This window comes from Magnolia sinica, chromosome 15 (assembly GCF_029962835.1).
Source record: "Magnolia sinica isolate HGM2019 chromosome 15, MsV1, whole genome shotgun sequence".
Classification (NCBI taxonomy): domain Eukaryota; kingdom Viridiplantae; phylum Streptophyta; class Magnoliopsida; order Magnoliales; family Magnoliaceae; genus Magnolia; species Magnolia sinica.
In genome coordinates, this window is record NC_080587.1 from 8,167,332 (window position 1) to 8,239,420 (window position 72,089).

The 72,089-nt window shown below is 38.4% G+C and overlaps 1 protein-coding gene and 2 long non-coding RNA genes across 8 annotated transcripts; all 3 read right to left on the reverse strand.

The window, feature by feature from the left end:
• Nucleotides 1-21,913: 21,913 nt before the first annotated feature.
• Nucleotides 21,914-40,680, reverse strand: LOC131227349 (uncharacterized). Of its 5 annotated transcripts, XR_009162218.1 has the most exons (10): nt 40,549-40,680; nt 39,756-39,969; nt 38,301-38,818; nt 36,818-38,208; nt 36,537-36,712; nt 36,308-36,447; nt 23,254-23,315; nt 22,934-23,030; nt 22,586-22,664; nt 21,914-22,489 (listed from the first exon to the last, which is right to left on the reverse strand). It is a non-coding gene; the product is annotated as an uncharacterized LOC131227349 (long non-coding RNA). The 5 variants fall into 5 exon arrangements; XR_009162219.1 differs by having other exon boundaries at nt 36,308-36,712; nt 39,838-39,969; XR_009162220.1 differs by having other exon boundaries at nt 22,934-23,013; nt 36,308-36,712.
• A 2,024-nt stretch (nt 40,681-42,704) lies between these two features.
• On the reverse strand, nt 42,705-46,317 carry LOC131226796 (putative disease resistance protein RGA3). The gene is made up of 2 exons (XM_058222522.1): nt 42,885-46,317; nt 42,705-42,825 (listed from the first exon to the last, which is right to left on the reverse strand). The coding sequence occupies exons 1-2, from the start codon at nt 46,082-46,084 to the stop codon at nt 42,705-42,707; spliced, it is 3,321 nt and encodes a 1,106-aa protein (XP_058078505.1). The 5' UTR covers nt 46,085-46,317.
• Nucleotides 46,318-50,638: 4,321 nt separating this feature from the next.
• On the reverse strand, nt 50,639-55,597 carry LOC131227348 (uncharacterized). Of its 2 annotated transcripts, none has more exons than XR_009162214.1 (6): nt 55,529-55,597; nt 55,373-55,455; nt 55,187-55,263; nt 52,556-53,067; nt 51,621-52,264; nt 50,639-51,517 (listed from the first exon to the last, which is right to left on the reverse strand). It is a non-coding gene; the product is annotated as an uncharacterized LOC131227348 (long non-coding RNA). The 2 variants fall into 2 exon arrangements; XR_009162215.1 differs by having other exon boundaries at nt 50,642-51,517; nt 52,658-52,703.
• Nucleotides 55,598-72,089: the final 16,492 nt, after the last annotated feature.

The following is a 72,089-nucleotide window of genomic DNA, read 5'->3' on the forward strand; positions in this document are numbered from 1 at the left end:
CTCTCTAATATGAGCTGGCGAAATAGATGGATGAGATGGATTTCTCAAAAACAACATGGTGAGCCTAGGTAGGTTTCAACAGTAGGTGCCCTTATCACCACTATTTCTATTGGTGTGGTCCACTTGAGCTTTGGATCAGCCTCATTTTTGGGCTCATGCTCCAAAATGAATTGGCAAAACAGTTGAATTGTTTTGATAATATACTTACCTCACGGCGGCCTTAAGGGTCGTGGCCCAGTAATATGTAGAAATTCGCTATCATTTATGTATGCAAGGAGTGGTGATTGAGTGGCTACCCCTTAAACACTCAGGTCCACCACCGTGATGTCTCTGACAATTTTACCCATTCCACCGGTTCCACCAAATCGTTTTAGGGGTGGGCTAAAAAGTGGGGTAGATCTGAAGTGTGCCACGGGCCAAGAAACAGTGTGTATTGAACCCAGCCATTATTCATGGGGCCCACCATGATGTATTTGGGTAATCCACTATCGGTTTTAAGGGATGGGGCCAAAATGATGCAGATAAGTGAAACTCAGTTGGGCCCACCTTGAATGGATATGGTCTATCCACACCGTCCATCCATTTTTCCATTTAATTTAAGGGATCGAGCCCAAAATTTAAGCATATACAAAGATCAAGTGGATCATACCACACGAAACAGTGGGGATAATGATTTCCACCGTAAACATTGCTAGGCCCTACAGTAATGTTTACTTGTCATCTAACCTGTTCATAAGATCATCTAGACATAGATGAATGGAAAACACATATATAAGCTTGATCTAAAACTGATGTGGCCCCTAAGAAATTTTCAAGGGTAGAAGTTCAAGTCAACTGTCTCCTATGGTGTAGTCCATTTGAATATTGTATATGCTTCATTTTAGGCTCAAGCCCTAAAATTATCTGGGAAAATGGATGGACGGATCAGATAAAATACATAAATCATGGTGGACCTCAGAGAGAGTTTACTCAGTACGCTAGCTACGCATAGTGACTTACTCACTACACAATCCGCTTCCACATTTGGGGCCTACTATGATGTTATTGATCCACCCTAGTCTGTCAGCAGTTTCAACAAGAGGTCTGGGTTCAATACTCATTGGTGGTGAAATTCCATGCATGCATGGGTGGGTGTGGTGTGTGTAGGGTGCGTGTATAAAAATTAAAAATGCAAATGATATTATGACCAGTTTGGATGGAATCTAAACATCACAATAGAACTTAGGAAGGTTTTAACAGTAGGCATTTTCCTTCCTATTGTTTTCTGCCCATGTGGACCACCTGAGTTTTGAATTTGCCTCATTTTTGGGCCCACACACAAATGATATGGTGAAACTGATTGATGATATGGATTTCTCGCAAGGAGCGTGGTGGGCCTCAGGGGTCTCACCCAGCTTGGGGGTGGCAGGTATGGCGTGATTAGCCAGGCTAGCAAGCAGTATTGAAATGCTTTCACACGCGGCAGCTGCTTTACTGAAGGTAAAAATAGTAGAAATTTTATAAAATAGTTTAAAAGTAAAAGATTTTCAATCCAGAGCACAAAAGGCATCTGCCAATTGAAAAAATCCCTAAGATTTAGTATAGTATAGCCTATTGGACCATTTTCTGTTTGGAGCTTGCCCTTATGCTTGATTCTCTATTGTTTGACCAGGCCATGTGGCCTCGTGGGTGCATCATCTGATCCGTTACCCTAGGGTGACTGTCTAAATATGGCATCGGATTATCCTCTCCGTCCAAGTAACAACTTTCAAACAAATTTGTAATAATAAAAATTGGCCTAAAGTCTACATTCAACAGAGAATATCGGATAATTAGGATTTTCTATTAGTGGGTTTTTTTTTATTTTTTTATTCTTAAGGAGCTGATGGTCAGTCTAGTTCATCTGACCTTGCAACCAAGTGGGGTCCATCCATAAATGGACCAAGCAACAGGCGGCGGACCATCAATTGCCACCAAGATGGTCTCTACTTCAACTTGCATCTCCATTTCCTTCTTCGATTGATGGATTAGATTTCATATGTATATGCCATGCTAGCACATGGGTGTTATATAGGTGAGCTGCCTTGTTCTTGCATTTGACATGACAAAGCTCTTTTAAAAGAACCAAGTTACCCATAAAGATCAATACTTATACAAGTATTAGATAAGGCCATGTTGGATGTATAATTCATATAAATTGGAATAATTAATTAAGATTGAACAAAGAATATATGAATGATCACAATCATTTTCCCGTACAAATCATATCAATTGAAATAATCTAAGATTGAACAAAGAGTGATATCAATTAAAATGAAAGATCACAATCATTTTTCTATCTGTGGCGCTCAATAAGGAGGGGATTAGAGAAATATGTAGCCATCAGGTACAAGGACGCTAGACAAGAGTCGAACCATCACTGTGCATGTAATCTAAACCATCCACAAGGATGGTCCACCATAAAAAAAAATAATGGACACCTTAGAGATCAGGCTAATCTAATCATTAAGTGGGCCAAATTTGCATGGTGGCCTAGTTGATGGTTGGATTGGCATGATTTTCAAAGCATCTCATTTCTTGGTGGGGTGAGCTGGTTTTGGATCTTTCAGGTATAAACACAAACCTGGTACTTTTAAGGATCCAATTCCCTTGAACACCTCATGTGCAATCAATTCAGATTTCTAATAATGGTCTAAACATGGATGGTTAAGATATTACCTTGAAGTGATCAGGATAACGTGGATAGATTCCTACGATGAAGAGTTTGATACCGATCCTCTGAATCAAGAGGTCTCCCTGATCTATTGTAGGTGGAGGGAGCTGAGAGAGTGGTAGGGAAAGAGGATGATTGTAAGCCGTCCACACAAGTAGACTACACCGCACTTGTGATGATGGAGAAGAAGAAGATGAAAGGAAGAAGGAACTCTCTCTCACAGACACACTCTTTTCTCTCGAAACTGGTGGAAATCCCCAAGAACTGAAAATGTAATAATGTGTAATGGATAATAAGGAAACACTCCACAAATAGAACTAAAAAAGTAAAAGTAAAAATTCCATTAAGTGGGAGAAAAAGGAATCACTGATAAGTATAAAGAAAGAAAGAAAGAAAAAAAAAAAAAACCATGAGGAAAGCACACGCCAATACCTTTACAATGCAGGGTACCTTCCTTCACAATGTCCTCGTATTTCTACAGGGAAAGGAATGGGCCCAGCTAGGGATGAGCTATAGATCAGAAGCCTCATTGATCAAATAATCCTAACAATCGGTTCTGCAGCTTCTCTTCAAAATAAATGGGTAATCATCATATTCTTTTAGATCTCCATGCTAACACCCCACAACAAATTAGATATGTACAATGGTATGGTCTACCTGATATGAAACAAATTCATCAAGGTGGGCCCCACATAGTAAGGGTAACACCACACCCACTAAGCTGTTACCCCAGAAAGAGCTAATCCGCTCCCAGGAAAGAGAAGGATAACATACAAGTAAGATCAAATATTCTTTACCGTATAGTAATTTTAACTGATCCAGACGGCCATCAAATCGGCCGGGTCCTTGTAGTTGGGAGATGAAAGTATAATTTTAGTTGGATGGCACCACACCTCTTGACTCTTGGCATTTCTGACATCTCATGACGATTGCTTCACATTTTTTGCTGATCAATGTGGTCCACAATATGGATGGACCGGATCACGACATGCATGATGAGTACCAGAACCGGGACATTGCAAGTTAATTACAAAATTTCATATAGATGTATAGCATAAATCATAATGATATAAATAGTGTGTAAATGGAACAAATGGTCTGTTTGGGTAGGGGATCATCTGGGCACAATCAAGATCATACCCTGATGGCAAATCAGGTGGGCTCCATATATACTTGTAATATTCCACACAAGAAAGCATCATTTTAAGCCCCCTAATCACAACAATATGAAGTTTGAGGGAAAATAAAATGATCTATAGTAGTGATTAAACCGTGAAAATGCTGCTCCACATATACAAATCTGACGTGGGAGGCACCTGGGCTGCCAAAATTGGGATCGGGGCTGAATCCTTAATTTTGATTTTGCAGGATCCCCTAAATTCTTGAAACCTGTTATTTTGGCGACGGCCGCCAAACATGGTATTCCTACGCCCAACTGTTTGGCATGGGCAAATTTTGAGTAAACAGAGAGATACCCAACTAAATAGTAAATAGAATGGCAGCTGGATTCCTTAAACATCTACTTAAGTATTGCACATAAAACCAACCCATTTGATTACTTGTAACAACCATAACAGTTAATACCGTTATAAACTTAGGTAGCTGCTTAATATGAGTTCTAAAATAAATACAGCCTCTGCTTCTTCAAACAAACATTCACTTTTAATGATTACGTATTAGAGATGAACATTCGTAACCCATAATTACTGTTAAATAAAATGAGATAAACTCATTTTTAGTCATTTACCAAACAAGACCATATTTGTTTACATACCCAATATGAATGATAGAGTTTCCATATTATCAGCTCATAAGCGAGCTATGCCCAGTGGTTCACATACATGATTTTAATTTAATTTATTTATTTTGCACTGAATGTCAAATGGCTAAAACCTTCCACTAGGTGTGGTATATATAATGGTTCAGTTCTACTAGGTGGTATCTGTTGGATGTAACTACACACTCTTTGGGTTAGTTGGGTAACCATTAAAGTTCTGTTTGGATAGGCTATTTTGGATGTATCTATCCATCTAAAGCCTTTCTAAATAGGCTACTCTGCCACAACTAATACCAATTAAAGATTGATAGACAAGCACATACGATACCTGCACACATCCGGCGTACTAACAGCTGTAGATTGATAGTGTGACATATGGCAAACTTGGTACCTGTGGATGCATGAAGATGCACCTTATTACTTAGATTAGCTTTTATGAAGTTGCTTTTTCCGGACGCGGTCACGCGGATTCCGTCTCTGTGGGGCCTAAAGTGATGTAAGTGTTTTATCCACGCCGTTCATTGCTTTTCTAAGATCATTCTAAGGTACGAGGCAAAATATTAAGCAGATCCACAGCTCCAGTGGCCCACATCAAAGGAAACTACATTAATAATGACTCTCACCATTGAAACCTTTCTAAAGGCCACCATGATGTTTTTTTTAACATCCAACCTATTAATAAGGTCATGAAGACATGGATGAAGTGAAAACACAAATATCAGCTTGATCCAAAACTTCTCCAGCTCCTAAGAAGTTTTTAATAGTGGAAGTTAAATCCCAACTTTGTGGTCCACTTAAGCGCTGGACCTACCTCATTTTTTTGTATCATACATTAAAATGATATGAGAAAAGTTATGAACCGCGTGGATAAAATACTTACATTGCTTTGGCCCCTACAGAGCCCTGCCCGGACGGATACAGTCCGGGCGGGGGTAGGACGCAATCCGCGTCCGCTTCTTCCAATGAGCGGAAACGAAAATATTGAAATTGGCCCACATGTTACTTACAGTGTAAGTGGAATCGAAAGGAATCAAAAGAAAAGGAGGAAGAGAGCACATGGAAAGCATCAAAATGCTGCCAATTCTATTGCTTTCCTAGAAACATCAATGCAGGGGGCCACCTTCGTTGACAATGCAGGTTTACTTTTAGCTGCCCATATTTCAGTAGGAACGAGAGTTCTCTTTCAAGGATACCTGATGTTGTGTTCACTCCAATCTCCACCGTAGACATGGATGTAAAGCACATACATCACGGATCCACCAACTTCGATGGAACCAGGGTCCACCCAAGCCGTGTCCCCCATCAACCAGGTGAGCCGACCGTGCGGGGACCACCGCAGTTGGGAGATGAAAATATCCTGCTAAATGGATGGTACCATAGTTCTTCACTCTTGAAATTTTAGACATGGCATGATATGAAACTTCTGTCACCACCTAGGCATTCAATCTCCACCGTTTCATGTTGAATGATCCACGTGAGTTTTGAATATACCTCATTTATAGGCTCCGCTCCTTTTGTAGTCTTTAAAAACAGATGGACGGAGAGGATTTACCATGGACATCTCTGTGGGCCCAACACAGCCCCGGGCACATGCGATCCGCTCTCATATGAGAGTGACAGCCCTTACACATGTGTGGTATATTGGCAGTATGCCTGCAAGTTTTTCCGCATTGCGTATGGTGCGGGCAGACGCCTTTTTCCGTATTTTCGTCGTGATGCGACATCACAATTATACAAGTTCAAAGTTATAGTCAATGAAAGAGTGTTGCGAAGAAATGAAACTTTGATTGAAAGAGGCGTGGGGGCGCGGGGGCCCGGATGGGGTAAACCGTTGTCGTTGCGATGCTTGACGGTGGGCCCACCGTGATGCCATGTACGTGTTTTTTATCCATTCTTTTTGAAAAATCATTTTAATGGATGTCACGTGGATAATAACAGAGGATCCCGACTCCAACAGAGGAAACGGTGGAATTGACGAGTATTATTATTTTTTTGTGTGCCACAAAAGTTTTCCATCATATTTATTGTGCTCTCTTTTTTCTTTTTTTTTTCACACACGCACATGCACCCCCACACGCTCACACCAGTGGGATTTCACCACCTATGAATACTCAAACCCTAACCAGGTGTTGAAACTCCTACGAGTCTACCCTGTCTAACGAAATCGGAGTACATTTACACGGTGAAAGTGAAGACTCACGGTTTCACCTGGTCAAATGAACTTGTGACCTATGATTCGATTCCGAACATTATGCTTCAACGTGTATAGGAAAATAACTACTTGTTCTTCAAAACTAACACTACGAGTATCACGTAGCTTCGTACATAGTTCAAAAAATGTCTCTTTATTCATCCTAAGTTGATCGACACTATCCCTGTCGCTGACCCGAATGATAGAGTTGATGAACCTCGCTCGCTCATCATCCCCATGACGAGCCGGTTGTTTGAAAATATATACGCGACAGTATTCCCCAACAACTGCTACACAAGTTGTCGTCGCGTGAATAACAATAGACCTCTCCATCTCTTTCTCATCTTCATTTTCCATCGCTGACTGATAACATACACTCTCAGGTGCGGATGTCTTTTAAATATATATCGCAAATCATTGGTTTACACTACATTAGAATTCCATGTCCTCTTTTAGGAAAGTGATAACAGTGTGTGTGTGTGTGTCTATATATATATGGGAAAAGGTACTATGCGCTCGACCTCGCGATAAGCTACCGTGAGGTCGAGCTGTGTGGGCCCCACCGTGATGCATGTCGACCATCAACACCGTGCATTTGATGGGTACCCTCTAAATTATGGGATATCCCAAAAATCAGCCGTATACGGAACTCAGGTGGGCCATAACATCTAAAATCATGTGAAGACACCGTTAAAACATATAAAAGCACTTGGTGGGGCCCACCTGAGTTTTTAATGCTGCTGAAACTTGGTCTGAACCCTCATGCAAGTGGGACACACATAATGGATGGGCTGGATTTGCAAACAACATCTCGGTGGGCCCAAAAAATGATTATAAATGTTTTAATGGTGCACGGCCCCTCCCCACTTCTATATGTAGTGTGGCCCACAAAAGTCACGGATTGACTTGATTTTTGAGACCTATGCCCATGATGGAATGATGCATCTGACTGATGGGGTAGATGTTCGAAACGCATCACGGTGGGGCCCACACAGCTCAACCTCATGGGACGGACTCATGAGGTCGAGCGCATAGTACCTTTTCCCTATATATATATATATATATATATATATATAGAGAGAGAGAGAGAGAGAGAGAGAGAGAGAGAGAGAGAGAGAGAGAGAGAGAGAGAACAAAGAGAGGGAGAGCAATGAGAGTATGAAGCCAAGCTCGGCCAGGTACACAGCCCAAAAACTTTAGCCCTTTCTTTACTGTTTCTTTGTATTCATTTCAATGCTAGCAGGGTAAGCCTTGAAGAGTCTTAGGCCGGGAGGCAAGACGATCGGTCTATAACACCTCAAGATATCAGAGCCAGCACTATGGAAGGGGGAGGAGGAATTCCGAAAGGTTCGCTTCACTTCACGGTCATTTCCATGCATTTCACTATCATTCTCGACGATTCCGTGTTGATTCACGGTCATTTCCACACATTTCACGGTCAATTCCCTTCACTTCACGGTCATTTCCAAGCATTTCACGGTCAATTTGCTTCACTGACCGTGAAATGCGTGGAAATGACCATGAAGTAAAGGGAATTGACCATGAAATGCATGGAAATGACTGTGAATCAACAAGAAATTGCCGGGAATGACCATGAAATGCATAGAAATGACAGTGAAGTAAAGCGAATTGACCGTGAAATGCATAAAAATGACCGTGAAGTGAAGGGAATTGACTGTGAAATGCGTGGAAATGACCGTGAATCAACACGGAATGCGGGGAATGACCGTGAATCAACACGGAATCGCCAAGAATGACCGTGAAATGCATGGAAATGACCGTGAAGTGAAGCGAATTGACCGTGAAATGCATGGAAATGACGTTGAAGTGAAGGGAATTGGCCGTCACCGTGAATCAACACAGAATCACCGGGAATGACCGTGAAATGCATGGAAATGACCATGAAGTGAAGTGAATTGACCGTGAAATGCGTGGAAATGACTGTGAAGGGAAGGGAATTGACCGTGAAATGCATGGAAATGACCATGAATCAACACGGAATCGTCGGGAATGACCGTAAAATGCATGGAAATGACCATGAAGTGAAGCGAATTGATTGTGAAATGCGTGGAAATGACCGTGAAGTGAAGGGAATTGACCGTGAAATACATGGAAATGACCGTGAATCAAAACGAAATCACCGGGAATGACCGTGAAATGCATGGAAATGACCGTGAAGTGTAGGGAAATGACCATGAAATGTATAAAAATCACCGTGAAGTGAAGGGAATTGACCTTGAAATGCATGGAAATGATCGTGAATCAAAATGGAATCGTCGGGATTGACCGTGAAATACATGAAATTGATCACGAAGTAAATGAAATGAATGAAATTGACCGCTAAGTGAATGAAATGGATTTTCGACCATCGACCTGATGGAATCTTGGAAAATAACCAGGTTGGTTGGTTAAAGTAGCTTCTCCTACCCCAAAATCATATAGGGTACATCAAGTAACTAATTTTAGTTTAGAAGATATTCTTGTTAAATGAATAAAGAAATAAATGAAAAAAGATAGAAAAAAATTTATATGCTTATATATGCATATTTATATAAATATGTGTTAGCGAAAATTATAGGTAGAATAAAGTTCTCCATGTAAAAATAAAAATAAAAAATAAAAATCCATAGACTGTTGTGATGGTAGTCTATTTATGACTACGGTTATAATCTGTCGCCATAGGGGCCGCCAGATGGGCGTGGCCCCGCAAAGATCGGCATGCATGGCCCCACAGGACAGGCCAGCAACTGGCGTGAGGGCCGCTAGTTCGGCGAGCCCATCTCGGATAGACTTCTATCGCTACGGATTAGGGTATCTATAGCTACGGTGGCCATAGCAAATGACTTTACTATTCTGCTTTGAATGTCTACCGTTGAAACCCTTTTAGAGGTCATGGAAGTTTTTGGATCATTACGAAATTTGTTGTTCCTCTTTATCCTGGTCTTTGTGACCTTATGAATAGATTGGATGGAAAATAAATGTCATGGTAGGCCCTACAAAAGTTTCAACGGGAAATATCAATTTTTTGCTGCTCTTTGTGGTGTGGTCCAGTTGATCTTTGGATATGATTTTTTTTTTTTGGATAATGCTCTGAAATGATCTCGAAATATGGATGAACATTGTGGATATAATAAATACATGTGGGGCCCATGTAACGTTGATATCTTTTGAACCGTTCGTACAACTCGGAGTTCGAGGAGCGTCAGCGCTCATCCTCGAGCACCGGCCGATCTGCTTGAATGAAAAAGCAGGGGCATTTTCGACCTTTGGGAAGGCGTCCGTACAGATGGGGCTTATTCTTGGAAGGTAAAATGAGGTGGGCTTCGTCTCGGAAATGGGCCATAAATGGGTCATACAGTCGAAAATTTCCCAGTATTTTATTATTTAATTACCTTAAAGTAATAGAGACAGCTATCAACACTGTAGGACCCACCACAATTGGGGGAAAAAAATATGTTACTAGGTGCATGGCACCACACCTCTTATTCCGAGAATTTCATACATTCAACTGCTGCACAGTTTTTTCTGATCAGTGCGGTCCACAAGATACACAGATTGGATCACCACATGCATGTGGAGCACCAACATTTCAGATATATGCATGTAAAAAATATTAAGGTTTTAAACACATGTTTATAAATGGAATAATAGGATCATGGCCTTATGTCAATTCAGGTAGGCCCCACATCTCCATCTCTGATTCTGCACAAGAAAGCAGTGTTTTAACCCCTTAATCACAATTATACTAAGTTTCGAAAAACAAAAACAAAGGATCCATGATTGTGATCAAGTCAGGAAAATGCAGCTCCCTTTGCACAAACCTGATGTAGAAGGCATGTGGCCCACCAAAATTGAGATTAAGGCAGTAATTTTGTGGGAACCCCTAAATTCTTGAAACCTGTTATTTTTCAGAAGTAACATTGTTTTAACATTCTGATTCAAATTTCTGCTGATGTAGAGAATTCAACTTCCCCAAAATTGTTTTAACAAAAGCAAGGAGAAAAGCTTGTCTTTGGAAAAGCCCTGTAGCTGAAAATAGTGATAATATGGAGTGGAAGGTAAGGAAATTTGGTAAAAATAAAAATAAAAAGAAACGGCAGAAAAAGGAGTCAACAAAGAAAGATAATAAAAAGCTCATGGAAAACATCAAGAAGCTGCCAATGCTGTTGCTTTGTAACGTCAACATGGTGGGCCACCTTCCTTGACAATATTGCTGAATACTTTCGACTGCTGATATTTCATGGTCGCTGTAACACACAGTTTATTCTGTGGGGCCCACTGTGATGTATATGTCTTTTCCATGCCATACATCTGTTTTACCAGTTCATTTTAGGATATTAGGTAGAAATTGAAGTATATCCAAAGCTCAAGTGGGCCACACCACAGGAAACAGTGGGAATTCAATGCCTACGGTTGAAAGCTTTTTGAGGGTCACAGAAGTTTTGGATCAAGCTAATATTTCTGATTTATCTTCATCCATATCTGTGTTACCTTATGAACAGGTTGGATGATAGATAAACGTAACCATGGGCCTTTGGAAGGTTTCAACAGTAAGTGTCATTATCCCCACTGTTTCCAGTGGTGTGGCCCACCTATGCTTTGGATATGCTTCATTTTTGGGCTAATGCCCTAAAACAATCTGGTAAAATGGATAGCTGGTGTGGATAAGATACATACATCACGGTGGGCTCTACAGAAATTCGAGTCCACATATATTTCAATAGGAAAGGAAGCTCTCCCTCAAATACACTACAAATTGTGTACACTTCAATCTCCACCGTAGACATCCATGGTGGCAGTGATTGCGACTGGTCACTTGATGGGGCCATCTCGTTTGATTTTTTGGTCATGTGTTTGGTGATGGGACACAAATAGAGGTACTACCACAAACACAAACATGTATGCTTCATCTCATGTGCCCTGCAGGGATGGGTCCCACCCCAAAGGCATCAATGCTCAAACAATCCTAACAATTTCATTTGTAGCCTCTCTCTATTCAACATAAATGGGTCCTACCCCAAAATGCTCAATCCACACTAATTCCTATGGTGTGGTCCACTTGAGCATTGGGTGTGCTGCCTTATTTTTGAATTCATACTAAAAATTTATCCAAAAAAATGGATGAACGGTGTGAATATAACACATACATCATATTGGGCCCTACAAAACTTTCTCATGTCAACCTAATTTCTTCTACCACGCAACTAGAGTCCAGAGCGAGAACGGATTGGCTACTCCCCCTGCCACCATCTCGATGGTTGATGGTCGCTGCTATGTGGGCCCTACCATGATGTACGTGTTTCATCCATTCTGTTAATCCATTTTTAAAGATAATTTTAGGTATTGATCACAAAAGTTATAGGGATATAAATCTCAAGTGGACCACACCACAGGAAAACAATAGTGATTAAATATCCACCATTAAAATCCTCCTAAGGCCCAATTTACTGTTTATTTGACATCCAATATGTTGATTAGGTCATACAGACCCAGATTAAGGGAAAAAAATAAAGATCAGATTGATCCAAAACTTATATGATCCCCAAAAAGCTTTTAATGGTTGGCATTCATTCAACACGGTTTCCTGTAATGTGGTCCACCAGAGATGGTCATATATCTCATTTTTTATCTCATTCCATAAAATGATGTATAAAATAGATGGACGGCTTGGATTAAACACATACATCATGGTGGGGCCCACAGAGCACCGACCATTAGCCATTAGCTTGTGGAAGGGGAGTAGCTAGAGGTGGGCATGTCTTGGTATTAAATAGCATTAATGAGTCCTTGAATTAATCAATTAGTTGGACCAAAATGCACTGTCCAACTAGTTGTGTGTGAGCATTTCTCTTCCCATAATGCCTATATAAAACTTGATTTCATGTACCCTCCTACAGGAGGCATTATACGTAAATAAAAGGTGTGTTTTTAATTTAAAACTCAGAACAGGTCGTAATATTCCATTGAATCATATACTAAAAGACAACAAGAGGTGGGGGCCACACCCACATAGTCTCTTATGGTATGGTCGTGATACGTGTACATATGGAGTGTAGGGGTATGAAGGCTTATGAATTCCATGCTCTTGCATAGCACGGTATAATTCTTCGAATTGAAATCTCCACCGGGCGCGTCCTTTTCTATTATTAACTAGATTAGCTTTCATGAAGTTGCTTTTTCCGGACGCGGTCACGTTGATTCCATCTCTGTGGGGGCTTAAAGTGATGTAGAGATGGGCTTAAAGTGATGTAAGTGTTTTATCCATGCCGTTCATCGCTTATCTCAGATCATATTAAGTTGTGAGACAAAATATTAAGCAGATCCACAGCTCCAGTGGACCACGTCAAAGGAAGCTACAGTGATAATGACTCTCACCATTGAAACCTTTCAAAAGGCAACCATGACTTTTTTTCACCATCCAACCTATTAATAAGATCATGTAGACATGGATGAAGCGTAAACACAAATATCAGCTTGATCCAAAACTTCTCCGGCTCCCAAGAAGTTTTTAATGGTGGAAGTTAAATCCCAACTTTGTGGTCCCCTTAAGCGCTGGACCTACCTCATTTTTTGTATCATATATTAAAATGATCTGAGAAAAGTTATGAACCGCAGGGATAAAATACTTAAATCACTTTGGGCCTCACAGTGCCCTGCTCGGACGGATACAGTCTAGGCCGGGGTAGGACGCAATCCGCGTCCGCTTTTTCCGTGGAGTGGAAACGAAAGCATTGAAATTGGGTCCACATGTTACTTTCGGTGTAAGTGGAATTGAAAGAATCAAGAGAAAAGGAGGACTGAGAGCACATGGAAGGCATCGAAAGGCTGCCAATACTATTACTTTTAACTGCTCGTATTTCAATAGGAAGAGAGAGTTCTCTTTCAAGGAACAATCCAATCTCCACAATAGACATGGATGTAAGGCACATACATCATGGTGGGCCCCACAATCACGGATCCACCAACTTCGATGGATCTAGGGTCCACCCAAGCCGTGTCCCCCATCAACCAGGTGAGCTGACCATGCAGGGACCACCACAGTTGGGAGATGAAAATATCCCGCTAAATGGATGGTACCTTACCTCTTTCCTCCTTAAATTTTGGACATGGCATGATGACTCATGTACACTTTTTTATTTCCTTTTACCGATCAATATGGTCCACTCGAACTGAACCACCACATGCATGTTGAGTACCAGAATAGAGACTTTGCAAGTTACAACATTTCAGATAAATGCATGGCATAAATCTGGGGTTCATTTGGGATTACCCATTGCGGAAGTTGCATTTGTTCATCAAAACTTGAATTCCCCTGTTCAGGCCAAGGAGTGTCCGTGTGTCACTTTGATGGCCTGTTTGCAGCTAGCTTCTGCCATTTTTGTGGCATCTAACAGTTTGGAGTGGATTTCATATAATCATCACATAGGCCCTTGTGGATGTGTTTCTCCTGGCTATTTTCTTTGGTGTGTCCACCCTATATCACTGGTCAACCTGATTTTTTAGCTTTGGCTATGACATGGGATTACACATCTAATGGTCAAAGTAGATCCTACATATACTTCTTGATAGGTCTGTAAAAAATCAACAGTGTGCTTAGTGTAATTTTTTTATATTTTAATATATGCATTTTTTTTATTTTTTTTTATGGACCATTATAGTGTAGTGTGTGAAAAACACTTATTTCATTAGATTAGATATGTAATCCCAGGCAAGGCCCAAGACCACAAAAACAATGCTACCCTGTCATTTATATGGCCTTCCAATGGAAACAACTTGCACAGAAACATGTACCCTTGATTTTTGCAGGCCCATAATGAGATTATAGAAAATCCAATCTAACCATTAGATACCATACCAAATTTAGGAATAGTGTCCAAAATTCAGGTCCATCAGTGATTCAGGTGGGCCAAGCTAAGAAAAACAACTTGAGGGGTGAGTATTGTATTGTACACTTTTTTCAATCATACGGTTCACCTAAATCAGATATGGGGTTGATTATTTCGTCCCGAGCCTAACATGTGATGGCGCACTTGATGATTGGGGTGGATTTCACACAGTAAAAGCCTACCTGGGGCACCATCCCTTTGCTCACCAGTTCCTATTGATAAAATCTAGCTCTAGTAGTATTTTATTTTTTAATTACCTTAAAGTAATCGAGACAGCCATCAACACTGCAGGACCCACCACAATTGGGAGGAGAAAACATGTTACTAGCTGCATGACACCACACCTCTTATTTCGGGAATTTCATACATTCAACTGCTGGATTGTTTTTGCTGATCCGTGCGGTCCACAAGATGCACAGATTGGATCACCAAATGTATGTGGAGTACCAACATTTCAGATATTTGCATGGCAAAAATCTCAAGGTTTTAAACACACATTTATAAATTGAATAATAGGATCATGCCCTTATGTCAATTCAGGTGGGCCCCACATCTCAATCTCTGATTCTGCACAAGAAAGCAGCGTTTTAACCCCTTAATCACAATTATACTGAGTTTGAAAAAAGAAAAACAAATGAACCATGGTTGTGATCAAGTCAGGAAAATGCAACTCCCTTTGTCCAAACTTGATGTAGAAGGCATGTGGCCCACCAAAATTGAGATTAAGGTGGTAATTTCGGAAGTAACATTTTTGTACTTGTGGCCCACCCCCTAAATTCTTGAAACCTGTTATTTTTCAGAAGTAATGTTGTTTTAACATTCTGATTCAAATTCCTGCTGACGTAGAGAATTCAACTTCCCCAATATTGTTTCAACAAAAGCAAGGAGAAATGCTTCTGTCTTTGGAAAAGCCATGCAGCTGACAATAATCATAATGTGGAACGGAAGGTAATGAAATTTTGTAAAAAAAAAAATGGCAGAAAAAGGAGTCAACAAAGAAGGACAGAAAAAAGCTCCTGGAAAACATCAAGAAGCTGCCAATGCTGTTGCTTTGTAACATCAACATGGTGGGCCACCTTCCTTGACAATGTGGAATACTTTTGAATGCTCATATTTCATGGTCGACATAACATACAGAGTTTATTCTGCAGGGCCCACTGTGATGTATATGTATTTTCCATGCCGTACATCTGTTTTACCAGTTCATTTTAGGATATTAGCCAGAAATTGAAGTATATCCAAAGCTCAAGTGGGTCACACCACAGGAAACAGTGGGAATTCAATGCCTACGGTTGAAAACTTTTTGAGGGTCACAGAAGTTTTGGATCAAGCTGATATTTCTTTTTTTCCTTCATCCATATCTGTGTAAGTGTAACCTTATGAACAGGTTGGATGATAGATAAACATAACTGTGGGCCTTATGAAGGTTTCAACATTGGGTGTCATTATCCCCATTACTGTTTCCTGTGGTGTGGCCCACTTATGTTTTGGATATGCTTCAGTTTTGGGCTAGTGACCTAAAACAATATGGTAAAAGGGATGGATGGTGTGGATAAGATACATACAACACGGTAGGCCCTACAGAAATTTGCGTCCAAATATATTTCAATAGGAAAGAAAGCTCTCCCTCACATACACTACAAATTGTGTTGGCTTCAATCTCCACTGTAGACATCTATTGTGACCATGATTGCGACTGGTAACTTGATGGGACTATCTTCTTTGATTTTTTGGTCATGTGTTTGGTGGTGGGACACAATTAGAGGTACCACCACAACTATGTATGCTTCATCTCATGTGCCCTACAGGTATGGTCCCACCCCAAAAGCCTCAATGATTAAACAATCCTAACAATTCCTCTCTGTTCAACATAAATGGGTCCCACCCCAAAATGCTCAATTCACACTAATTTCTATGGTGTGGTCCACTTGACTTGAGAATTGGGTGTACCTTATTTTTTAGTTCATACTTAAAAATTATCTGAAAAAATAGATGAACAGTATAAATATAACACATACATCATATTCATATTGGTGCCTACAAAACTTTCCCACGTCAACCTAATTTCTTCTGCGACGCAACTGGAGTCCAGAACCAGAACGGATTGGCCACTCCCCCAGCTACCAGCCCCTGGGTTGGTGGTCGGTGCTTTGTGGGACCCACCATGTTGTATGTGTTTCATCGATTCCGTTCATTCATTTTTACAGATCATTTTAGGGCTTTCACACGAAAATGATAGGAATATAAATCTCAGGAGGACCACACCACAAGAAAACAATAGCGATTGGATATCCACCATTAAAATCCTCCTAAGGCCCACTGTACTGTTTATTTGACATCCAATCTGTTGATTAGGTCATAAAGACCCATATTAAGGAAAAACCAAAGATCAGCTTGATCCAAAACTTTTATAGCCCCTAAAAAAATTTTAATGGTCGATGTTCATTCAACACAGTTTCCTGTAATGTGATACAATGTAGATTGATATATATCTTATTTTTGGTCTCATACCTTAAAATGATGTAAAACAATAGCTGGACGGCATGGATGAAACACATAAATCATGGTGGGGCCCACAAAGCACCGACCATCAGCAATTGGCCGGTGGTAGGGGAGTAGCCAATCCGTTTCGGTCCAGAGCAGCAGAGCAGCAGCAGTGACACATTTACTAATGCCTAGGGAGTTGATTAGGTGCGGCCGGCCTCACCTAATATGGTTTGTCCCTAACCAAGGGGTCCACCTTAATGCATGTATTGTATATCCACACCTTCCATCCATTTTCCCAGGTACTTTAGTCTATGACCCCAAAAATTAAGCTGATGAAAGTCGGCCCTAAGATGGTTTAACTGTGAGTGTCATTATCACCACTGCTTCCATTGGTGTGATCCACTTTAGTTTTGGATTTTCTCTATTTTTGGGAATTTATTCTAAAATAATATGAAAAGATAAATATACAGTGTGGATAAAACTCCTAGATCACGGCGGCCCCTCAGAGCCCATGCCCATTCCTAGCCAGGGATGGGTAGGGTCAGTACCTAATACGCGTTCTTGGGCAGCGATGAGGCGTCTTACAATGGACGCGGGGCCAAAGCCATCACCACGAACTTCCTTCGGCGGCAAGCTAGGTGGGGCCCAAAAATGGGCCAGATCTAAAACTCATGTGGGCCGTACGGATGGAAACAGTAAGCGGTGGAATTCCTGTCGTTGAAACTTTCCTAGGTCCACCATGATGTATATATGTCATCCATATGGTTCATGAGGTCATTCCTACTGAGATGAACTGAAATTATAAAAATATTAGCATGATTCAAAACTTTTGTGGCTGCTTGGATGTTTCAATGGCAGAAGCTCAATCCTCACCTTTTCCTCTAGTGTAGCCCACTCGTGGTTCGAATCTATATTGTTGTTGGGTCCATGTCGTAACATGATCTAGAAAAACTGGTGGCAGGATAGATTTATCATAAACATTGCCCTAGGCCCAGCTAGCTTCCTGTTGCAGTTGAAGGCAATAAAACAAGGGGAGACAGCGTCGATAAAGGAGAGAGGGATTAAATGAAGAGAAATTGACGGATGAGAAAGCTTATTTTATAAGAAAAGAATATTTTGAGAAGTTGAACACTTGTGATTTATTTGGTCAATTTACCATATGTATAACAAATCTAGTCTGTTCAACCGTTATGGTCCCTTATAAGCATGTAAATCATATAAAATTATTATTTTTCTGTAATTAACCGTACGATATTTTTGTACAAGAAGAGTGGTGGTTGTTAGAAATTCAGTCCAATAATTCAAAACAATTTAAATTCAACTTACATGTGTGGCTCAAATGGTTAAGATTATATAATAAATTTTAACAAATAAAATTTAATTAATATGCCTTATTTGACAAATGGACCAGATGTATGACACGTATTCCTATAATACCTATATAAAACTTGATGTCATGTACCCTCCCAGTACATGTAAATAAAAGGAGGTGTTTTTTTATTTAATACAAGGCTAGTTGGACTAATTTGAATTGTCTAACTGGTTGTATGTGAGCATTTCTCTCTCTCTCTCTCTCTCTCTATGTGAGCATTTCTCTCTCTCTCTCTCTCTCTCTCTCATTTATATATATGGGAAAAGGTGCCATGCGCTCAACTTCACAAGACCGTCCCATGAGGTCGAGTTGTGTGGGCCCCACTGTGATGTGTTTTGAATATCTACCCCATCAGTCAGATGCACCATTCCATCATGGGCCTAGATCATAAACATCAAGTCAATCCATGACTTGTGTGGGCCACACCACATACAGAAGTGGGGAGGGGTTGTGCACCATTAAAACATTCATAATCATTTTTTGGGCCCACCGAGATGTGGTTTGCAAATCCAGCCCATCCATTATGTGTGTCCTACTTGGATGAGGGTTCAGATCAAGTTTCAGCAGCATTCAAAACTCATGTGAGCCCCCACCAAGTGCTTTTATATGTTTTTGGCATGTCTTCATATGATTTTAGATGGTATGGCCCACCTGAGTTCTGTATACGGCTGATTTTTGGGATATCCCATAATTTAGAGGGGACCCATCGAATGCACGATGTTGATGGTCGACAGGCATCATGGTGGGGCCCACACAGCTCGACCTCACGGGAGCTTACCGTGATGTCGAGTGCATGGTACCTTTTCCCTATATATATAAAATGGTTCTATGCCGAGCTATGTGGGCCCCACCGTTATGCATGTAGAACATCTATACCGTGAATTTTATGGGTCCCCTTTAAATTATGGGATATCTAAAAAATTAGCTGTATACGGAACTTAAGTGGGCCATACCATCTAAAATCATGTGAAGACATGCATAAAACATATAAAAGCACTTGGTGGGGCCCACCTGAAATTTGAATGTGTCTGAAACTTGGTCTGACCCCTCATCCAAGTGGTACACACATAATGGATGGGCTGGATTTTTGAACCACATCTCTATTGGCCCAACATATGTTTATAAATGTTTTAATGGGTGGGTATCGCCTATCAACTTTTGTATGTGTTGTGGCTCACACAAGTCATAAATTGAATTGATTTTTAAGCCTGAGATCCACCATGGAATGGTGCATCTGACTAATGAGGTAGATGTTCGACATGCATAACGGTGGGGCCCACACAACTCGACCTCATGGGAAGTTCCAGGTCGAATGCAAAGAACCATTTCCCATATATATATATATATATATATATATATATATATATATATATATATATAAAAGAAAATCATTGAAAATTTCTCCAATTCTTCACATGTTCATCAATACACGTGGAGTTATTTGATTCTCTGGTGGCTTGTGGCCCTTGATACCCAGGCACTATAAAATAAGTACATGTAGCATATATAAACTCAAAACACACTGACTAAATTGTAGAAGCAATATCTCTAATTTAAGAGTCCAAATATCAGATTGGATGAACAATCCTAACCTTTGATTGGTGGTCACTTGTTAATTTGTTGAAATAAGACCATCGGATATTTTTCATTTTTCACCATCAGATTGCCAAGTAATCGTGATTTTTTTTTTTTGCTCATGGTACATCTAAGGTAGATTCTATAATTTGAATGGTTTGCTTTGACTTCGTTGTATTCCAAGTGTGCAATCTCTAAGTGCCTGCATATAATCCTTCACGCTCTGCCAGAGTATAGAAGTTTATCTCTCGTTTTAAGGCACTCACTCAGCAGGAATATTCCCTTGCTAGACTCAATGGACTTTTGAAAGGTATTCGTGAATGACATGTGTGGCTCACCTGCCACGTAAGCATGTTTGATTTTGAGGTTACCACATATTCTTTGGGTGCCACGCAATAAACATCCCACGTCTTTCCTCAGTTTCAAGCAAGAGCATTGACCCAAAGTCATAAAAAGGTGGCGTCAATGACTATGGGTCAATCTAAAAAGGCCGTAGTGGGTATTTCCCTGACCGTGGGGCCTACCTTGATGTGTGTTGTATATCCACACCATCCATCAGTTTTTCCAGCTCATTTTAAGGCATGGTATGAAAAAACAAGGAGATCCAAATATATATTTCAATAGGAAAGGAAGCTCTTTCTCAATGTATGGTGACTGTGATTGAAACTGGTCGCTTGATGGGGTCATCTTGTTTGATTTTTTGGTTATTTGTTTGGTGATAAAAAGCCTCAATAATCAAACAATCCTAACAGTTTCATATGTAGCCTCTTTCTATTCAACATAAATGGGTAATCATGATCCTGTTTTTGATGCAGAACTATGGACAATCGATTATACGGTTAGTAATGTCTGATTACCTAGACATAAACAATGGTTTAAAAAAACTCGCAACAATTTAAAAAGTGATCCAGACAGTCATTAACCATGTGGGGCCCACCAAAGTTAGGAGATGAGAACATCTTGTTAGCTAAATGACACCACTCAACTCCTAAAGTAATATGTATAAGAAAACACGATCTCCAAATTCTAATGCATAATTACTGATAACTAAAATGAGATGAACTAATTTTTAGTCTACCAAACAAGGCCCCAGGTTCTACAAACATATCCTTGTAATTGGAACAAACGTTCTGTTTGGGTGTGATTAATCTAGGAGAAGGTTTCACAAAAATAAAAAATAAAATGATCCATGGGTGTGATTAATCTGAGAAAAAGCTACTTGACATGTATAAGTCTGATGAGGAGGGCATGGGCCCACCAAAATTGGTATTGAGACTTAACCTTGGATCCTCTAAATTCTTGAGACTTGTAATCTGCCATCAGCCCACTAGCAATTCTTGTTGGAGTTATTTTGAATCGGCAAATTTCAAAGTACCAGTATGAAAAAAAGATTAAATGGAGAGATTAACAATTTTAAAAAAAGAAAGTAAATGCAATGGCCAATCAATTACTTAACATAAACATAGCACATGAAACTAATATAATTACTTGTAACAAGCATAACAGTCAGACTACGGATCTGTTTTACATGCATTCCAAAATACATACAATATCTATTTCTGCCTCTACTTGAACATCCATTTATACTTTAGCCTTCTAAACTCAACACAAAAATAGAGCTACAAACAGCTACTAAAGTGATCATTGCTTCCTGAAACCTACTCATGAAGCATAGCATCTGATAAACTTGCAAGCAATGAGGACCATCCATGCTCGATCTGAAGAATCCCGTTTGAACACCAGATTTCCCACCCTTGACATAGAATTTGAGAGGCCTATTGCTTCATTTTCAATTTGGAGCCTGCCCTTACCTCAGGTCTACTGCTTGATTGGGCCTGCATGGCTCATGGGTGTATCATCTGGTATGTTAATCTTATAAGCCCTATGGTGACAGGCAATTGTATAAATATCGCATCAATTGGATCCGTCTGAATAAGAGCCTTCAAGCAAACAGGTGATGACAAAAATCAGCCTTTTTTTGTACAAACTGTATAAATATCACATTCAACAGAGAAAATTGGGCAGCTAGGATTCTCCTATCCACATGTTTTTTGTACAATCACCCACAAACAGTAGGTGTGTGTATATGCTGGTCTTCATAATCTGACTGCAACTGAAATAAGGTAGATCGGATTCTCCGTCTTCTGTACAATCACCCACAATGGTAGGGGCGAGCAGATGGATGGTGGTCTTGATCGTTTGTCCATGCAGTCTAGTGGGCCACATCCATGAATGTATGAAGCCACAGAGCCTCAATTGCAATGTAGACAACCTTTACTTCGACTTGCATCCCCCTTTCCCTCAAATACTTGAACATGGAAGGGATGAAAGGTACCAGGTCTGGCTTCTCAAATCCAAGCTATTGTATGGGATGGATCATGGAAGTTTGGTCGAATCCGTTCATAGAATGGTATTTTGTTGGAAGGTGCAAAATTGTAGCTGGGTTATTGATAGGAAGATTGGAGATCAAGATTCAACATGTATCTGAAACTTCAAGTATGTGGCATCTCTGCAACATAACAATTACTTTGGATTAAATATTTTACCCCCAAACTATGAATGAATTAGTCATTATTCATGTAAACTAAGAAAACCATGCATGTACCATTGAGCCATCGAAAAGTTGAGATCTTCACTAGCTCCCATATATTGCCATGATTAGTTAACTGCCAACAGTGATGTCTCTGTAGATGCTGCTAAATATTTCAGAACTATTTCTACTAATATTACCATTTGAGTGACTATAAAATCAAAACCAATAGATCCTATAGCCTTGATGGGAAGGAATGATGCATATCTTTGTATAAATAGATTGTTCTCCATTTTGATTATGGAGAATCTAATACAAGGAGATGCAAAGGCTCACAAATATATTATCATCATAATCTTTTTAGCCTTTGTCCCAGTGCGAGCTATAGCATACAGATCTTGAAAACAAAGAAAGCAGAATTACCTAGTGTTCTCAATGTGAATAAAGAGATTTCATCAGAGATTCTTCCATTACTCTGAATTGGGCTGCACTATTGACATTTCCTGACACGGTTCAACAGCTGCCAAAATAAATAAATTAAAGTTAAAATTAAAAATGCAAGACCATGCAAAGTTTCATTATTCTTTTCTTATGCCAAGTAGATAAGGGATGGTCGGTAAAAAACACTTCATGCTCACACAAACATGCAGGCTACAAGTGTTCGCTTGTATGCATGAAATACAAACACAAACAATGCCACAACTCTGAAGACCAAGAAACTATAGCTATAGACAAAACTCCACCTCAATCTATACTTCTCATCTGTGACCATTTCTTGCAAAAGCTGTAACCAATTTCGCAAATCCTGCACATATCAATGATGCTATAACTGTTAACTGAGCTTCTAGAGAATGTTATGTTTACAATACATCAGTAGATACATTCCCATGAACATACCCCAGTTCTTTGGCTGTTGTGGAGATATTACATAAATAAAGTAAACATAGGATTGAAAACACTAGCAAGTGGATAGAAATTTTACATTTGAAGGAGTTAGTCCTTCTTGTGGATGCATTTCTACAGAGGACAAATATAAGGACCCTCACGTGTGCCAGTGTGGCATATGCATATGAGAACCATTCCATTCATGAGGTCTACCCATTGGTGAAAGTGTCACTACGCCAAAACTGCGAAAAAAGGACGGTCCAAAACCGTCTCAAATGGCCAAAAAGGACGGTCATGGACCGTCGCAAGGGCCGTCAAATTTTGACGTGTCGTATTACTTAAAGGACGGTCGAAAACCGTCATTTTTATTGATGAAAAAAAAGACGGTCATGGACCGTCCCAAAAAAGGACGGTCCTGAACCGTCCTTAAAAAGGACGGTCTTGGACCGTCCCCTATAAGATTTTAAAGGACGGCCATCGACCGTCCTTAAAAAAGACTGTCGTCGACCGTCTCTGATGAGTCTTCAAAGGACGGCTATAGACCGTCTCTGATAAGCCTTCAAAGGACGGCCATAGACCGTCTTTTAAAAGGACGGTCATGGACCGTCCTTAAAAAGGACTGTTATGGACCGTCTCTTATGAGCCTTCAAAGGACGGCCATAGACCGTCCTTTACAAGGACTGTCATGAACCGTCCTTTTTGAGAATTTGAGAAGATCACCTGTTACAATATATTTCATCATATTCTTCCTAATATACACCTGTTATATAATATATTTCATCATATTCACATTCACATCCATCTAAACAACCCAAACCACATAAATCCAATATAAACTACATTCATCCAAACATAAACTACATCCATCTAAACACAAGCAATCTTATCCACATTACATTCATCCACACATAAATACATATAAGTTTAACATCATAAATAAAAAAAGAAAAAAAATCAGCAACAATTTTCTTTTTGTGTCTTTCACCTGAAAAAAAAAATATTAAATCAACAAAACATTATAATTCAGAATCATGAAAAATTGCATAAACTTCTTCCAAAAAAGTGGGCACTTTTTAAAAATAAAACTGATCATTAAAACAGGTTTAGGTTTAGGTTTTAAGTTTTAGGTTTAGGTTTTAGGTTATAGGTTAACATTAAGGTTATAGGTTTTGGTTTAGGTTTAGGTTTAGGCTTAGGTTATAGGTTTAAGTTAAGGTTTAGGTTTTAGTTATAGGTTATAGTATATAGGTTATACCTTTAGGGAATTGAGAATAGGTTAAGGTTAAGGTTTAGGTTTAGGAAATCGGGTCCGAGTTCGGGATCAGGTTTAGGTTTGGGTTATCAAGTTTAGGTTTAGGTTTTAGGCTTATGTTTAGATTATAGGTTTAGGTTATAAGTGCAGGTAATAGGTTTAGGTTTATGTTAGGTTATAGGTTAAGGTTTGGATTTAGGAAATCGGGTTCGGGTTCGGGATCGGGTTTAGGTTTGGGTTTTCAAGTTTAGGTTTAGGTTTAGGTTTGGGTTAGGGAGTTGAGATTAGGATTAGGTGTAGGTTTAGGTTTAGGGATTTGAGAATACATTTCGATTTTAAGTTTAGGTTTAGGTTTTAGGCTTATGTTTAGGTTATAGGTTTAGGTTTAGGTTAGGTTATAGGTTAAGGTTTAGGTTTAGGAAATCGGGTTTGGGATCGGGTTTGGGTTTGGGTTTTCAAGTTTAGGTTAGGGAGTTGAGATTAGGATTAGGTGTAGGTTTAGGTTTAGGTTTAGGGATTTGAGAATACATTTAGGTTTTAGGTTTAGGCTTAGGTTCTAGGTTATAGGTTTAGGTTTAGGTTAAGCTTTAGGTTAAGCTTTAGGTTTAGGTCATAAGCTATAGGTTTAAGGAATTGAGAATATGTTAATGTTTAGGTTTAGGAAATTGGGTACGGGTTCAGGATCGGGTTTAGGTTTGGATTTTCAAGTTGAGGTTTAGGTTTAGGTTAAGAAGTTGAGATTAGGATTAGGTGTAAGTTTAGGATTAGGGATTTAAGAATACATTTAGGTTTTAGGTTTAGGTTTAGGTTATAGGTTATTGGTTTAGGTTAAAGTTTAAGTTTAGGTTTAGGTTTAGGTTTAGGTTTAGGTTTAGGTTATAAGCTATAGGTTTAGGGAATTGAGAATAGGTTAAGGTTTAAGTTTCAGAAATCGAGTTCGGGTTTGGGATCGGGTTTAGGTTTGGATTTTCAAGTTTAGGTTTAGGTTTAGGTTAGGCAGTTGAGATTAGGATTAGGTGTAGGTTTAGGTTTAGGGATTTGAGAATATATTAGGTTTTAGGTTTATGTTTGGGTTATATGTTATAGGTTTAGGTTTAGGTATAGGTTATAAGCTATAGGTTTAGAGAATTGAGAATAGGTTAAGGTTTAGGTTTAGGAAATCAGGTTCTGGTTCGAGATCGGGTTTAGGTTTGGGTTTTCAAGTTTAGGTTTAGGCTAGGGAGTTGAGATTAGGATTAGGTGTAGGTTTGGGTTTAGGGATTTGAGAATACATTTAGGTGTTAGGTTTAGGTTTAGGTTATAGGTTACAGGTTTAGGTTTAGGTTTAGGTTAAGGTTATAGGTTATAGGTTTAGGTTTAGGAAATTGAGAATAGGTTAAGGTTTAGGATTAGGAAATCGGGTTCGGATTCGGGATCGGGTTTTGGTTTGGGTTTTCAAGTTTAAGTTTAGGTTTAGGTTAGGGAGTTGAGATTAGGATTAGGTGTTGGTTTAGATTTAGGGATTTGAGAATACATTTAGGTTTAGGTTTAAGAAATCGGGTTCGGGTTCGGGATCAGGTTTAAGTTTGGGTTTTCAAGTTTGGGTTTAGGTTTAGGTTAGGGAGTTGAGATTAGGATTATGTGTAGGTTTAGGTTTAGAGATTTGAGAATACATTTAAGTTTTAAGTTTATGTTTAAGTTATATGTTATAGGTTTAGGTTTAGGTTTAGGTATAGGTTTAGGTTTCAGTTTAGGTTATAAGCAATAGGTTTAGGGAATTGAGAATAAGTTAAGGTTTAGGTTTAGGAAATCGGGTTCAGGTTTAGGATCGGGTTTAGGTTTAGGGTAGGCAGTTGAGATTAGGATTAGGTGTAGGTTTAGGTTTAGGGATTTAAGAATACATTTAGGTTTTAGGTGTAGGTTACAGGTTTAGGTTTAGGTTATAAGCTATAGGTTTAGGGAATTGAGAATAGGTTAAGGTTTAGGTTTAAGAAATCGGGTTAGGGTTCGGGATCGGGTTTAGGTTTTGGTTTTCAAGTTTAGGTTTAGGTTTAGGTTAGGGAGTTAAGATTAGGATTAGGTGTAGGTTTAGATTTAGGGATTTCAGAATACATTTAGGTTTTAGGTTTAGGTTTAGGTTATAGGTTACAGGTTTAGGTTTAGGTTTAGGTTAAGGTTTAGGTTTAGGCTTAGGTTTAGGTTATAAGATATAGGTTAGGGAATTGAGAAAAGGTTAAGGTTTAAGTTTAGGAAATCGGGTTCGGGTTCGGGATTGGGTTTAAGTTTGGGCTTTCAAGTTTAAGTTTAGGTTTAGGTTAGAGAGTTGAGATTAGGATTAGGTGTAGGTTTAGGTTTAAACATTTGAGAATACATTTAGGTTTTAGGTTTAGGTTTAGGTTATAGGTTACAGGTTTAGGTTTAGGTTTAGGTTAAAGTTATAGGTTATAGGTTTAGGTTTAGGTTTAGGTTAAGGTTAAGGTTTAGGTTTAGGTTTAGGTTATAAGATATAGGTTTAGAGAATTGAGAATAGGTTAATGTTTAGGTTTAGAAAATCGAGTTCGGGTTCGAGATCGGGTTTAGGTTTAGGTTAGGAAGTTGAGATTAGGATTAGGTGTAGGTTTAGGTTATAGATTTAGGTTTAGGTTAGGTTATAGGTTAAGGTTTAGGGAATTGAGAATAGGTTGAGGTTTAGGTTTAGGAAATCGGGTTCGGGTTCAGGATCGAGTTTAGGTTTGGGTTTTCAAGTTTAGGTTTAGGTTTAGGTTAGGGAGTTGATATTAGGATTAGGTGTAGGTTTAGGTTTAGGGATTTGAGAATACATTTAGGTTTTGGGTTTAGGTTTAGGTTATAGGTTACGGGTTTAAGTTTAGGTTTAGGTTAAGGTTATAGGTTATAGGTTTAGGTTTAGGTTATGGTTTAGGTTTAGGTTTAGGGAATTGATAATAGGTTAATGTTTAGGTTTAGGAAATCGGGATCGGGTTTAGGTTTAGGTTAAGGAGTTGAGATTAGGATTAGATGTAGGTTTAGGTTTAAGGATTTGAGAATACACTTAGGTTATAGGTTTAGGTTTAGGTTTAGGTTATAGATTTAGGTTTAGGTTAGGTTATGGGTTAAGGTTTAGGGAATTGACAATAGGTTGAGGTTTAGGTTTAGGAAATCGGGTTCGGGTTGAGGATCAAATTTAGGTTTGGGTTTTCAAGTTTAGGTTTAGGTTTAGATTAGGGAGTTGAGATTAGGATTAAGTGTAGGTTTAGGTTTAGGGATGTGAGAATATATTTAGGTTTTAGGTTTATGTTTAGGTTATAGGTTATAGGTTTAGGTTTAGGTTTAGGTTTAGGTTTCGGTTTAGGTTATAAGCTATAGGTTTAGGGAATTGAGAATAGGTTAAGGTTTAGGTTTAGGAAATCGGGTTCGGGTTCGAAATCGGATTTAGGTTTGGATTTTCAAGTTTAGGTTTAGGTTTAGGTTAGCGAGTTGAGATTAGGATTAGGTGTAGGTTTAGGTTTAGGGATTTGAGAATACATTTAGGTTTTCGGTTTAGGTTTAGGTTATAGGTTACAGGTTTAAGTTTAGGTTTAGGTTAAAGTTATAGGTTATAGGTTTAGGTTTAGGTTTAGGTTTAGGTTTAGGTTATAAGATATAGGTTTAGGGAATTAAGAATAGGTTAGGTTTAGGTCTAGGTTTAGGTTTAGGGAATTGAGTTTAGGTTATATGTTTAGGGAAAGGTTCGGTTTAGGTTATAGGTTTTGGGATTTGAGAATAGTTTTAGGTTATAAGAGGTTGGGTTATAAGTTAAGGTTTAGGGATTTGAGTTTAGGTTATAGGATTAGGTTTAGTTTTAGTTTTAGGGATTTGAGTTTAGGTTATAGGTTTAGGTTTAGGTTCTAGGTTTAGGTTTGGGTTTTGGGATTTGGTTTTGATTATATGTTTTGATTAAAGTTATAGATTATAGGTTTAGGTTTTAGGTTTTGGTTTAAGGTTTAGGTTTGTTTTAGGTTTTGATTTAGGTTATAGGTTAACGGTTTAGGTTATAGGTTTTTGGATTTGAGAATGGGTTCGGGTTTAGGCTATAGGTTTTGGCTTTGGTTTAGGTTACAGGTTTTGGTTTTGGTTATAGGTTATAGGTTTAGGTTTAGGTTTAGATTATGGGTTATAGGATTTGAGAATGCATTTGGGTTTAGGATATAGGTTTTGGTTTTGGTTTTTGTTATATGTTTTGATTTAGGTTTAGGTTATAGGTTTAGGTTTTAGGTTAAGGTTATAGGTTTAGGTTTAGGTTTAGGTTAAGGTTATAGGCATAGGTTAAGGTTTAGGTTTAGGTTTAGGTTATAAGATATAGGTTTAGGGAATTGAGAATAGGTTAAGGTTAAGGTTTAGGTTCGGGTTCGAGATTGGGTTTATGTTGGGGTTTTCAAGTTTAGGTATAGGTTTAGGTTAGGGAGTTAAGATTAAGATTAAGTGTAGGTTTAGGTTTAGGTTTTAAGTTAAGGTTTAGGTTTAGGTAAGGTTGAGGTTTAGGTTATAGGTTAAGGTTTTAGGTCATAGGTTTTGGTTTAGGTTAAGGGTATGGTCCCTGCAAAGCAAATATAGATATAAACACGGTCATCCGACACAAATGCCAAGCCCTTCCAATGCTGTCCATAAAAAATGGACAGCTTCATCATGGTCATAATAGCGGTTCCCTCTTTCCAGGGAACCCCGCTCTTCCGAATAGCTCCGACGCACATCCGGGTCTGCTCCATTAATTTCGATCAAATACATAAACACGGCTTGTCCAAATGGCCAGGCCCCTCCAATGCTGTCCATAGGAAATGGACAGCTTCATCATGGTCATAACAGCGATTCCCATCTTTGAGGGACCCCCGCTCAACATCCGAATAGCTCCGACGCACATCCGGGTCTACTCCATCAATTTCGAGTAAATACATAAATATGGCCTGTCCAAATGGCCAAGCCACTCCAATGTTGTCCATAGGAAATGGACAGCTTCATCATGGTCATAACAGCAATTCTCACCTTTCACGGACCCCCTGCTCAACATCCGGATAGCTCCGACGCACATCCGAGTCTGCTTATTTAAATAAAATGGATTATCAAGATCATTTAAATAAAATCAGGTCCAATCAATAATCTGACCTGGAGGATTCTGTTAGCATTGTTGACGGCACCTCGAATCTTGTTTTAGGGCCTAGAAAGTCAAAATTAGATACAAAAATTAGAAAAAGAAAGTGATTGCTGTTGCACTGGGGAATGCTAATGCGGACCCAACTGTCTTTCTTCTTTTCAAACTATAGAATGAGAATGACTCCCAGGAATATAATTTAAAAGTGCCCTAAGCTTACACTTGTAAGCTAAGAATACTTATTTAAGATTAGAATCACTCATCAGTTAAACCCCACTTGGTAGATTTCATGGCTCAAAATTGAGGCTGATGGGATCATTAGATCGGCAATCCATTGTAAAGATCCAATTATATGCCACCCAAACAAATAAGAATTTGTGTGGCCCACCTGATGATTTGAGAGAAATTGATATTTTGTACATCTAAAAGAATTGATGGGGCCGGGTGCACCTGTTGGAAGGGGTGGATGGGTGTTGGGGCCATGATGTTGGCCTCTTACCTTATAGGTTGGTCTACTCATCAAAAAGAAAAAGAAAAAGAAGAATGTTGCTATTCTCTCATTTAACCCAAAATAAATAAATTCAACAAATTAAAATTTTAAAAAAAAATAATCCGGATTCAATGAAAAGAATCTGAAAAGCAACATTCCATTCATTAATGCAAGAACAAATGAAAATCACAATAAAATTAAAACATAAAAAACCATTTCAGATTCAATCTAGTGAATGTAAAAAATCACAACTATTGCATTCAAAAAAAAAAAAAAAAGGATGTGACTTTTGCAATCCTTCAAAATAGCATAGTTGTATATATGCTATCCACTGTTTCTTAAATGGTGCATTTAGCATTCATGTATGTCAGTCAAGACCATCTAGATGTTTGGAGGGTAGCACATACCTTGCACATGATTGGAGGGCAGAGTTGCGTTCACAAAATCATCACATACAGCAACTATATATGAACTTTCACATTCTGCATTTTTTCCCACCAGAGTTGCATTTGCAAAATATTCAATACATGCAAAAGGTGAGTCACATACCATGAAACTTGTTATAGAAATTGGGCCAATCTACTCATTGGGCAGGCCATAAGTCAAAATTAATGGCCAGCTAATGGAAATCTAGCTAATCACATGACTAAATGTAATTGTCCCGCCGACATGGATTGGCCTAAAGTTCAAACCAAGTAATCAACATTTTGTGAATGTAATTGTTCCGCTGACATGGTAAGTTGACTTCCCAAATATTGAAAAGCTCGAAAGCTACAACAGAACCAAAAGTAGATATACCTTGCTGGCCACCTTATTGCCAAGACCAAATTTATTAGCAGGCTTTCCATCTGGAATCTTGTAATCTCTAAACCAGTCCCGAATTGCAGTGAGAGTTCCCTGCATCAAAGCAAACTAATAGATGAAATCAAGGGCCAGAGGATAATTCCAAGTTGTGAATGAAAATGACCATTGAATGTATCTCACCTACTTTGAACAAAGTTTTTCATGGTTCAAACCACATCATAAGAAATAAGCAGCAGTCTCCAGACATGTATCAGCAAACTCCAAAATGAGACATGTCAGCGTGTATTAGATGATACATTCCATGTGAGTACTGATTTAGTGCATCACTAGAGATGACAAATGACAATACAATGTTGAATCTTCATTTTATCATATGATGGTGGCATCAGTACAATTTCTACATAGCAGGAAAGCTGAAAAAATCATATGAGAAGAAAATGAAGTCAACATTCATTGAAATAAAATATCTATCCATATAATCAAAGTGAAGGAGTCTTATGCATTAGCGCACAATGATCAAACATTTGCAAATACGATATATGGATTATGCCACTTCAATCTCCATCCTCAAAAATTAAAAAGCATTAATGATGCAGGACCATCTGACCATCCACCAGGAGACCCAGAGTGGTCTCACTGCTATCATCCAACGAGGACATCTGCATTTCGCAGAAGCAGAGCCCATGTATTCCACAAAATTGACATGATAAGATGGGCTAAACACCCCAATCCTCAAAATCTGCTCCATAAGAATGCAATGATAAAGTGCTGGGTCCAATCTCAATCATTTCTCATCTGCCGGTAAACAAGCTCCCGTCCACATTTGGCATACATCCCATGTGGGCTATGCTCACAGATATCTGGAAATGATTACAAATCCAATATTGTCTCCAAAATCCAGAAAGGACACAACATTATAACTAATCCAACATCTGTAAAATACCTACTATCAAAGGAGAAAATAATGATAATATTTCATACCGGAAAATGTTTCTCAACATCAGCAACATCGTTCACGAGCGAAGCTCTCGGATCGTCCAACGATATTGCAACTATTTTCCAATCAAGCTCCCCCTCATCAATCATAGCCAAACCTGCTAGGGTCTTGACCTTGAGACATTCAAACGGAAAAAAACTCGAGAAAACCAAAAAATTTGGAAGAAAGAAAATGCAAAAACCGTGGAAAAATCAAATGGCGTTTATGAAACCCCAAAAATCGCTGCTTCGGAAAATTTACACCAAAATGCAGAGATTTTCTTCTATTATGATAAATCATAGAAAGAAAAAGAGGAGGAAATCGAAACGAGGTACCTGAAAATCTCCCGATCGCAAATTCCTGGCAACGTAAATGAATGTCTAAACAGGAATTCCAACGAATTTTGTTTGAAGGGAGGCGCGGCCTCCTCTACTTGGAAGATGGATTTGGAAGATGGATTCGGAAATCCTCTTCTAAAATGAATGTAACTTTCAAATCCAACAGTTGTGAGTTTTTCATCATTTATAAAATAAACTATATTAAAAGCCGTACATATAATGGACCATTTACAGATGATTAAGATAGTCTTCTATAGGAAAAAAGTATAAATATTAGCCATTTACAACTAGACCCATCATTTAGATGGTCTGGATAACACCATCTCATTGCCACCATTGTTCTGAATGAGTCACCACCATTTTACATCAAATACAAAACTCACACATTGTCACTGTACAATAAAAAACCAACCGGTTGAGCTTTGGATCCGGTAGCGTTGAGCTTTGAATCTGGTAGGCTCTATGGGTCCCACCATGATGTATATGTTTTATCCCCGCCATCCATCCATTTCTTAACGTCATTTTAGGGTTGATCCCTAAGAATGAGCTTGATATAAATCTCAGGTGGACCACACCCCATGAAAATAATAGTGATTGGATATCCATCACTAAAATCCTCCTAAGGCCCACTGTACTGTTTATTTGACATCCAATTTGTTTATTAGGTCATACAAGCCTAGATGAAGGGAAAAACGAAAATCATCTCAATCCAAAACTTTTATGGCCTCCAGAATATTTTTAATGGTTCACGCTCATTCGACATTGTTTCCTGTAATGTGGTCCATTTCAGATTGGGATATACCTCATTTTTGGTCTCATGCCGTAAGATGATTTTTAAAAATAGATGGATGACATGGATTAAACACATACATCATGGTGGGGCCCATAGAGCACCAACCACCAACCATTGGCCGGTGTCCGAAGGAGTAGCCAATCCGTTCCCCTTATTTGTGGTGCGGTCCATTTAATCTTTGGATATGATTCATTTTTGGATAATTCTCTAAAATGATCTCGAAAAATGGATGAACGATGTGGGTTGATCCCAAATTTTTGGTAAATCCAAAACTTAAGTGAACCATGCCACACGAAACAATGTGAAATAATGATTTCCACCGTTATTACCTTCCTTGGGCCCACAATAATGTTTATTTGTCATCCAACCTGTTCATAATATCAAAAAGATATGAATGAAGAGAAAACACAAACATCAGCTTGATCCAAAACTTCTATGGCCTCCAAAAATTTTCAATGGTAGAGGTTCAATCACACTATTTCTTGTGGTGTGGTCCACTTGAGCTTTGGATATGCTTTGTTTTTGTTCTTTAGACTTCAAATTATCTGTTAACATGGATGAACGGAGTGGATAAAATAAATAAATAATGGTGGACCGCACAGAATTTACTCAATATGCTAAGGGTAATTTGTAACTCACCTAAATGGAGTGGGGAGGGGTTTCCTTAAAACATTCATAATCATATATTGGGCTTGACTAAATGTGATTCACATATCCAACCCACTCATTATGTGTGTCCCACCAAATGCTATTATATGTTTTAGGGATGTCTTCGCATAATTTTACATGCTATGGCCCACCTGAGTTTTGTATACAACTGATTTTTGGACTTAAAGGGAACACATCAAATGCATGGTGTTGATGTTCTACACACATCATGGTTGGGCGCACAGATTAACTTCATGGGAAGTTCCCATGAGGTGACCTTTTATAATACCATTTCATTATTTAGGTAACTCCTTCGTGGGTGTTACTCTAACCGTGTAGGGCCCACCTTGATATATTTTATATATATCGACTCTGTCCATTCACTCTATTTTACTGATCATTACCCTTAATTTGACTAGTTACTCGCCTCGATCATACTACATATGAGAAAGATATTGGGCAAACAAGATTGATCAACAATTTGAGTGAATTTTGATTTAAACATATGAAGTTATTTACTCTTCATGTTCGGACTAATCAGATTGTCCAAAAACAGTTAAAGGTTGTTCATAATATCAAAAATATATAAATAAATAGAAAATGCAAACATCAGCTTGATCTAAAACTTCTATGGCCTCTAAGAAATTTTAAATGGTAGAGGTTCAATCACACTATTTCCTGTGGTGCGGTCCACTTAAGCTTTGGATATGCTTCCTTTTTGTTCTTTAGACCTCAAATTATCTGTTAACATGGATGAATGGAGTGGATAAAATAAATAAATAACGGTGAACCCCACAGTTTACTCTGGTAAAGGTAACGAGTAACTCACTTATATGTAGTAGAGAAATGATTCCTTAAACATTCATAATCATATATTGGCGTGCCTAAATGTGATTCACATATCCAACCCACTCATTATGTGTGTCCCACTTGGATGAGGGGTCAGATCAAGTTTCAACCGCATCCAAAACTCATGTGGGCCCTACCAAGTGCTTTTATATTTTTTAGGATGTCTTCACATAGTTTTAAATGGTATGGCTCACTTGATTTTCGTTTACTGATAATTTTTGACATATCTCATAACCTAAAGGGGACACATCAAATCCACGGTGTTGATGTTCGACACACATCATGATGGGGCCCACAAAACTTACTAACATCAATTCTTAGGTTCTCACGAGGTCTGTAAGTTGGGTCACAATTTTAACCAGAATATTTGGCCCATTTTACATGTATAGTCCATTCACTCTATTTTACTATCAATACTCTCAATTTAACTAGTTACTTGCCTCAATCAAGCTACATATGAGAAAGATAATGGGCATGCAAGATTGATCAACAATTTCAGTGAAATTTGATTTAAACATCTGAAGTTATTTACTCTTCAATTTGAACTGATTAGATTGTCTAAAAACGATTAAAGGTTCAATTAGTGGATGTGCCTAATAATTTAGTAATTTTATTTTTCACATATAAATTTAACTTCTTTTTTTTCAAAGTGTATATATATATATATATATTTTTTACTCTTTTAATTAAATATCATTTTTATTATAAATAAATTTAACATTTTTTTTTTACAAAATTTAGTTTTCTTTTTTAAAATATATATATTTTTACAATTTGTCAATTTTTTCACAATTTTGTTTAATTTTTTAAATTTTCTTTTTAAAATATCATTTTTTTATCGAATTTTTTTTTTCAAAATTATCAACATTATTCAAAGTTCTTAATTTTTTTTTTCAAAATCTAAATTTTTATAAAATTACAGTTTTTTTTTCAAAATTTAAAATTTTCTTAAACATTGTTAATTATTTTTCTAAGCTTCTTAACTTTTTTTTTCGAAATTCATAATTTTTTTAAGCTTCTTAATTTTTGACCTCAGCATTAGAGACGGTCTTTGACAGAGCTATATGACGGTTTAGGACCGTCTCTAATAGAGACGGTCTTTGACAGTCTCCCATAGAGAGTCTTTGACAGTCTCTAATAAAGATGGTCTTTGACAGGGCTATAAGACGGCTAAGAACCGTCTCTAATAGAGACGGTCTTTGACAGTCTCATATTACAAGTAAAAGACGGCCTATGACCGTCTCTAATAGAGACGGCCAATGACCGTCTCAGATGACCGCATATAAGACGGTCAAAGACCGTCTCTAATGCGGACGGCCAATGACCGTCTCAGATGACCCATATAAGACGGTCAATGACCGTCTTAAATGATTTGAGGACGTTCAAATTTTGAAGACAATATTAAGGACGGTCAGGGGCCGTCTAAAATTTTAGAGACGGTTTATGGCCGTCTCTAAAGCGTCTTTAAACCAAGCAATTTTAGAGACGGTCCAGGACCGTCTCTAAATCTGTCCTTTTTTTCCATTTTTCACGTAGTGTGTCCTAGTGTAAAAGTTCGGTCAGTCCACTAATTTGGTGAATTAGTGGTCCACTCATGTACCATTAGTTATCATCTTATCAATCTTTTAAGCATCCACTTTCTCAATATAAGTGTGGCTCACCTGATGAATGGGCAAAACTGATAATAAGTGAAGACACATTCATCATGACGCCAGTGTGATGAAGGGCTTGGATCACCAACATGTGTTTCAAGTTTTGACTTTACGTGAGACAGTTGTATTGCGCATCTGCAGATGCATGCCTGCAAGTAGCATGCCTCTTGGGTTAGTGATTAAATATAACTCTACCTTTCATCAGAAAAAAGATTTTACATTAATCTTGTGATCCTACCTTCTGAATGATTTCTGCAGAATTGCCAGTCAAGAGATCCACACAACCACAACATTAGGCAAGGAATCATAAGAGAAAATAAGAAGCAAAGGACTATATAAAACACACCAACATATGTATACTCCTGATGGTCAAGAAAGCACAATCTTGATCTTATTTTCAGAATTCTATCATTCCTGTTGCAAGTAACTGAAAATATTTCAATATTCATGAATGCATTTCATTGGACAATTAAATGATAACAATTATGTTGCTTGTTGCAAATAAGATAAACATGTCACCTTTTTGCACTTTCTCGGGTACTTAATCCCCGAATATCAAGGACTACTCAAATCACTGAAAGAAGACAAGCATAAAAGAGTAAAAAGAGTAAAGCATTCCATTAGAACAAATCTTACACATTTTTAAAAATACAGGATTTAAAGAGGGGCAGTCAATATAACCGGAAAGCAATGTTGCGACACTGCAACGTCAACATGCATATGTATACCTATTTTGGACATGGACAGCAGTGTCTTTTTTTTGGACAAGGAAATAAGTAGAAACAAGGTCCTGGAAAACCCACCACTCCCACATATCTGTGCAGATGTATAATGACATATGAAAGTTGTTTTATTAGAAATAGCTCATATAAGATCAATTTGGAACCAAGAATAGATATCCTAATAAAAACAAGCTGATAGACATCCACAGTTATCGCCACATTGGCGTGCATATTGTGTTTTTGTGTGTGTGTGTGTGTGTGTGTCTGTGCGTGGAGAAGAGAGCATGATATTTCACCAATATACATTTTACCAAAAAGTAAAGAAACGTCTCTACCATGGCATTTAATAATGCGAGTCAATAAGAGTATGTTTTTAAAACATATATTCTCTCTTGGTTCCAAACACCATATACATAAGAAACAGGAAAATGTATTCTAGTAGCAAAACTATGACCTAAACAAAATGTATATAAACGTTGCCAGACGTAAGAAGAAAATAGAACAACAACATGTGTCAGACATGGGTGTCAAATAATGCAGGTTTCTAGAAAATATAAACATATATATTTTGAAAATAATCAAAATGAAAGGAAACCCTGAACACTAATGAAGTATGGGTAGATAGAGGATTGGTTGATACTAAAAACTTCTATATGGGGAAAAAAAAAAGTTTCCCTATAACTAGTCAAGATCTTGAAGGATCCTTCCATGGTGGGGCTCAATAAACAAATCGTTTCGGATAACTAAGCCATGGACACCACTTTTACAAGCTAACGATCCGAGTATTCTCCTGAGTTAATTAGTAAAACTCAAGATACTCTCTAGCAATAATTTTCTTTTCCTTTTTGGTAAAATGAGAAAATATATACTAATGAACAGCTTGGATCTCGCACATATGTGACTTGAATCTCTGCCTCTTCCGTCTGCCTGCACACGAATCGCCTTAGCATTTCTCTATAGTTTTACTTTGCATGTGGTAGAAAAGATCATCTAACTGAAATCCATATAGGCCTTGCCAGAAGACTGCCTTCCAGCAGACATAACAGAACTTGGGAAGCTTGATGAGATTTTTCAATCGGATAGATGCCAACAGGGACAAAAAGGTCACGTTCAATGAGTTTAAATCTGCAGAGAGATAGTTCCTCAAGATGTAGTACTCTCCTCCTTGTGGCCATAGGTGAGAAAGCTCTGCAAAGACATGTCCATAAGATGGTCACCAAGGATATCTAATAGGCCTGTTGAACATATATAACAAGCATTTTATTTTGGTTACAACTCACATTGGGTGTGGGCAGCATTGCCATAGATTCAACTTTTCATGTACAAATAAGCTTGTTCATAGATGCTTCTATCCTTAGTGTTGGCATTCACCGGCTATTGTTGCTTCTCATTTAAGGCATTCTAAGTGTTTGGTTCCTGCATGATGATATATCAACACTTGAACAACTTGGTGAGTCAGTTCAATATTAGATAAATATAAGAGAACTTACACATGTCATTAAAAAATGCAATTCGAATGGAAGTTCCTGGCATTAATGCTCCAATTGCAACCAAGCATGGAATATGAGAATAGGACAAAAAGATGAAGAGAAAATGCAATCGTTACCCAATGCACGTCAAGAGAGCTTTCTTCAATGTGGAAAGATCTTTCTATGGTCATTCTCCACTGTGGGGATGCTGTCTGTCCTCGGCCAATCATTGCTTCCCTCTTTTGGCCCATTCCTTTAATATTAGAACAGAGAGATGGATGCCTACTGTGGCTCACCAACATCATATCATATTTTTTGCTTATCATCAGCTGCGTATACAATGCCTCATTTACTTCATCAGTGAACTCAACCAAAACACATTTTGGGAAACTATCTTCATAATAAAGAAAAATACAAGAAAAGAATGCCAATTTTTGTCATAGAGGCCTTGGATGTGAATTAGCAAACTATAGCAATCCGATGGAATCTAAAAGGTAAGATTAAAATCTAGTATTCAAATACATTGTAGAAAAGACAAGGAGAACCATGACTATACAAGGGTGCTACTGTGCTTCTTGCACTCAAAACTGGGGAACCTTCTCTCTCTCTCTCTCTCTCTGTTTTTTTTTTGGCATAAATATAACAAAGGAGTGATCAACTTCTTGTTATTTTTTCAGTTTACAGAGAAATGTTCTCTGCTGAGTATAGAAACACCTAGCAAACATGTATCTGTATTATGTTTCATAAACAGCCCATACAATGAATACAATTAGATGAACACTGCTTGAGGTGCACAGGAAGCAGAGCATGATAGGTAAAGGCACACTATGCTAATGCTCAAGCCCAAAAATCATACTAGCCTACTATCTAGGCAGGCCACACTTGTATGATAAAAATGGACCATTGGAAAAAATGACCAGTGGTCCATATTCAATGTACATGCACGGCTTATCTGATGAGTCGACCAGCCTAATGTTTGTGTTAGTGCTTGATGATAGTGTTCCCTACCAGATGATTGCCCATGTCTATAACACATACCCTAAGTTGGCATGCGTGCTATGGCCAACCTACATCCATCATACATGACTGGCCAAGAAGTTAACTGCATAACAAGAAAAAAAAATTAAAATGAAATAATAAGGCATTTAACCTTATTTAGGAGAAAAGTTATGGCTCCATAAAAAGCAATGCAACAAAATAGTGTCAATGTATCTATGAAAATATCTTACTAATGAAGGAAAAAGGAATTTTGGGAGCAGACCGAACCTTTTGTATTGTTCATTTTGCCTTTATTGTTATGAGTGGGAGGAGAGGAAAGCTTCATGGAAGAATGATGCAGCTCACTCACATCTTTGGACTTTCATGTAGATCAACAGTAGTTCAGGGGTCCCTCAGGGTCCCTCCTGATCTCTCCTCCTCTCCCCTCCCCTAAGCTGCATGCCCAGTTTATAGCTCGCTTCTTTCTTCAAAAAAATTCAAGCTGTCTTGCAAAATAAATAAGAATATATCAGTAGTAGACATGTACCATCAGAACCAAAGTCAGATAATGCTAACGACTGGCCCTCCATTCATAAAGTCAATGTATTATAATAGATATGTTAAATGATAAATGCTTCACTATGGCTAAAAACTATAACAAGTTGTGAAGAAGAAAGGATAAAGATGTCAGCCAAGCATGAAGCCTCTGTTAACAGACAACAAAAACCATGCATGTATTTGATGTTGATCAAGGCCCACATGCCAAATTAACCTTTTTTTTTTTCATTTTAATTGTGCATTAGATATCCACCAACCAGCCACTTAGGACAGCAGACATCAGTTCCATATAGCTTATGGTTTATCACACATCTAAAGTAGGGCCTACAATTTGGATGATTTGATTTTGAGTCATACATGCATAAGAACCATCACACTCATACTATATTATGACCATTTTTCTCACAAAACAAACCCAAGTGACAAATAGCATATACAATTGTAAGCATAGTTCTAAAGGCAGTATTTGGTAAAATCATATATTATAAAGCAAAGATAAGGATGAACAAGAAGTGATGCTTACAATTGGATGGCTATCCAATCTGAATATCTGGGATGTGTACTATCTTGTGCCAATCATCACCTTTCTTCTTCTCGCATCGCTTCTATAAATAGTGACAGCCAGAGATTTGTAGACATTCAAAGTTTGTTAAGTTGCAACTCGGATGGCAAACACTCCACTTACATTGGTTGCACCACATTTGTAACACAAAAATAGAAAGTTTGCAAAGAAAATAAATATTGATTGACATTCAATGTAAGCTTGTCGCTCACGTGATAAGCAGGCCGGCCTGATTTTTAGTTCAACCACCAGCTGCCCTTTTCTCGTTCTCCTACAACTGTACAAGGATAGCACATGTGCTGCTAGGCCCCTTCTCCATCTCATTTGCTTGAGTCCCACTTTCATTCCTTGATTAAATTATGGTGCTTAAATGTTCTGTTTGCCAAATAAATCAGCCAACCATAGAAAGCAATTCAGTAACCATACAACACATCTAACAAAAAAGGAGGTGGTTGACAATGCCCTAACAGAATATATTTGCCACGTACAGGTTTTCAATTTGCATAAATAGACCCATAGTTCTTTGGAATTTACTTCATCATATGGTAGGTATGTATAATCCCTAGCAGGGGTGGCTAACATGGAGTGTGTGTAGTGACATGGGTGTGTACTAACAAGCTAACCCAAAAAAAAAATAAAAAATGATAGGTGTACTATTGAATAAAAACATCCTTCAATGTATGATTGTTGAGCTTGCAATTTTGTATCATCCAACAACCTCTACAAGGATGATCTGCTTGCCTGTTTGGATTGGTGGAATCCAAAAAAGTATGTGCAGAAAAGGAGTTTTCCACTGATTGTGACAATAAAGTGACATCTCGGGAATTATTTTCCTTTCCAATATTTTCCTTAAAAAAGGTATTTTCTTTTTCCTCCAAAAACCTTGATAATCCAATTTTCCATACTTTCTAAGAAACAATATCATTTTTAGACCATTGATCATTTCACATTTCCTTAAAAATCATAAAGATTAAAAGAAACAACCTTTTCATAATTCTTTTATAGGTGTTTCCTTGTTTATGTTTTCATGAGATGAGACATTTTTGTTTTCCAATTTATATTTTACATTCCACCAAATTCAAACAGGTCATAAAATACAACTTCTAGCTATAAAACCATGATTGACCTACATGATAATATGATCAAATCATGTAAAATAAAAAATAGTGAATTCAAGCATCGTAGAACCTACATGTGTGTGTATTATATCGAGGGTGTGAAATAGATGAATCCCACCATAATGTTATACAAACAACAAATCATGCTGATACAATCATTTAACTGGGCCACACACAAGAATGTAACTATTGGACGAGTTGGATGTGATCTGCAGGAGTGGATTAGGTGTTACCGTTACCATGTGGGGCCCAACTTGATGAATGCATTGTATATCCACGCTTCCTGTCTGTTGTTTCATCTCATTTTAGGACGTTATCCCAAAATTTAAGTAGATCCAAGTCTCTAGTGGACCACATCACTGTAAAAAGTGGTGAATGACCATTAAAAACTTATTGCAAGCTACAAAAGTTTTGGATCAATCTGATCTTTGTATTTTCCCTTCATACAAGTCTGATTGACCTTAACAACAGGTTGGATTGAAGATAAACATTACGGATCTGCTTATGTGGGCTTGGGAAGTTTTTGATGGTGGGTGTTCAATCAACACTGTTTCCTGTGGTGTGGTCTACCTGAGATTTGGATCTAGTTAATTTTTTGGAAAGAATCCTAAAATAGGCTGGAAAAATGGATGGATAGATTGGATATACAACACATCATGAATGTGGGCCCCACAGTAAGGAAGGGTAACAGACCCATTAAGTTGTTATCCGGGTAACACCTAATCCGTGGCGAACAAAGAAAGGGTTGAGTGAATGAAGTAGTACTTACAGTTGGAAGAAGAGGTAGGAAGCAGAGCGTTGATGCATTTCCTCTTCAACACCAGCAGACGTCCACACCATTCGCCTTCTGGGATGCGAATATCTGGGATGTGTGATATCTTGTGCCAATCCTCTCCTTTCTCCTTCTTGCATCGCTTCTTTAATTGGGGACACCCTTGGATGTCTAGACGTTGGAGATTTGTTAGGAGTTGCAACCCTGATGGCAAACACTCCAATTTATCACAATTGCCGATCGTCAATTCTCGAAGGGAGGAGAGGTTTCCTATCCACTCCGGCAGAGCTGTTAGACTTCGCCAACCCCAGATTTTTAGCTGTTCGAGGTTTGTTAGGAGTTGCAAACCTGATGGCAAACACGTCAATTTATCACAATGGTTAATCTCCAAACGTCGAAGCGAGGACAGGTTTCCTATCCACTCCGGCGGAGTCATTCCACCGATTGATAGATCTTCCAGTGTTGTGACATGTCGTAGCCCTTCCGGCAAACATGTCAACTTCTGACAGCTCCATATGGTGAGGTGTTGAAGGGAAGTAAGGTGTTGCATACCCTCTGGTAAATATGCCAGCTCCGGACATCCATTAATGAACAAGTATTGTAAGGCAGTGAGGTGTTGCAGTCCCCCTATCAAACTCGTTAAGCTTTCACACCCCTGGATGGTAAGATGTTGAAGAGAGCTCAAGCCTTGTAGTCTCAAGGACGTTAGACCATTGCACCCATCAATCCACAGCCAACTGAGAGAGGAGAGGTTTTGTAATTCCTCTGGCAAAGATACCAACATACTGCACCACGAAATAGACTCTAGCTTTGGGCATTCCCTAATTTCTAGGCTCAAGAGATGGGTATGGTTTTCAAACAACCCATCTGGCAGCGACCTTAGCTCCTTGAAATCTTCAACCGAAAGGGAGGAAAGTGAGGATAGGTTTGCCACTGAACCTAACAACATCTCATTACCATCCTTCAATTTCAATTCTTTTAGAGATGGTAGGCATGGAAGCATTGTTAACTTTGGACATCCCGAGACAGTTAAATTGACAAGGTGAGGGAGTACTTCTCTTCCATTGAATCCTGACCTCTCTAAATTAGGCGTATCTATCGAGCTGAGTTCTTTCAGTGACTGAAATCCATCAGTGACATCATCACCGCCAGAGAAATGGTTGTCAATAGATTTCAAAGCATCCATTCCTTGTATCACAAGAACTTTAATGAATGGGGAGTGGCTGACCAGGGGGAGCTGTTCGCATCTTCTGCAATTAATCACTGAAACTTCAATCAGATTTGGAAGCAATGAAGAACACATCCAATGCGGAAATCTGACACCCATGTACCCTTCCACAGTCAACCTTTTGAGATTTGGATGTGGTCGGAGACCTTCAAGGATTTGCTCCACGTTTCCTTCCAACTTAAGATCAATATCCCGACCCCATGAAAAGCATAACTTACGAAGGTTCGGCTTATCCTTCAAGTTTGCTTCCTTGGCATCTGCTGCACACATCACATTCTCGAGGTTTCGAATAGTCAAGTTTCCTCCAAGGTTTAGACCTTGCAGCTCTCTCATACCACATCCACTATCCTTACCAACAATGAATATTGACAAGGTCTGAAGGAACTTTAATTGTCCCATATTGGCTGGCATATGGGTCAATTGAGGACAGAAATCAATTTCAAGATGTCTTAGGCTAGTCATTTTGCTCATGTCCCTGGGTAATTTTGCAAGTTTCAAGCACTCCGAGAGTATCAAGGTTTGCAAATGGTGAAGGGTGCTAATGGATTCAGGAAGGGCTTGTATTTGACTACCATACATGATGAGGTATCTTAAGTGCTTCAAACTGCTAATTGAAACCAACATCTCCGTTGTGACACGCGCTAAACTTAAATCTAACACCCGTAAGCATATGAAATGTGTTAAAAGATTACGAGGGACGCTGAAAGTCTGTACTCCAACCAGAATCAGTGTTCGCAAATGGTTTGCTTTCCTTGAGGCCTTTGGGACTGTTAGGACCCATTCATAATACTCACCCAACATGAACAAACGGAGATATATGCCGGGGATACTCACTGCATTCTTCACCTGAACAACTGAACATTCGTTCCCTGCAACAGAGCATGCAAGATCAAGCACAAGGTCATGCATCTTGCACAATACTATATTCCCCTCATCATCTTTCTCAACATCCTGAAAGAAGGACCGCCACAGTAGATTATTGAAATACTCTCCACCAATATCTTCCATTTGTTTACTTCCATCAGATGGTTGAATGAAACCCTCTGCCATCCATAGTAGGATTAGATTATTCTTATCAATTCTATGATCCTTTGGAAATATTGAGCAGTATGCAAAGCATTGCTTCAAATGTGATGGAAGATGATAATAACTGAACTTCAGAGCAGGTAAAATGCCATTCTCTTCTTCAGGTAAATTCCAAATTTCACTTTCTTTTACAAACAGCCACTCTCTTTCATCTGTTTTAAAGCGCATCAAGCCACCCAATGCCTTCGCTGCCAAAGGGATGCCCCCACACTTCTTTACAATTTCCTTTGCATGCATTACGAGGTTTGGAGGTTCTTGCCATCCATGCCCAAACGCTCGCTGCATAAACAGAAACAAACAATCATCCTCTGATAGTCTTAGCAAATGGTGCGGAGGGAGAGTGCCCATGATCGAAGCAACTTTTTCACTACGGGTAGTTACTATGATTTTACTACCCCTCGCACCTCCTCTGAGAAATTGTTTCAACTGATCCCAGTTCTCGGGATTTTCATCCCACACGTCATCCAACACAAGTAAAAACTTCTTCCCGTGTAGCTGTTCTTGGAGGCGACGCTGCAGTAAATCCAATTCTAGGAGATCATGTTTACCATCGGTAGCAGACTCTAAAATTGTTTTTATTAGCTTCCTCACTTCAAAGTCATCCGACACGCAAACCCACATTCTCAGCTCGAAATGTTTCACTACCCTCTCGTCATTGTAAGCGAATTGAGCAAGTGTGGTCTTCCCAAGGCCCCCCATACCGACTATGGGGATGATCGAGACATCTTCTTGAGTACTGACACGAATCAACAACTCTACGATTTTCTCCTTATCTTCGTCTCTACCATAAACTTCTGACTCAATCACAAAAGAGGCGGTTTGAAGTCTCCCTTCAGTATTGCCTGGCCGATCTACAACTCCCTCTCTCAAATGGAACTTCAACCTCTCCGCTGCAATCCCATCTAATCTCTCCCCAATTTCCTTTATCCTACTCCCCATCCTCAGGAAAAATACAAGTGAGTTTGGAAAAGAAAAGAAGTTGCGTACCCGATTCACTGTAGCAGACTGAGTCCTCACTTTCCGCCGAAAAGCTTCTATTGCAAACTCATCTATCAAGTCATCTGCAACATAGGTTGCGTCCTTAAGCTTCTTTAGCCAATTCTTCACTGCCTCGTTCTTCACTTGCTGCTCCTCTGCATCTTGAAGCACGGCATGGATCGTTGACAACGTGCTCTCGAGCTTCCCCAACTCTTTCTTGACACCCCACGCTGATCCAAACTCTTGCAGAAGTAGAGAATTCAAGTTCCCCAACACTGTTTTAACAAAAGCAGAGAGAATTGCTTCTGCTGCCATCTTTTCTTGGTATTGCAGAGATGCTGAAGAACTCAAAATGGTGATAGTGTGGAATGGAAGATAATGAAACTGGGAACTATGTGCTATTTTTCATGAAGTGGGAGGAGTTACCAGGGAAGGAAAAAGAAAGCACATGGAAAGCACCAGGAAGCTGCCAATGCTGTTATTTTCATAACAGTAATGTGGTGGGCCACCTTCGTTGACAATGCGGGATACTTTTAACTGCTCGTATTCAAGTGGGAAAGGAATCTCTCCCTCAAGGACGGTTCAAATTGTGTTCACTACAATCTCCACCATGGACATGTAAGGTGATCATGATCGCAACTGTCACTAAATGGGCCCATCTGGTTTGGTTGTTGTGCCATGGATTTGGTGATGGAACACAATTAGAGTTACCACCATAGACATGCATGCTTCATCTCATGTGCGCCATCAGGGAATGGGCCATTACCCAAATGCCTCAATGATCAAATAATCCTAATAATCCATTCTGCAGCCTCTCTTTAACATAAATGGATAATTGTCTTGCATGTGGCACATTTGTGGTGATTAAGATTGTTGGTTTGGTGGGCCACTATGTAGAGGTCCTGATTGGCTGATAAGAGTAATTTTTCACTCAAGGAAGCTGCTTGGTGATTTTCTCAACTAGTAACTTAACTTGATGACCTTGACAAAATCTCATTCTATTTGCATCTTTTTCTTAGAGAAAGTTGCTGGTGATTTCTTTGAAGTATGCTCGAAAGGGTATGTTATTGACTTGACTTCCTCACCTTTACTTGAAAGCATGAACTATCAAAATACCCCGAAAATCTCCCTTCCTATGATTCCTAGCCCACTTGCAACAATTTAAATAGTGAGCCAGACAACCATCAACCTCGTGGGGCCACCGCAGTTGGGAGATGAAAATATCTTCCTAGCCGGATGGAACCACACCTCTGCCTCCTGCAGTTTCTAACATCATATAATGACTTCTACTCATTTCTTGCTAATCGGTGCAGTCCACCAGATGGACAGACTAGATCAATGCATGCATGTCGAGTAGTTGAACAAAGACCTCGCAAGTTCCAACATTTCCGATAGATGAATGGCACTGGTGCCCAATTCCAGGGGGCCCACCATGTTTTAATTACAAAATGCACTCTGCTAATCAAATTTTATGCTCGATGTTAAAAAAAATAAAAAATCAACTAGATCCACAAATCAAATGGGCCACACCACATGGAATAATGTAAATGGGATGCAAACCATATATAGGTTTGTTTGTGGGCCACCATGTGGTATATCTTTCATCAAACCCGTTAATCAGGTTTACATTTCAAGGAAGCTCTCCCTCAAATTGTGTTCAATCCAATCTCCACCATAGACATGCATGTGATCTTGATCGCAACTGGTTACTTGATGGGGGGCAATCTGGTTAGGTTTTCTTGCCATGAGTTTGGTGAGGGACATAATTTAAGGTACCGCCATAGATATGTATGGTTCGACTCAGGTTCCATCCCAAGGAATGGGCCATGGCCCAACTCTCTTCAGCATAAATGGCCAATTGTCTTAAATGTGGCACATAAACCTGGGTGGGGCCCACCGTGGTGTTTGTGAGAAATCCACTCCGTCCATACATTTTTTGAGATCATATTAGTATATAAAAACAAAAATGAGCCAGATCCAATACTCGAGTGTTCTGAAAACATGAGTATTGAACGTCCACAGTTGAAATATTTGTGGGGCCATAGAAGTTTTGAATCAAGCTAATATTCACGTTTTCAGTTCATCCCAGTAGGAATGGCGTTATGAACGGTATGGATGGCATTTAAACATCACTGTCGACTCCAGGGAGGTTTCAACGGTGGAAATTTCCCTACCCACCTTTACCCTTAGTGCGGCCCACTTGAGTCTTGGATCCTACTCACTTTTGGCTTTAAAAGTCCTAAAATTAGCTCACAAAATGGATGAACAGGGTAGATTTCTCGCAAAAACCACGGTGGGCCCCACCCGGGTTTCCAGCGTAGGAACTTCCTGCAAAGGCTTTGGCAGGAAATCGGCGTGCCTTGACTACCGGGCACGGTGGGCCCCACAGTCAAGAATCCACCTAAGCCATGTCCACTCTGCATTTTTTTCTTTTATGAAGTTGCTGACGATTTTCTTGAAGTTTGGCCGGCCCGAAAGGACGCGTTCTTGACTTGACTTGGAGACCTTTGCATGAAAGGACAAACTATTAAAAAAAAAAAAGAAATTTAATTAAATTTTTTTTTAAAAAATTGAAAACTACCTTCCGACCTAGGTACATAAACAATGGTTCAATTGCAACAATTTAAGTAGTGGTACAAACAGCCACCAACCTGTAGGGCCCACCGAAGTTGGGAAATGAAAATGTCTTACTAGCTGCTGGCTCCTGAAATTTCCAATACTTGTGATGACTATTGTACATTTTTGTCATCGGCATGGCCCACCAGATGGACAAACTGGATCACCTCATGAACATTTAGCACCACAACAAAGACCTTGCAAGTTACAACATTCGGGATAGATGCCACCACCTGATCAACCATTCACTCATACAATTAGGAACAAGCCATGGTGTAATAATCACACCAGTTGGATGATCCTAACCCTTTAAGTGGAGCCAATTTTCTAACAACCACCCATTGTTTACGAGCGATAATTCACATGGTTAGAATCATCAAATCCAAGTGTTCCTTTGAGATTATAATAAATAAAAAGTGGGAACCATCCACTAGATGTTTCAAGAAGATGATTGGACCTATTTTGTTTCTCCGGTCAATCTTGACTGTCCATTTTCATGCTATTAATCGGACACTTAGAATCTCCTGATTTTGCACCATGGTTTGATCGTAACGGTATGAATGAATTAATAGTTTGGATCAGCAATAGGTCAACATTGCTAACACCTGGAGATGTTAGCAAACCCTAATTTATAATTATTGTCTACCAAGTTGAGTGTGGTTGACTCCAAACGACTGGAAATGAAGTCTTGTCCATTTTATTTTCATGTTTTAATGCAAAATTATTGTAATTTTCACATGAAAATTATTTACTATTTAAAATTAATTCTTTATTTCCATCCCACCTAACCTAACCAACCAAAACATGATACAAATAGAGCTGGCAATGGACCTGGACGGCTTCAAGCACAACCATAAATTAGGGCTGTCCAAGGGCCCTGGCTCGGTCAATCTGTTTTCAGGTTTTGAACTACAGGTGACAATGTGTTGGGACAGCTAGCAGGTCAATAGACCCGAGCTGCTCCTAACGAAGGTCGGAAAAAGCCAAATGGGTATGGGTTGGATTAGTGTTGAACCAGATCCAACCTAACCTAACCCAGCCATATAAAAACCAATGGGTTGGGCTAGATGAACCAATCCAACCTGGCCTAACCCAGCCATATAACAACCAATGGGTTGGGCTAGATGAACCAATCCAACCTGACCTAACCCAGCTATATAAAAACCATTGGGTTGCATATAAATCAGCTAGATCTACAAATTAGATGTGCCACACTACATGGAATGATGTGAATAGGATGTTGAGCCAACATTTATGCATGTGACACATCGGCCACATGTGCAACATGGTTGGTACCCTAAATATTCATTCACATTTATATGCAACACCACCGAGCTAGGTAGTGTTGGCTGTGCGAAGCCCACCGTGGTGTTTTTTTTTTTTAATCCACGCCGTCCATCCGGTTTTCCAGCTCATTTTGGGAGAGGAACCCAAAAATATAGCAGATTCAACGTTCAAATGTACCACATCACAGGAAACGGGAAACAACCACTATTGAAACCTACCTACGGCCCACCAAAATGTTTATATTCCATCCAACCTGTTGATAAAGTCACACTGACGTGGATGAAGGGAAAGCACAAATATCATCTAAATCCAAAACTTCAATGGGTCCAGAGAAGTTTTTAACGGTGGGCCTTCAGTCACCACTATTTCCAGTGGTGTCGTTCCTTGAGCTTTTGACATGCTTCAGTTTTTAGCTCATGCGTTAAAATGAGCTGAGAAAATTGATGGACGGTGTGGATAAAACACACATATTACGGTGGGCCCCAGAACGCCCAAGTCCACCCAGCTCGGTGGCATTGGGGTCACCAACCAATCCGCTTTATGGTCAGTCCTTCAGTCCAATAGTCGCAGTGATGGATGGATCCTAACCATCGAACTGGCGTCTATCAAATGGATGGTTGATACAAAATGGTAAATGCTCCCTATTCGGTGAGATAGTTAAGATCATCAAACCAATGGGGACATTTCTATCTGTGCTACATCCACAACGGGATTCAATTTGAACAGTCCAGATTACCGGACACGTATGCCTATTGTTCGGTGGACAAACCACCATCATTCTTGAATGGGTGCTGAACTATCACCGTACATGAGACATGGACACGTCTCACATTTCTTTGCCGATTGGCGTGGTCCACCAGATGGACGGATTGGTTCAATGCATGCATGTGGAGTGGTTGAACAGGGACCTTGCAAGTTCCAACATTTCTAATAGATGATTGGCACCAGTGACCAAGTCTAGGAGGCCCACCATGTTTTAATTACAAAATTCACTCTGCTAATCAAATTTTATACTTGATGTTAGGTCTTGAGATTAAAAAAATCAACTAGATCCACAAATCAAATGGTCCACATCACATGAAATAATGTAAATGGCATGTCAACCAAATATAGGTTTGTTTGTGGGCCACCATGCGGTATATCTTTCATCAACTCCATCAATCAGGTTTACATTTCAAGGAAGCTCTTCCTCAAATTGTGTTCAATCCAATCTCCACCATAGCCGTGTGCGATCTTGATCGCAACTGATTAGTCGATGGGGGCCATCTGATTAGGCTTTCTTGCCATGAGTTCGGTGAGGGACACAATTTGAGGTACCACCATAGACATGTATGGTTCATCTCAGGTGCTGGGCCATGGCCCAACTCTCTTTAGCATAAATGGCTAATTGTCTTAAATGTGGCACATATATGACGATTAGAATTTTTAGTCTGGTGGGCCACTATGTAGATGCCCTAATTGCTTGATATGTGTAATTTTTTTTTTTACTTAAGGAAGCTGCTGGTGATTTTCTCATGTATTGACTTGACCTGGTGATCTTTACAAAATCTCATTCTATGTGAACGCGGCTTTGGTGGATCCTTGAATGGACCACAGACCCTCAATTGCAAAGAAAACCTTTACTTGGACTTGTATCCCCCTTCAAATACTTGAAGATAGAAGGGATAAGAGGTACCAGGTCTGGCTTCTGTAATCCAAGCTATTGTATTGGATGGAAGTTTAGCCGAATCCGTTCATAGAATGGTCTTTGTTGGAAGGGACGAAATTGTAGCTAGGTCATCAATAGGTGGATTCGAGAATGATATTCGAATTGTATCTGAAACTTCTACGAAGTATGCAGCATCTCTGCAACATAACAGTAACTTTGGATTTTAAAAACTTACACAAAGTCTAAAACCATGTATGGACGAGTTATTATCCATATACATTAAGAAAACAATGCATGTACCAGTGAGCCATCAGAAAGTTGCGATATTCACTTAATCTCCCTTACATTGCGATGATTAAGTAACGGCAGATAGGGATATCCCTGTAGACATTGCTGAACATTTTCAGAAGTATTTCTACTAATATTACTGTTTGAGGTACTAATAAAATCAAAACTACTAGATCCTATAGCCTTGATGGGAAGGAATGATGCATAGCATTGTATACATAGATCGATTTCCATTTTGGATTAGGAGAATCTAAAAGATGCAAAGGCTCACAAATCCAACCAAAACACATTTTGGGAAACTAAGTATCCTCATAAAGAACAAAAATACAAGAAAAGAAATGTCAGTTTTTGTCATAGATGTCTTAGATGTGAATTAAGAAAAGATTAATGAAATAAAAAACGTAAGATTAAAATCTAATGTTGAAACGCATTGTAGAAAAGATGATGAGAACCACAACAGTACCAGGGGAACTAGTGCGCTTCTTGCATTGAAAACAGGGGAACCTAGTCTTATTTTTCCTGGCATAAATACAACAAAGGAGTGATAAACTTCTTGCTATTTTTTGGTTTGCAGGGAAATGTTCTCTGCAGAGGTCCACGAATGTTTCCCCTCTCGCTCTCCGATGTAAGGCTAGCCCAGCTTGATATAGAAACCCCTAGCAAGCATGTATTTGTATTATGCTTCCTAAACAGCCCATACAATAACTACAATTAACCTAGCTTGAGGTATACAGTATGCAGAGCATGATAGGTAATGGCACACTATGCTAATGTTTAAGCCCAAAAATCATACTGGTCTACTCAATAAGCGGGCCACACTTGTATGAGAAAAATGGACTATTGGAAAAAATGACCAATGGTCCATATTCAATGTTCATTCATGCACGGCCTATCTGATGAGTCGACCAACCTAATGTTTGTGTTAGCTTGATGATAGTGTTCGTTACCAGATGAATGCCCATGTCTATAACACATCCTAAATTAGCATGTGTGCTGCAAACAACCTACAACTACCCCACATGAGCAAGTCCACTTGGAATTCCTCATACCATCAACTTTTGATATTTTGTAAATAATGACTGGCCAAGGAGTTAACTGCATAGACAGGAAAAAAAATGAAATAATAAGACATTTAACCTTATTTTAGAGAAAATTTATGGCTCCATCAAAAGCAATATAACAAAATAGTGTTGATATATCTATGAAAATATCTAACTCGAGAAAGGAAAAGGAATTTTGGGAGCAAACTGAAGATTTCGCATTGCTCATGTTGCCTTTATTGTTATGAATGGGAGGAGAGGAAAGCTCAATGGAAGAGTGATGCAGCCCATTGACATCTATGGACTGTCACGTAGATCCATGCTAGTTCAGGGGTCCCTCTTGATCATCTCCTTTCCCCTGCCCCAAGCTGCATGCCCAGTTTATAGCTAGATTGTTTCTTCAACAAAATTCAAGCTACCTTGCAAAATAAATAACATTATATCAATAGGGATGCAAGATAGATGCATGGCGCAGAGGGCTCAACAAAGGATAAAATCATGGTATCATGTTGGATATCGTACAATCAGAACCAAAGTGAGATATTGCTCAAAAATAGCACTCCTCTCATAAAGTCAAGAATTATACAGATATCTTAAATGATTATTCATATTTCATGCATCACTATGGCTGAAAAATGTAATGAGTTGTGAAGAAGAAAGTATAAAGATGCCGGCCAAGCGTGAACGCTCCGTTAGCAAATAATAAAAACCATGCATGTATTTGAATTGATGTGATCAAGGTCCACATGCCAAATTGACGAACTTTTTAAATTTAATTGTGCATTAGATGTCCACCAACCAGCCAAATAGGAGGTCAGTTCTGTATGGTTTTTGGTTTATCACCCATCAAAAGTAGGGCCTACAATTTGGACAGTTTGATTTTGAGTTATACATGCATAAGAACCATCACACTCATACTATAGAGTGAACATTTTTTTATTTTTTATTCATAAAACAAACCCAATTGATAGATAGCCTCCACATTTTGAAGCATAGTTCTAAAACTTGCTAACTTGAATTGAAACTCGGCCAAGTCGACTTGGCAAGATATTGAACCAGTCGACAGGAACTAGGTTCTAGATGTGGCTTGGTACCAACTCAGAGAGACTCATTGAGTCAATCTACTGACTCAAATGACTCAACGAGACTCATGGTGACTCAACCGAGTCACTCGCCTTGAAAAACGGTTGTTAAAAAAATTTATCAAAGGACTGGCCACATGACCTCCCTTAACCACATCCTATTCAGTTCTACTTGTTTGTTTTCCTATATTATATTATATTCCATATGCTAAATGTAAGTATTTTACATATTTACTACCAATTCTGTCCTGCTATTGGGCTACTCAAGTTAGTTGATCTGACAGGATCTGATTCGTCCCAAATCGGCCTAGGTCACTGCTCCAGGGTCCTAAAGGTGGGCTGAGATGGTTCATTGTCGATCTTGGGCTTGGGAATTCTAGTCTTTGGTGAGACTGGGGGAGGGCTCGATTGTTCGAGTGCTGGGGACTGTCCGAAGGTATCGCATTCATCAATCCCCGATTTAAATATTCAATTTGATGTGCTCCTATGGTAGGCTCTTCCTAATCGTTCGCCCAATCCAGGAATTCGAGTTCCACAACTAGTCATACACCATCGGCGAGCTATGCATGAACTTCGCATAAGTTCGAGCTCCTAGGTTTAGAGTTATGACAAATTCCTCTACTCCACGGACTCGCGCATGCGCATGCACGTGCAGACACTGTGCTAAATCAAAAGATTTGCCAGATAACACCTGAGGACATACGATACCCGAGTATCAAAGGGCCAAGGCGTTATAATTATTCTATTCTAATGCAAGTCAATAAAAGATAGTCGGTAAGAAACACTTCGTGTTCACACCATGGTGTGTCGTAACGATATCAGTGGCCATAACAGCCACCACCATCACTGTTATGATACATGCCATAATGTCCATTACAGTCTTTCTTTTTTTAATAGAAAAAAGAACCTATATCATCCTCATAATAGACCATTATGGGGATGTTATGAATCATTTTTCCATAACGGCCATTATGACCAATACGACCCCATAACGTGTAACAATTGGCACCATTACCATTATGTAACAGCTGTTATAGCACACTATGGCTCACACAAATAATTAGGGCACATGTGTCTGTGTGTATGCATGCAATACAAAAACAAAGAGTGCAACAACTTTTCACTCCTAGAAACTCCAGTTATAAACAAAACACCGCCTCAATCTATAGTTCACATCAGTGAGCCATTTCTTGCAACAACCATTACCAATTTCACAATTCCTGAGCATAAGGCAATGGTGTTATAACTGCTAATTGAGCTTCTAGAGAACATTACGTAGGTTGACACATTCCTATGAACATACCCCAGTTATTTCGCTACTGTGGAGATAATACATAAATAAAGTAGCAACAGAATTGAAAATATTAGCCGGTGCATAGAAATTTTGCATTCGAAGGGGTTAGGAAGTGCTTCTTATAGATGTACTTTTGTGGAGGAGAAATAGAAGGGCCCTCACATGTGTTGGTGTGGCATTTGTTTATGAGACCCTTTCCATTCATCAGGTCTACCCTTTGGTGAAAGTGTCCTAGACTACTACATAGAAATACAGTCAGATCATAAATAAGGTGAATAGGCGGGCCACCCATGTACCATTGGTTATCCATCTTTTAAGTATCTATTTTTCAATACAAGAGCGACTCACCTGACGAATTGATAGACCTGATCCTAGCTGAAGACACATTCATCTCGAGGTCTGTGTGATTGGATCACCAGCATGTGTTCAAACTAGTCATGAGACTGATGTATTAGGTATCTGCAGATGCATGCCTCTTAGGTTAGTGATTGAATTTAAGTGTACCTTTCATCGGAAAAAGATTTTACATCAATCCTGTGATCCTGCCTTCTGAATGATTTCTGGAGAAATTGATAGTCGAGAGAAACACAACCATAGCATTAGGCGAAGAATCATAAGAGAGTATAAAAAGCAACATACTATATAAAAACTAAATTTTTTTATAAAAATAAAAATAATAAAATAAAATAAAATAAAATAAAATAAAGTAAAACCACACATGTCTACTCCTTACAGTTAACAAAGCACAATCTTGATCTTGCAGAATTCTGTCATTCCTGTTGCAAGTAATTGAAAAGATTTCAGTATTCTTGAATGCGTTTCATTGGCAAACAAAGGAGTAATCACATTGCTTGTTGCAAACAGATAAACATATCACCTTTTTTCTTCATTCTCAAGGACTTATCCCCGAATATCTTTCAAGGACTACTCAAATCACTGAAAGAAGACAAACCTAAAAGAGTAAAGCATTCCATTAGAACAGATCTTACACATTTTAAACAATCCAGGATTTAAAGAGAGGCAGAGAAGATAACCAAACAAGAATGTTGCAACAATGCAACATGAGCACAGACACATCTACCTGTTTCAGACATGTACAGCAGTGTTTTCTCAGGCAAGGAAACAAGAAAATGGACACAAGGTCCTCGAAAACCCACCATGCTGACATGTCAACAGGCGTATAATGACATTGAAAGTTTTTTTATTAGATATTACTTCATTTAGGGTCAGTTTGGAACCAAGAACATATATTCTAATAAAAACACAAGCTGATAGACACCCACCATTATCACCATGTACATGTGTATATTGTCCTTTTTGTGTAGGAGAGCATGATATTTCCTCATTACACTCTTTACAAAAAAGTTAAGAAACTTCTCTGCCATGGTATTTAATAATGGGTGTCAATTAGAGTGTGTTTTTATTAATATATATTCCCTCTTGATTCCAAACACCATATGCATAAGAAACAAGAAAATGTATTCTAATAGCTAAACCATGACCTAAACAAAAAGCATATAAATACTGCTAGATGTAAGAAGAAAATGGAGGGTCGACGTCTGACTGACATGGGTGCTGAACACTGCAAATATCTAGAATATGAGTGCTTATTACGCATACAAATATATAGGTTGTGAAAAATCGAAAAAATCAAAATGAAAGGAAACCTCGAAAACAAGTGAAGTCTGGATAGATGATTGGTAGAAACCAAAAATCTAAAACTACAACACTGAAATTTGCTTCCCTAGAAGTGTAACTAGTCAAGATCACAGTTACCACTCTAAGCATTCGAAAAAAAGATTTGGTAAGAAGAAACTACCAATGTTCTGCAAAAAAGATGGTCAGCTTTCTGCCAGGAGTAAACATGACAAGAACAATATCTATGTCGCATAGAATCGACAGTAAACATTGTTCAAGGCTCCATTTGTCATTTAGAGAACGTGTTCTGCCTATCACATGCAGTCTCCAACATCACTATCTTAATCATGTTCTTTCACATCTCAACACTTTCTAGTAATAGAATTACTCTCTATTACTCAGACAGCTTCGAATGAGCACAAATTCCCTAATTCCCACTTGATTAAAGCAGGATTATTAAAGAGATGCTCTTTAAATTAAGGGTTCTAGTTTATTGAAAATGTAAAAGAATGAGAACAAAGGAAATGCTCCGTACAAAATCAGGTTGCGAGAAACAAAATCCAATTCTAGATTTGAGAAGAGAATTTGTGCATGGGTTCTGTTGTTTTCGATATTACATGTCAAACATCAATTGATAGGGACACCAAATGAAGAATAAATTGTCTTTACTGAGAACATAATAAGATTGATATGAGCTTTATCAGAAATGCAAAAACAACTACAACAAAGGCAATAAATTCTACCAGACTAGGTATGCAAAAACAAAAATCACAAATCACAATTCTAGAATTATGAAATTCCAACTGCCTACAAAAAAAAAAAAAAAAAAAAAAAAAAAAAAAAGAGTAAAAATTAAATCCCAAATGAATGTTCTTTTAACAATCATTCTTTCCTAAAAGAATGAAAAAACAAGACCATGAATTCAATTGAATCAGGTCACAAGCTCACAATACACAAGAAGTATGAAAAAAACAAGACGATGAATTCACCTGAATCAGGTCACAACACACGACCATTTCACAATTTGGGAGGTCAAGTAAGACGGGTTCTATTCTTTTCAACAATTCGTCTGAACTGGAATTGCAAAAAAAAAAAAACAATTCTAATAGAAGTTGGGAAACTTCTAAGACACCCTCAGATGATCCGTGCTTCAAAAACAGGCAGTTTCACTCCCCATGTGGGTCACAATGTTTACAGTAAAATGCCCATTCAAACAACTTTTTCTACACATCCATTCATTTTGTTTGTTGGCAGCCTGACTTTTAGAGCAGTAGTTCTAACAGTGGGACATGTGCCTGCATGTGGATGGCAGGGCTGCCATGTAAATTTAGCAAACCTCAACTTTTTCCTTTGCAATAGAGTCAGCAATACAATTAAAAGAAATACTAGGAATCTACACATGAGATTTCCAAGAAGCAAGAACACAACCTCATTTCATTCAAAATAGATCTTGGCTCCAAAGCAGGAATGCACTTCCTAAACGTACAAGTGATAGCATTATAGAGTCTCCGTGCCGCTACCAACTCACAAAATCTCCACACTGCTTTCAATAGCCAACAGCTCCGTTCTGTTTGAGGATCCCTTCCCCATCAGCCTAAAAGGGCAAATTCAACGTTGTCTCATCCATCCTTAAGCACGACTCTAACCCTGAACAGCCCAGTATTACCAAAACAACTTCTGTCAGTATTAAGAAGTCATCCCGAGAACCAATCACCTATAGGAAAGGTACCACAACTTATGGTGTTGCATCCTGCCAACATAGGGCATACCACTTGTGTATGACATCAGTGCTATGAAGATGGTAGGCATCACCATGAAGATCACCTGGCACAAAAAACAGACGAGTCCGCTGATCAGGTGGGCCACTTCGTTGGAATAAACGGACAGACAATGGTCTGACTCAACATACAGGTGTGGCCCACCTAGTGATCTGATCAGACAGATTTTTGAGAAGCAGTGCCTATAGTTTACTTTTTCATAGTATTGATTTCCTACACAAGTGGCATGTTGGCAAAGTTTCTTATAAGAGAACGAGACGAACATTCCAACATATCTAAGAAACATATCCATGGGCCCCAAATCACATGGGTCACCTACCCCGAGTGTGTCCCCGCATCCCACGGGCTACCCCACTCGAGTCCGGTATGAAATGCCCCTACATTAATCACCCTCGGTGAGGAGTCTCGAACACGAGACCTCCCGCTCTGATAGCAATTTGATGCAGGACAATTAACTACTTGCTCTAAAAGCTTGAACTGTTAGAGTACGGCGAATCGATCCCTTTATCTCATAGCCCAAGCCCCACATCGCATGCGTTAGGACTTCGGCCGAACCCCCCTTGTGGGCTCGTGGGCCCCAAATCACATGGGCCCCCCACCCCGAGTGTGTCCCTACATCCCACGGGCTACCCCACTCAAGCCCGGTGTGAAATGCCCCTGCATTAGAACCCCGTTAGGAAAGCTCAAATTATGTAAACATGTTTCAAAACTGAGTGTGGTCCACACATTGGTTGCACCTTATAACATGGAAAAAAAAAATCCGTAAAGTTTGCAAAGAAAATAACCATTGGTTCACACTCAACTACACTTGTGGCACACCTAATAAGCAGACTGGCCTGATTTCCAGTTCAATGACCAACCGCATTGTTCAGCCTCCACAAGTGTAGCACTTTGGCACGTGTGCTGCTAGGCCCCTTCTCCATCTCATTTGCACAAGTCCCACTCCCATTCGTTGATGAAATGATGGCGTTTAAATGTTCTGTTTGCCAAACACATCAGTTAACCATAGAAAGCAATCCAGGAACGATACAATGCATCTACCAAAAATGGAAGTAGTTGACAATGCTCAGACAGAGAATTTTCTGGCACACTTAAGTGGGACCCATAGTTCCTTCAAAATTACTTCATTTTAGGGAATGTATAATCATGATAAGTGTATAATTGAATGATAGCATCCTTCAATGTATGATCGCTGAGCATGGAATCTGGCCTATCCAAGTAGCCGAAAAAGTGTCCATAAAAGGACAATATGCCTGCCTCTTTGGATTGGTGGAGTCCAAAAAATAACTGAAGAAAAGAAATAATTTTCTTCTGAAGTGACATTTAGGGCCAGGCCCACTGGATGGTTAGATTCTCCTGATTTGCTGTCAGCCTAATCAACATGGTGGGATGCAATTGTTGGACGGGCTGGATGATGTCATACTCATACCTCACTTCACCACTCTTTTGTTTAAATGAAAGATGAAGTATTTGGGCTATTGTAGCCCCTAAAAAAGCACTTTCTAGTACTTAAAGTTAGCCAAGGCAGCGTATGGTAAAATCATGTTAGTAAGGAGCCTTGCAATAAAAATCCCCAAACTATAAAACAAAGAAGCATTCACTTTTGGTAGGGAGTTGGGTGAGAACTGGAACTTACAATGGGAGGTAGAGGTAGGAAGGAGAGGATTGATGCATCTTGTCTTCAACTTCAAGAGGCGTACACGCCCTTCACCTCCTCTCAGGAATGGCCATCCAATCTCGGTATGTGGGATGCGTGCTATCTTGTGCGAATCCCCACATTTCTCCTTCTTGCATCACTTCTCTAAATGGGGACAACCTTGGATTTCTAGATGTTCGAGATTCGTTAGAAGTTGCAATCTGGATAACAAACATGCCAATTTATGACAATAGCTAATCTCCAAACGTTGAAGCAAGGGCAGGTTTCCTATCCACTCTGGCAGAGCCGTTAGACTTGGCCAATTGCGGATTTGTCGCTCTTGCAGTGTTGTGGCGTGTCTTAGCCCTTCCGGCAAAGATGTCAACTTATCACAGTCCCACATTTGAAGTTGTCGAATTGACACGAGTTGTTGCATACCCTCTGGTAAAGAAGCCAGCTCCGGACATATCTTAATCGACAAGGATTGAAAGGCAGCGAGGTGCTGCAGCCCTCCAATCAAGCTCGTTAGGCTTCGACAATAAAAAATGGTAAGACGTTGAAGAGAGCTCAAGCCTTGTAGTCTCAATGACGTTAGACCATTGCACCCCTCAATCCACAGAGAACGGAGAGAGACAAGGTTTTGCAATTCCATTGGCAATAATAGCAGCTCACGGCAGTAAGAAATTGTCAGGGACTCTAGAGCAGCAAGGTTTCCAAGCTCCCCCGATAGAGACTCAAGCTTTGGGCAGCGTCTAATTGATAGCATCGAGAGACGGGCATGGTTTCGCAACAAGCCATCCGGTAGCAACCTTAGCTCTTCAAAACTTTCAATAAGAAGGGAGGAAAGTGAGGTTAGGTTTCCCACGGAACCTAACAACATCTCATCACTATCCATCGATTGCAACTCTTTTAGAGATGGAAGGCATGGAAGCGTTATTAACTTTGGGCATCTCCAGACAGTTAATTTGTCAAGGTGAGGGAGTACTTCTCTTCCATTGAATCCTGACCACTCCTCTAAATTAGGCATATCTTTGAAGATGAGTACTTTCAGAGATGGGAAACCCTCTGTGACTTCATCACCATAGAAATGGTTGCCAATAGATTTCACAGCATCCATTCCCTGTATCACAAGAACCTTAAGGAATGATAATTGACCGAGATGGGGGAGCTCTTCACATCTTTTGCAATTGATTAGTGAGAGTTCGACAAGATTTGGAAGCAACCAAGAACTCATCCAATGCGGCATTTGGACACCCACATACTCTTCCACCACCAACTTTTTGAGATTTGGATTTGGTCCGAGACCTTCGAGGGTTTGCTCGACACTTTCTCTCAATTTAACATCAATATCATGACCCCATGAAAATCCCAACACACTAAGGTTTGGCTTCTCCTTCAATTTGGCTTCCTGGGTATCTATTGCGCACCTCGCATTCTCAAGATTTCGAATGACCGACTCTCCTCGAAGATCTAGGCTTTGCAGCTATCTTATCCGACGTTCACTTTCTTTACCAACGATGAATATTGACAAGGTCTGAAGGAACTTTAATTCACTGATATTAGCTGGCATATGGGTTAATGATTTGTAATAATCTTGCACACCATTCCATTGATCATATGCACTGATTTAAAGATGTCTTAGGCTAGTCATTTTGCTCATGTCCCTGGGTAAGTCTACAAGATTATAACACTAAGGGTCTCAAAGTTTGCAAATGGTGAAGGGTGGTGATAGGTTTAGGAAGGGCTTGTATTTAATTATAAGACAAGTCAAGGTATCTCAAGTGTTTCAGCTTGCCGACACTACGTGAAAAATGGAAAAAAATGACGGATTTAGAGACGGTTCTAGACCGTCTCTAAAATTGCTTGGTTTAAAGACGCTTTAGAGACGGCCGTAAACTGTCTCTAAATTTTTAGACGGCCCTTGACCGTCCTTATTATTGTCTTAAAATTTTGAACGTTGACAAATCATTTAAGACGGTCAAAAACCGTCGTTAACTGCAGATAAAAGACGGCCATTGACCGTCGGGAATAAGAGACGGTCCCTGACCGTCTTATATGGTAGAATTTGAGACGGTCAAAGATGGTCCCTATTAGAGACGGCCATTGACCGTCTCGTACTAGTACTTTAAGACTGTCAAGGGCCATCTCAATTAGAGACGGTCGTTGGCCGTCTTTTCCTGTAAGTTGAGACTGTCAAAGAGAGACTATATTAGGGACGGTCCTTAGCAGTCTCTATTTGAGACTGTCAATGACCGTCTCTATTAGAGACGGTCCTTAGCCGTCTTGTTATGATTATTTGAGACTGTCAAGGACCGTCTACATTAGAGACGGTCTTAAACCGTCTCTAATGCTCAAGTCAAACAATAAGAATATAAGAATTTATGAATTTCCAAAAAAAAAAAAAAGTTAAAAAACTTAGAAAAATGATTAACAATGTTTAATAAAAAAAATTTAGATTTTGAAAAAAATGTAATTTTATAAAAATCTAGATTTTGAAATAAAAATTAAAAACTTTTAATAATGTTGATAATTTTGAAAAAAAAAATTCGATAAGACAAAGAAAATTTAAAAAATTAAACAAAATTGTAAAAAAATTGTCAAATTGCAAAAAAATATATATTTTAAAAAATAAAATTAGATTTTGTATTTTGAAAAGAAAAATTAAAAAGTTTTATAACAAAAGTGATATTTAAAAAATGATATTTTGAAGAAGAAAATTTAAAAAATTAAGCAAAATTGTTAAAAAATTGTCCAATTGCAAAAAAATATATATTTTAAAAAAGAAAACTAGATTTTGTATTTTGAAAAGAAAAATTAAAAAGTTGTATAACAAAAGTGACATTTAAAAAATGATATTTTGAAAAAGAAAATTTAAAAAATTAAACAAAATTGTGAAAAAATTGACAAATTGTAAAAAAATATATATTTTAAAAAAGAAAACTAGATTTTGTACTTTGAAAAGAAAATTTTAAAAGTTATATAACAAAAATGATATTTAAAAAATGATATTTTGAAAAAGAAAATTTTAAAAATTAAACAAAATTGTTAAAAAATTTACAAATTGTAAAAAAATATATATTTTGAAAAAGAAAAGTAGATTTTGTATTTTGACAAGAAAAATTAAAAAGTTACATAACAAAAGTGATATTTTGAAAAAGAAAATTTTAAAAATTAAACAAAATTGTGAAAAAATTAACAAATTGTAAATTATATATATATATATATATATAAGAAAACTAGATTTTGTATTTTGAAAAGAAAAATTAAAAAGTTATATAACAAGATTTCAATAAAAAAATAATATTTTGAAAAAGAAAATTTTAAAAATGAAATGAAATTGTGAAAAAATTGTCAAATTGTAAAAAAAAATATATATATTTTTTTAAAAAAAAGAAAACTAGATTTTGTATTTTGACAACAAAAATTAAAAAGTTATATAATAAAAGTGAGATTAAAAAATGATATTTTGAAAAAAAAAAAAGAAATTAAACAAAATTGTGAAAAAATTGAAAAAATGTAAAAAAATATATATTTTAAAAAAGAAAACTAGATTTTGTATTTTGACAAGAAAAATCGAAAAAAAAAAAAAAAAGATCTATACCAAATTGAATGGATGTGGCCTACAATACACAATGTGGGATAAAAAACATGTAAACATGAAAAGAAAAAAGAAAAAGAAAAAGAAGAAGAAGAGTGTTAACTCGATGTTAAAAAAAAATATATACACGTTTAAGAAAGAGGAGTGCAAATCCAAGTTCCTCAATACCTTGGTAAAAAAGAAAATGGTCTAAATTCAATGGTAATATCAGATGGTTGAGATTATCCAATCATTATGATATATAAAATAAGTGTTCTACCCAACAGAATAGATGTGCCCTTCAACCCAAGTGCAGACCAAAGAAGATTGAAGCATATAGATGTTTAAAAAGAATAGTACAAGTCAATGTTCCTCAGGATAGTAAAAAAGAAAATGGTCCAAATTAATCCAACGGCAATTTCAGACAGTTAAGATCATCCAATCAGTGTGACCTTTGGAGAGGGTACAGGTATGCCAGGTGTTGCCAACATTAAGAATTGGTACCAAATGCATACATTAGTATAGGCCATTCTCATGTTATCATTTTTCGGCTATTAACTCATCTCCAAAGCAATGAGATGTAAACTTGCACAGCTTAGATATAGTTTAAGCTGCTTATTAATTAAAAAGGAACTGGAATATAGTTAATTAAGCCAAATGGAATCTCAAAAAAAAAAAAAAAAAAAAGACGACCAACATCCATCCAATCGTACCAAGTCCACCAATCAAGTGGTAGAGATTGTTCCATGAAAGGCATTCACAGCTCTCCACCCATCTACAGTCGGCCCCCACATATTAGCTCCAAGGACTCCAAAATAGTAAAACATAACACATAAGTCTCACTAGAAACCCTAGAACTTGCAGAAACACAAGACATTGACACAGACAGAATTTTTTCCAAATGGAATCAAATTAATATCAGAGGTTAGTTTCCAAACACCACTAGTAGAATCGAACAATCTTTAACAAGAAAACAAAATCAAACCCTACAACCCCTGGAATTCAACATACAGCCTCATCAAAACAACAAAATTCAAAGGTGAAAAAATCATTATAAGAGCGATTTCATGACCCACCTGAGATTATTGAGTTCTTATGATTTGAAATCACATCCTAAATATATGATAAAAAAATATATGGACGATGTCGATATACATAAAATATATCAAGGTGGGCCATACACGGTTAGAGTAACACCCATGAAGGAGTTATCTAAATAGTGAAATGGTGCTATAAGGTCACCTCTTGGAACTTCCCATGAGGTTAATCTGTGTGCGCCCCACCATGATGTATGTAGAACATCAACACCATGCATTTGATGTGTCCCCTTTAAGTCCAAAAATAGTCGTATACAAAACTTAGGTGAGCCATAGCATCTAAAACTGTTTGAAGACATCCCTAAAACATATAAAAGCATTCAATTGGTGGGGCCCACATGAGTTTTGGATGTGTGTGAAACTTGGGTTGACTCCTCATCCAAGTGGGACACGTGTATAATGAATGGGTTGGATCTATGAACCACATCTAGGTGGGCCCAATAAATGATTATGAATGTTTTAATGGGAGGGTAACCCTCTCAACTATAGTATGTGGTGTGGCCCACCCAAGTCATGGATTGACTTTATTTTTAAGGTCGTGGCCACCATGGAATGGTGCATCTAACTGACAGGGCAAATCCAAAGTTCAAGTGGACCCACCATAGAAAAGAGTGGGATAGTGACACCCACTATTGAAACCTTCTTAGGGCCCGCCGCGGTGTTTATTTGAGATCCAACCTGTTTATAAGTTAATACAGACATGGATGCAGTTGAAAATTGGTCTGACCCCTCATCCAAGTGGGACACACATAATGAGTGGGTTGGATATGTGAATCAAATTTAGGCAGGCCCAATATATGATTATGAATGTTATAAGGAAACCCCTCCATTATATTATGTGGTGTGGCCTACATTTAGACTGATGTTTGTGTTTTCCCTTCATTCATATTTTTTTTTTTTGATATTATGAACATGTTGGATGACAAATAAACATTACTGTGGGCCCAAGGAAGGTATTAACGGTGGAAGTCATTATTCCACACCGTTTTGTGTGGCATGGTCCACTTGAATTATGGATTTACCGAAAATTTGGGATCAACCCACACCATTCATCTATTTTTCGATATCATTTTATAGAATTATCCAAAAAATGAATCATATCCAAAGATTAAATGGACCACACCACAAATAAGGGAAACGAATTGGCTCCTCCCCTGCATCATCCAATGGCTTGTGGTTGGTGCTGTGTGGGCCCAACCATGATGTATTTTTACAAATACATGGATGAAGGGAAAAACTAAAATATCAACTTGATCCAAAACTTTAGTGGCCTCCCAAAAATTTTCAATGGTAGATGTTTAGTTTATATTATTTCCTATAATGTGGTGCACTTCAGATTTTTATAGGCCTCAATTTTGAGCTTATGTAATAAAATTATATGTTAAAATGGATGGATGAAGTGGATAAAATGAATAAATCATGGTGGGCCTCACAGGATTTACTTAGTACGCTTGGGATCAGATTTGTTGTTCGCCCAACACCTACCAATGGCCGATGGTCGGTGCTCTGTGGCCCCACCATGATGTATGTGTTTCATCCATGCCGTCCATATATTTTTTCTGATAATTTTACATTATGAGACCAAAAATGAGATATATCCAAATCTCAAGTGGACCACATTACAGGAAACAATGTTGAATGAGCGTCGATCATTAAAAACATTTTGCTAGCCATAAAAGTTTTGGATCAAGCTAATTTTTGTTTTTTTCTCTTCATCTGATCTTGTATGACCAAATCAACAGATTAGATGTCAAATAAACAGTACAGTGGGCCTTTGGAGGAATTTAATGGTGGATATCCAATCACTATTGTTCTCATGTGGTGTAAACCACCTGAGATTTATATCCCTCTAATTTTTGGCATAAACCTCTAAAATGATCTTTAAAAATGGATGAACGGAATGGATGAAACACATACATCATGGTAGGGCCCACAGAGCACCGACCAGCGGCCAGCCCAAACTTGGGCGCGCGCTCAAAACAGACCGCGCGCGCCCATCTCTCATTCCCTCCCTCTCTCTCTCTCTCTCTGTCTCTCTCTCACCCCTGCTGCCCCACGCCGCCCTCCCTCGCCGCCCTCTCTCTCTCTCTCTCTCTCTCTTGCGCGCATCCTCTCTCTCTCTCTCTCTCGGTCCTCTCTTCACCGCGCCGTCTCTCTGTTTCTCTGTCTCTCTCGGTGCTCTCTCTCACGCATCCACACGAGGTATCTCTCTCTCTCTCTCTCTCACACTCTCTCTCTCTCTCAATCTCAATACCGATTGAAATGATTTGGGGATTTGGGGATTTGGGGATTTAGGGATTTGGGAATTTAGGGATTTAGGGATTTGGGGATTTAGGGATTTAGGGATTTGGGGATTTAGGGATTTAGGGCCCGTTTGGCCGGGTGGATTGGAAGGATTTGAATGGTATTAGGGTGGATGGCATGGATTTCTAGGTAATAATGGTGTTGTCAATGGATTGTCTGGAGATCCATGGGATTGATATATCCCTGGATTGCTATATCCAGTCTGTTTGGTGCACCCGGCCAATCTCGGTTTTAAACTTTCTCATCCCTTCTAATCCCTCAAACCAAACACGTCCCAGGCATTTTTGAAGGATTAGGGTGGATTTGATGGGATTTAAATGTAATGATGGTGATGTCAGCGGATTGTCTTGAGATACCTGGGATTGGGATCAGATCACCGACTCTGTTTGGCACGCCAGGCCAATCCCAGGATTTGACTTCCAATCCCTTCCAATACCATCCAATCCCTTCCAATCCGACCGGCCAAACGGGCCCTTAGGGATTAAGGTGGGCCCTACTGAGTTTACTCAGTACAATAAGAGCGTACTGAGTAACTCAGTATGCAATCCGATTTCCTCTGCAGCATCACCATGATCTATGGCCCCACCATGATGTATATATTTTATCCATGCCATTCATCTATTTTTGCAGATCATTTTAGGGCTTTATCTCACACGGAAAGCCTTTTGGAGGACGTGTGAGATGGCCATGCATGCTTATGAGAGTATCAAAGTTTCTCTTTTGCAGGCCTGTTCCACGAAAGGGGTTTGATACTCTAGCAGAGTTTAGCGAATGATACACATGTACACAAACATCTTTCAAGTAGCAGACTTTTTCTGAAATTAAAAATTCTTAGAACTCTGTTGACGTGGCCACTGGCTTTAAGATGGAATGTAAAGTCAAAGATTTGGACATCAGCAATATTTATGCATTGAATTAGTCATAATCTTTGATGTAATATTGACGTGTGGATTCTCTGGTATTAGTTCATAATATAGATGGCAGACAGGCAAAGCTTGTTATACACTGATAGCTGCAAATATTTAAACTTATCGAATGTGTTTTGTGATGTGTTCTTATGCAAAACCAAAAGAAAATGTCATCTAGAAAGTTTCAGATATGTATTGATCAGGTAAAATATTTATCTTCCTTTAGAGAGATTGTGATACTTTAGCTGATTGGAAATGAAATTTCATGAAACATGATGAAGCAATTGCATCATAAGAATTCCAAAGTGCTGTATTTCATTTAAAATAAAATAAAATAATTTGTTGTGGTTAGGAACATATAAGGTGTGTTTAGATGCATTATTGAACTGAATTGCAGCTATTAGTCTAATAGAGTGGAAATTAGACAAGTTGTGATTTCCTCAGCAATTGTTTGGGCTCCAAATTGTGGTTATGTTGCTTCCATGTTGGACTTGAATAAAAAATAACTAGCAATTTTGTGGTTTGCTTCCTCACCATGAATTCTAGAAAATGTCGATTACTTTTGCCCATTCCTATAGATTAATAAAGTGAAATTTCACAATTAACTTTGTGCGTGATTTTTGTGTTTTAACCCATCATAGAGGTAACCCATTGATTGGACAATTGGAGTCAATGAGGATGTTGATTGGATGGTATACGGGGCTTCATACCAAATCTTAGTATATTGCTGATGAACAGGATCATTTCTATTTCCTACACATTTACACTTTGATTTTCAAATAGCCAATGAGTTAGAAAGGCCCATTGCTTGGTGATCTAGACTGTTGAGATGGGTTTTCATCGTGGATGGACCATGCTTCCAAAATTTTCCCTACCAAAGATCCTACCTCTTAAAAGTTTCTACTACTTTTCCTATTTGCTTTGAATTGTGTTGGAACTAAGAGATTCTTTAGATACATCTATTTAACCTTATTTTCATATGTTCTATTTGACTGCAAGAGATGATATCCAAGCCTGAAATTGGACAATCACAAAGGTTTTATGTATGAAACAAAGCTAATTTTTCCCTTCCTATGTTGCTTTACTATTGATTCCAAGTAGCTTTTTCTTTCTTCTTTATTTAGTTTTTATAATGATTTGTATTTTTTAAAAAGGTTTCTGGGATATCAAGCTGATAAATATGGGTGGACCAGCATGATTTTTTTGAGGTTCTATATTTTTCTTAGCTCCCTATTGATCTAGCATATACGGAAACATGACCACTTTGATTGCAGTAATTTCAGCCTAAGGAGTATTATGTGGGTTTTTTCTATTATATGTAACAGAATCTCATTTGAGTGCTTTTGCATTTATCAGTTCTTCAAGTCTGTGTAATCATTTGATGTGAATCCATTTGGATTTTACTGTAATAATTTTTCTATTGTCAAGCAGGAAATCTCATATGGGTATCTCTCCTTTTGAACTTTCTTTGATTTGGTGAAAATCAATGTGACTTTAAGATGATGTGTGGGCTGTTTTCAATTGTTTTGGGATGAAAAACCAATGAAATTTGGGATGTTCCTAAGCAGTTTGATGCATATTGGTTGAAAAATGAAGTGTTGTGCAGATTTATTATAATTTTTTGTGGTTTAGATGATGGAATCTTGTGTGGGTGCTTTTGCATTTATCAATTCTTAAAATTTGTGGGATTACTTGATGTGAATCAATGGGAGTTTTTGATGATTAGTAGTTGCTTTTGGGTGTTCTTGGACTGAAACCAATGGAATTTGGGGCACTTTCAAGTTATTTGGACTTGGCATAATTAATGGAGTGTTGTACACATCATTTATGTTACATGTAAGCGAAGCTCATGTGGGTACTTTTGCATTTGGCAGTTTTTGAAGTTTATGTGATCATGTTATATTAATTGATGGGAATTTAGGATGATGGGTACTTGTTTCCGGGATTTTTTTTTTGGGGACCAAAATAAAGGGAACTTGGGATGTTCTCAAGCAATTTGATGCATATGTATTGACCCAGATGTTCTTCATACTTGGATTATCTAAAAAATGGAGTGGTCATGTAGATACTTTTCTGTTTATTAGTTTTTGAAGTTTGTGTTTATTTGATGAAAATCAATGGGAGTTGAGGATGCCGGGTACTTGTTTTCAGGTGTTTTGATTGGAACTAAGGTAAAGGGACATGCTTTAAAATGATCCGATGCACATTGATTGATTTTAATGTTTTTCAGATTTTAATGATTGTATTTATATGCATGTGGTGTCCTCAGGTCTTACATGAACTAATTTATATGCATGTGGTGTCCGCGAATCTTACATGAACTAATACGACGCCCCAACTAGATTATGTGGAGCAAGAAAGAAGTTAGTTTTCTTCCCTTTACCATTGTTCTTTGATTGTTAACCCATGCAACGATTATTTTTTTATGCCATAGGTCTTGGCACTTGCTATTTTTCTTAGAATTTATTAGTTTAATAACCTAGCTATGTAAACTATTAGACTATGTTTCATAAGCATAAATATGAATCACCTTCTTTCTTCTTTTTGCTAGGTGGCATCAAATCTAGATGTCGTAACAAATGTGTATGATTTCCTCCATTTGCTAAGCACCATTTCTAATGAAAAAGAAGTAAGCAATGAATGTCTAGGTGCAGATGCTGATGAAAAAGAAGTAAGCAATGAAGCAGGCCGTTCAATCTGATCAATCTACTCCCTGGGGAGGTTGGAAATCAAATGATGTGTACAACAATTCAGGTATGGTTTGCACCAATTCAAGAGACTGTACATTAAAGGGTACAATTAGCCTAGCATACAAGTTGAAACGTTTCCATGTATGCTGATAGTTGCTTTGTTTCTTCATGATACATTCCGTGGAAGGGTGTGTGAGTGTCCGTTGGTTCAGGAAGTGGAGTTTAAGGGAGATGTTTATAGCAATTGTCAAGGTAAACCTCTCTCTCGCTCTCTAGGGTATATCCTATCTCTGTATCTCACACACTTTCTTATAAAAGAAAGTGAGTTTTTAGGTTGTAGAAGGGTGTCCTATTTCATGGGATTGCTACTTACTAGTTTTACTTCTTTTCCATTACTCTTACCACTATGTTATATGCAGGTACCTATGGTCTCCTATACATTTATTGTATATGATTACTTGGAACTGAATGTGCAAGCCTTCATTACTAGCTATAGTTGCTAGATCCATCTATATGATGGATGAATGGAATGGTTTATTTGAATGTAAAACTGTCATGATATGTTCGTGTGATGTCTGGACAGTCTCTGTAGGTATTTCACACCCTTTTATCATACTTATCTGCAAAATGCACTTATCCACAATGCCTTCAAATTGATTTTGATATATTCTTTGGTGACATCAAGATCTTATATATATGGCTTTTATCATTTATGCAAAACACGCTTATATATAGTGGTTTTCAAATTGATTTTGAAACCCAGCATTGTTTCAAGAAGAACCTTCATTTTGTTTCATGAATAGAGGATGGACAAGTGATGAGCTTTTTTGTTGTATTAGAAAGAAAATTTGTTAGGAGATGTCTGAGTGAGGCACATGGCATAATTGTGAGTCCATCTCTCCATATGTCACATTGGTTATATATGAAAAGATCATCAACTATCTACCCTGTTTCAATCTAGAAAAAAAGAAGCAGTATTTGGTCTAGCTGGATGTATCTGACTAATAAATTGAACCTTACTCATAAATTGGAAATTTTTTATTTAGTAAATATTTTCTTGATTTTTTCTTATTCCTTATATTGTTTCCCAGTTATATTTGTGTTGGTTTCAGAGTACAGGTAGCAATAGAAAGTGTTGGTCGATTGTGGCTTATAGACAAAGGGATGAGTAACGAACAATACGAATATGGGAGGCCTTCTCCAGGTATCCAGATGCTTTTAGATATAATTATTTTGTTTTTAAATGTATTAGCTCGAAATTGATGGAGTAGACCCGGATGTGCGTCGGAGCTATCTGGATGTTGAGCGGGGGTCCCTAGAAGGTGGGAACCGCTGTTATGACCATGATGAAGCTGTCCATTTCCTATGGACAGCATTGGAGTGGCTTGGCCATTTGGACAGGCCATGTTTATGTATTTAATACAAATTGATCGAGCA

Coding starts and splice junctions, on each gene's coding strand:
- LOC131226796 (XM_058222522.1), bottom strand. CDS start 46,084: ATGGCAGCAGAAGCAATTCTCTCTGCTTTTGTTAAAACAGTGTTGGGG. Junction 42,826..42,884: donor CCGGAGTGGATAGGAAACCT/GTCCTCGCTTCG, acceptor GTTTGCCATCAG/GTTTGCAACTCCTAACAAAC.